The 72,089-nt window shown below is 44.4% G+C and overlaps 1 protein-coding gene across 1 annotated transcript; it reads right to left on the minus strand.

The window, feature by feature from the left end:
* Positions 1–607: 607 nt before the first annotated feature.
* Positions 608–36,340, minus strand: LOC102446969 (opsin-VA-like). Its single transcript, XM_006136623.4, has 5 exons — positions 35,918–36,340; positions 23,745–23,955; positions 22,997–23,114; positions 2,528–2,767; positions 608–1,189 (listed from the first exon to the last, which is right to left on the minus strand). The coding sequence occupies exons 1-5, from the start codon at positions 36,279–36,281 to the stop codon at positions 959–961; spliced, it is 1,164 nt and encodes a 387-aa protein (XP_006136685.1). The 5' UTR covers positions 36,282–36,340; the 3' UTR covers positions 608–958.
* Positions 36,341–72,089: the final 35,749 nt, after the last annotated feature.

The raw sequence follows: 72,089 nt of genomic DNA on the forward strand, positions 1-72,089 counted from the left end.
AAGAAACCCAAAGAGCATTAAATAGAAACAGTCTCTTGAGCTATGTGATCTCTGCATGGTAATGGATCCTAGTTCTACATCAGGCAGATTTCTATAGGGGAAGGTCAGGCAGTTACAGATCTTCTCCTACCCAGAAATGTCACTTGCACAGCATTGGAGTGTGACTCTTTCCATGCTGCACAACATCCTAGCTTTATTCTCTATTCCCACTACCATCATTGTCAGCTGCTATAAATCCACTTCAAGGAGCTCTAGGATTTTCTTGTGTGGCAAGGATAGGGAGGAAAGAAGGGACATGAAGGGCTCTTGGAAGTTTTCTTGACTGGGTTTGTATTAATGAAACTAGGTCTGGGACCCTAGAAACATCTCTTGATTGCCATAGTGTGGTGATTTGGGAAAGGAACCCTACCACAGATCATAAATCAACATGGGGCAAGAGAATACTCTGCATTCTTTTTGGTTTTTAAAGTCATCAGACCTCATAGACCTCATAATCCCTCCCTACTTCTACCTGGTTGAGTTCAAGTTAACTGAGTGCTAAGTATTATTTATTTATCGTTATTAATTTTGAGCTATGAGAGCCTCTGGGTTTTTTCCAGTTCACGATATTTAATCAGTTGAATGAGAACTTGCATCCCCATTAGCATGTCAAATCCCAGAATATGTTCACTGGAGTCTTCTGAAGTCATTCCCAGGAGCAAGGAGGGTGGATGTACTGAGAAAGGGATAGAATCAGAAAGGGATATTCTGCTGTGACTTAGAATGCTGATTCCTCACCCTCTGAATACATGGAACACTCTACAGATGCCAAGTTTTGTGGCCTTTGGTTTTTCTGTGACTCAGCAACCCCAGAGGTACATTTCTGCTAGGCTGTGGGTCCCAACAGTCTTTGCATGAACAGCTGATAACAAGGGAACATTCTATAGTGTTGCATTTCATATCTTGAAACCAGTTCTGCTTATATCGGACAGACTTTGTTTTCTGAAACTGACAACTGAGCAAAAGAACGGCAGCTCCTCTGTTCTTCCTCGTTTCTCCTGTTTGAAAGCATGATATGTGCTGCGATTGTGGACACTTCACCACCACCTTTGTCTTGGGTAAGCACCACTCTATCCAAAGTTGGGTTCATATTGGACTCTACAGTCTCTTGATCACTGCATCTGAACAGCTGAATGAGACACCTTCTGAACTAGAATGATAAAATAAAGAAGATTAGCTTTTTTTTAAAGTTATCAGGAAATTTAAAACATTTCTGTGAGGCAGCTTGTATTTTGTCAGAAAACATTTGAAAACCTTCGCATGAATCAACATTTCAGGATAGGAAATGTATGGAAATAGCTGTCATAACCCTGAAATGTTTAAATTTGTAGTGGAAACAAATAATTGTTGTCATGCCAAGAAACAATGATGTTTGAAGGGATAAAGTCAACTAGAAAATTATATTTTAAAAAAATCATTTAACCCTCTGTGATGCTGCTAATATCCCCTTACAAAGATCAACATGGAATTGATTATCCAATCAGATTTGTAATTTCACCAGTTTCACAACTTGTTTCTATGAGCTAATTCCTAGGAAGATTGAGAAGGATTGTTTATATATCCTGACATTTCTGTTCACATATAAAAGCATGGTGACATCATCATATTCCTGTCCACTCTAGAAGCCTAGTGTATGCAGTCAATAGCATATGAAGAGAGTGGTTGCTCCTCTCTCTCCAACAGTTGTAAGTACCAGTAAATGCATCGGCTTCTCTTTCATTCTCTCAGCTTAATACAACTTCCTATTTCAAGTACTGTCTTTTTTACTTTATTGTAATAATACACACTGCATTCTGATTTTAGTACCATAACCGCCTGCTATTCGTCCCATATACTATTCCATTCCACTGAGTTTCTTATTACTGTATCCATTATCAGCATTAAGCACCTGCCAGTCAGATTTCTTCCTCTTGTCAGCCTTTCTTCAACTTCTGATACTTCCCATGGAACCAATCACACCCCCAATTCCCGCAAAATGCTATCTCATATACCCCCTCACATACCGCCACACTCATTTTCCCCCCTCACAAATTCTGAAAAACACCCCAACATTGCCTCTCCGTGTATACACTTCACAACATCTACCAATATTGCAATGCCCACAAAACGACAAAAGTTGAACAGGAGAATCTTGCAAACTGAATTCACATTAAGGAACTACAATAATTCAGTAAGGTATTTTTCAGTGCTAACTTCTAGAACTACTGCTAAAAGTATTAATATTAATTAATATTTAACATCTATCATGCAGCCATGCTTAGCCCAGCCAGCTCATGAACCCTGATGTACAATTTGAGTCTACAATACATAATATAAGTATTATGGGTATAAGTATTTGGGTTATTTTAATTCTGGATTATGTGTCATATAAATGGAGCAGTATTTTTTAATTAATATATAAATAGATGTTAATTATTGTAACAATTCTATTCATTCAGGAGTGAGTCAAATACACAACAAAAATATGAGTATTAAAGGTGTACGTTACCTGCTTGTTCATAAAGACATAAATAATCGGATTATAAACTGTAGCTGTTTTGGAAAAGAAAGCTGGGATTGCGGCCAGACGAGGATCCAGCTCAATGGAAGGACATGCAGTGACAAGAATGGAAAAGGCTGCATATGGAGACCAGCAAATTAGAAATGCAAGGATCATAATAATAACCATGCGAGTGACTTGTCTTTCCGGTTTCCTTGTTGTCCCCAGTCGGCCTTGAGTATCTGACACCTTTGAAGAAAAACATATAAGATTCCAGAAAATTTGGTAGAAAATAATATTGATGTATTGTAGAGCAAATGGCTTGACCCCACCTAGATTTGTTATTTTGTTATGAAATACACTAAACAGACCAAATAACCAGTGTCAGTCAGGTTTATGAATATGGTAGAGGGAAAAGGATCTCTCTGACAGCAGTCTCAGGAGAGCAATCCCACACAGTGATGTTACATTCTTCTTATGTAGCAGGTGTGCTCCCTGAAGTTACATCCCTAAAGCCATCATTTTATACCCTACCGTTTGCCAGCAAAAGCTACTAGGAATGTCAGCTGCAACTGCATTCAACTGATCAGCTTTTTACCGTTTTTGTTTTGGTATTATGGGGGTGCCCCTTTATCTTTTGTTTCTGAATTCCAGGTCATGATGTATCCTTATCTTTGTTCTGAACTCTCACATTCAAGGCATCAAGAGGCATGAAGACACCTCATAGGTTTGTGTGGGTAACTCCTTTCCTGTTGCCATCGGTCCTGACACTGTTTTCCTATCTATTCAAGCCAAGGCTTGCTTCAGCGCATGCAAGTTGTTATGGGATACTTACCATAAGTGTACAGGATTATAACAAAGACACAGGCCAATTTGGGTTAAATAACTGCTATACTAAAGCTTAATACTGTGTAAATTTAAATGCCTGGGCTATATATTGTGGGTAGTATTATCAGTATAATATATATCAGTGGTCCCCAAGGCAGTGCCCATGGGCGCCATGACGCCCGCCGGGCCATTTCTGTTCGCCCACAGAGTGAACGGTGCCGGCCCCGCCCCCGGGCGCACAGCGCATGGGCGGTGCTGGCCCCCTGGGTTATGGCGTATGGGCAGCGTCGGCCCCGGGCGTGCAGGACAAGGGCAGCCCCGCCCTCAGGTGCGCCATGTTTAGGTGGCCCTGCTCCCGAGTGCACGGTGCAAGGGCTGTGCCAGCCCCGGGCACGCATCACAGGGGCGGCCCCGGCTGCGGGCGTGCGGCACAGGAGTAGTGCCGCCCCCGGGCGCACAGCACATGGACAGTGCCGGCCCCGGGCGTGCAGCGTTTGGGTGGCCCTGCCCCCGAGTGTGCAGTGCAAGGGCTGTGCCGGCCCTTGGGCACGCGGCACAGGGGTGGCACCGGCCCTGGGCACGAAGCATAGGAGCAGCGCTGGCCCTGGGCATGCAGCACATGGGCAATGGCGGCCCCGCCCACAGGCATGCGGCGCATGGGCTGTTCCGGCCCCGGCGCACGGCATATGGGAAGCCCCACCCCCGGCGCGCAGCACATGGGTGATGCCAGCACCAGACACACGTCATATGGGTGGCCCGGCACCCGGCAGCCCCAAAAGGTTGGGGACCGCTGATATATATGAATGCTAGCCAGCATATATTAGTTAATAGTTAGAAACAAGGACACAGATCAGTAAATCGAGTAAGAAAACAATCTGTTTCTAAAAGACAAACTGTAAAGTTGCAGTTACTAGATCTTAACATGTCATATGTACTCAGTGCTAATGTGAATTACAAATATTATCATTATTAAAAGTTTTGAGGTTTTAAAACTGTCTTTGATTACAAAATACAGGTTGTACCTCTAAAATCCGGGACTTTCTGGCCTAGCAACATCTGTGGTCTGGAAGGACCACAGATATTGCTGGTCCAGTGAGCCTGGCTGGCCCAGTTCAGGGCTGGTCTGGTGGTGGGGACCACAGCCCCATAAGTAGCCGGCGTTGATGTAGCAGGGAACACAGCCCCACCATGGAGCACAGCCCCAGCAGCAGTGGGACCAGCACAGTGGGGAGCATAACCACACCTGGGCCAGAGGCATTGGGGCCAGCAACCAGGAGCACTGCCTGGACCAAAACACAGACTCAGACGGAGTCAAACTATGTCTAGACTATGAAGTTTTTTGCAGAAGAGAAGACACTGCTCTTTCAGAAGCCCTGTCTTCCTCGTTTCATGAGGAAGAAGGGTTCTTCCGAAAGAGGAGGTTTTTCCAAAATTTGGCTCAGTGTAGACGGGCCAAATTTCAGAAAAGCCTCTTCCGAAAAAAACAATCAGAAAAAGGTACACAAATTGCAGAGTCCTGGATTTTAGAGGTGCAATCTGTACTTTGTTATCAAAGACAGACTTTAAAACCTCAGTCAGTCAAGTCCACAGGTTGACTATGTACTGCATGAAGAAAAACTTCCTTTTGTTTGTTTTAAACCTGCTACCTATTTACTTCATTTGGTGACTCCTAGTTCTTATCTTATGAGAACAAGTAAATACTTTTTCCTTAATCATTTTCTCCACCAGTTGATTTTATAGACCTCTATCATATCCCCCCTTAGTCTCCTCTGTTCTAAGATGAAAGTCCCAGTCTTTTAATCTCTCTTCATATGGGACCCGTTACAAATCCCTAATCATTTTTGTTGCCCTTTCCTGAACCTTTTTCAATTCCAATATATCTTTTTTTCAGATGAGGCAACCATATCTGTATGCAGTATTCAAGATGTGGATGTCCCATGGTTTTATATAGCAACAATAATATGTTCTGTATCTTTATTCTCTATCCCTTTTTTAAAGATTCCTAACAGTCTGTTTGCTTTTTTGACTGCTAGTACACATTGAGTGGATGTTTTCAGAGAACTATCCACAAGGACTCCAAGATCTCTCTCTTGAGTAATTATAGCTAAATTAGTCCCCATCATTTTGTATGTATAGTTTTCCCAATCACTTAGTTTTGTGAGATCTTTTTGAAGCTCTTCACAGTCTGCTTTGGTCTTAACGGTCTTGAGCAGTTTAGTATCATCTACAAATGTTGCCACCTCACTGTTTACCCCTTTCTCCAGATCGTTTAGAAATAGGATGAATAGGATTGGTCCCAGTACAGACCCTTGGGGGACACTACTAGTTGCTATTCTATATTCTGAAAATTTACCATTTTTCCTACCCTTTGTTTTCTGTCTTTTAACCAGTTATCAGTCCATGAGAGGACCTTCCTTCTTATCCCATGACAACTAACTTAACTAAAGAGCTTTTGGTGAGGGATACTGATAATACAAATGTGAGGGATCTTGCCAAAGCTTTTTGGTTGTTAAGCCATGGTGGCACTTTTTTTCGTTCTCTTACTGTGTTTTTTAATTTGGGGCATACATTTAAGGTGGGCCTCTACTAAGGTTCAGCAATGTAGAGTCTGAGCAAGTAGGAATAAAAAGAGCATTAATGGGTTACATTATACATGTATTTTCTGAACTCTTTATTGCTTTTACTTGAGTATCATAGTAAACTTGTGTGTTGTTAAATAATTAAATGGGAAGTGTGCTAACTCTGAGTGGCATTAGAAACCCTGGAGCCTAGTTAATAATAAATGAAAGAACTTCTACTTTATTAGGTTCCAATATCTTTGCTTACCAAGTCTCATGTTGGGCAGCCTGAGGAAAGGGAAGTGATGACACATGACAAAGTAGATTCAGCTGAACTGCTACTGCCCCACAGTTTCCACTGTTATTTTGGCATTTAGGGGTAGAGTTTTATAGGTATTCATGCTCCAGAAGGTACAGATAGCACCTAATAGCATTTTTAAAAGCACCAAGGCATCTAACTCCAAGCAGGAATTGCTTTAAGTTTTGCAGCATATGTTTTTCCACCTGCATTAATTGCAGTTCCTCTTGACTTAGCATGGATGATTTTGTTCTTTGAATTAAAAAATTGAATATGAAAAGAGTCTGGTTTACTGCTGTTATCCCTTTTTTTGCATTACATCCTGAAACTGACTGCTTGATTATAATAATGGATTTTCCTGTAAAAAATGGCTTTGGCATTCTGATTTTGTATAAGACTCCAAATTATTTAGTCCTAAAGTAAGTTTGGAAACCATTGTCAGGAGGAAAAGAGACATTCTGTGCTAAGACGTGTTTGAAATTATGGCAGTTTGCAATCAAGTATAGAGCCAATGAGTGAGATGAATTTAAACTATAACAATTAAGAGTACTTAATGGTAATGATGATACATCTTAAATAATAGTATTATATCCAACATTATTAATAATAGTGTGTAGGAGCCCTAACCATGGACTAGTGCTAAGCACTGTACAACACAGAACAAAAAGACAGACCTTGTCCTGAAGAGCCTATGGGTCTGTCTACACTACAAAGTTAAATCGAACTAACAGCCGTTAGTTCGAATTAACTTTGATAGGCGCTACACAGGCAAACTGCTAGTTCGAACTTAATTCGAACTAGCGGAGCGCTTAATTTCAACTAGGTAAGCCTCATTCTACGAGGACTAACGCCTAGTTCGAATTAAGTAGTTCGAATTAAGGGCTGTGTAGCCACTTAATTCGAACTAGTGGGAGGCTAGCCCTCCCCAGCTTGCCCTGGTGGCCACTATGGGCACCACCAGGGAAACTCTTCTGCCCCCCTCCCGGCCCCGGAGCCCTTAAAGGGGCACGGGCTGGCTACGGTGCCCGTGCAAGGTGCAAGCCTGCCAGCACCCAGCCAGCAGACCCTGCACCTGGCACGGCACAAGCCAGCCATCCGCTGCCACCCAACCCTCCGTCTCTTCCCGGGACCAGGCTGGCAGCTCCCAGGAGCCTGCCCAGGGCTGCAAGAGGCGGGTGCCAGCCTGGTCTAGTGCGGACATCGTGGACCTCATCCAGGTTTGGAGGGAAGCCTCCAACGTCCACGACCTCTACACTAGGCACAGGAAAGTGGCTATCTAGGGCAGAATAGCTGCCAGCCTGGCCACCCAGGAGCAGGTTTGCATGAAAATCAAGGTGGTCAAGTGAGACCCCGACCCTGAGCTTAGAACATAAAAACATAAGAATGGCTGTACTGGGTCAGACCAAAGGTCCATCTAGCCCAGTAGCCTGTCTGCCGACAGCGGCCAACACTATGTACCCTGGAGGGGATGGACTGAAGACAACGACCAAGCCATTTGTCTCGTGCCATCCATCTCCAGCCTTCCACAAACAGAGGCCAGGGACACCATTTCTACCCGCTGTCTAATACCACTCCATGGACCCAACCTCCATGACTTTATCTAACTTCTCTTTAAACTCTGTTAGGGTATGTCTACACTACAGAGTTAGTTCGAACTAATGGACGTTAGTTCGAACTAACTTTCATAGGTGCTACACTAGCGCTCCGCTAGTTCAAACTTAATTCGAACTAGCGGAGCGCTTAGTTCGAACTAGGAAAACCTAATTTTACGAGGATTAAGCCTAGTTCGAACTAGCTAGTTCGAATTAAGGGGTGTGTAGTTCCTTAATTCGAACTAGTGGGAGGCTAGCCTTCCCCAGGTTTCCCTCGTGGCCACTCTGGCCAACACCAGGGAAACTCTATTGCCCCCCTCCCGGCCCCGGATCCCTTAAAGGGCCACGGGCCGGCTACGGTGCCTGTGCCAGGTGCAAGCCTGCCAGCACCCAGCCAGCAGACCCTGCACCTGGCACGGCTCGAGCCAGCCACCCGATGCCCCCCAGCCCTCCCCCTCTTCCCGGGACCAGGCTGGCAGCTCCCGGGAGCTTGCCCGGGACCGCAAGAGGCGGGCACCCGCCTGGGCTAGTGCGGACATCGTGGACCTTGTCCACGATCTACGCACTAGGCACAGGAAAGTGGCCGTCTAAGGCAGGAGAGCTGCCAGCCTGGCCACCCAGGAGCAGGTGTGCATGAAAATCAAGGGGGTCCACTGAGACCCCTAACCCTGAGCCCTGAGCTTAGAATGGCCGTCCTGGGTCAGACCAAAGGTCCATCTAGCCCAGTAGCCTGTCTGCTGACAGCGGCCAACCCTAGGGACCCTGGAGGGGATGGACCAAAGACAGTGACCAAGCCATTTGTCTCGTGCCATCCCTCTCCAGCCTTCCACAAACCTTGGCCAGGGACACCACTCCTACCCCCTAGCTAATAGCACTCCATGGACCCAACCTCCATGACTTGATCTCACGTCCCTTTATACTCTGTTCTAGTTGTAGCCTTCACAGCCTCCTGCAGCAAGGAGTTCCACAGGTTGACTCTTTGCTTTGTGAAGAATAACTTTCTGTTACTAGTTTGAAGCCTGCTACCCATTCCTTTCCTTTGGTGTCCTCTAGTCCTTCTTTATGGGAACTAATGAAGAACTTTTCTGTATGCACCCTCTCCACCCAACTCCTGCTTTTAGAGACCTCTATCCTGTCCCCCCTCCGTCTCCTCTTTTCTAAGCTGAAAAGTCCCAGTCTCTTCAGCCTCTCTTCATATGGGACCTGTTCCCAACCCCTGATCATTTTAGTTGCCCTCCCCTCTCCCAGCCTCTCTCTCCCCCTCTCCCACATCCTTTTCCCAGTCTCCCCCAGTTTTGTTCAATAAAGACAGATTCCATTTTGGAAGACACGTTATCTTTATTTTGTACATCAGGAAGAGTGTTAGGGAGGGGTAAGTGGAAGGAGGTGAGGGAATGGGGCATGAGCCCCCGATGGGGAGGACTGGGCTGGCTCTGCGGGCTTCTGGGGCTGGAAGCTCTCCTGCAGCCCCCCAATTGCCCCCTCTCCCCAGATGGCAGCCTGCGGCAAGTGCAGCCGGTCTGATGGCCGAGTGCTGTGATGTGCCCAGTGTGGGCACTCCGGGCACTCCAAGCCAGGACTGGTTTGCAAGCGGGGCATCCCTGAGATCTGTCTGTCCGGGGTGGGGGTCGGATCCCTTTAAGCGCAGCCCTCGGCTAGCCTGAGAAAGCATCTCCATGCTCTAAGTCCTCCTGTGATGCCCTGCCGGCACTGCATCCGGCCATCCTTAAGCCTGGTTCAGGGTCCACTTAATGTGGATATGCTAGTTCGAATTAGCAAAACGCTAATCGAACTAGTTTTTAGTTCTAGACGCGTTAGTTCGAATTAGCTTAGTTCGAATTAGCGCTGTAGTGTAGACGTACCCTTATAGTTCTAGCCTTCACAGCCTCCTGTGGCAAGGAGTTCCACAGGTTGACTATTTGCTTTGTGAAGAAGAACTTTCACTTATTAGTTTGAAGCTTGCTACCCATTCATTTCATTTGGTGTCCTCTAGTCCTTCTATTATGGGAAGTAATGAAGAACTTTTCTTTATGCACCCTCTCCACACCAGTCATGATTTTATAGACCTCTATCATATCCCCCCTCAGTCTCCTCTTTTCCAAACTAAAAAGTCCCAGTCACTTTAGCCTCTCCTCATATGGGACCCGTTCCAAACCCCTAATCATTTTAGTTGCCCTTTTCTGAACCCTTTCCAAGGCCAAAATATCTTTTCGGAGGTGAGAAGATCACATCTGTACATGGTACTGAAGATGTGGGCGTACCATAGTTTTATATTTCCCCTCCTCCTTCTTCCCCTGGCTTCCTCCTTCCAGCTCCCTCCTCCCAGGTTTCCCCCTCCCCTCTCCCACCCTCTCTCTTCCCCTCTCCCACCTCCTTTTCCTAGTCTCCCCAGAGGTTAATCCTCCCCCCACCCGCAGTTTTGTTAAATAAAGAGAGTTTCTATTTTTGAACACATATCCTTTATTTTTTACATCAGAAAGGGGGGCTAGGGAAGGGTAAGTGGAAGGAGGTGAGGGAGAAATGGGGTACAAGCCCCCGATGGGGAGGACTGAGGTGGCTCTGCGGGCTCCTCGGGGTGGAAGCTCTCCTGCAGCCCCCCGATTGACTCCCTCCTCCCCGGATGGCAGCCTGTGGCAAGTGCAGCTGGGCTGATGGCCGAGTGCTGTGATGTGCCGAGTGTGGGCACTCAGGGCACTCCAAGACAGGACTGCTTTGCTGTCCCTTATCAAGGTAGACAAGCGAGCGGGGAACCCCTGAGAACTGTCTGTCCGGGGTGGGGGTCGGATCCCTTTAAGTACAGCCCTCGGCTAGCCTGAGGCAGCAGCTCCACGCTCTAAGTCCTAATCTGATGCCCTGCCAGCACTGCTTCCAGCCATCCTTAACCCCGGTTCAGGGTCCACTCAATGTGGACATGCTAGTTTGAATTAGCAAAATGCTAATTCGAACTAGTTTTTAGGTCTAGATGCACTAGTTCGAATTAGCTTAGTTCAAATTAACTAATTCGAATTAATTTAGTTTGAATTAGTGCTGTAGTGAAGACATACCCTATGATATTTATATGATGCTTTTTATAAGCACACAGGTAACACTGACAGACACCGGTCCTTGTCAGCTGGGATGAAATTTGGGACCTCTAGAGCTTAAAGCAAGAGCCTCCACTGCATGACCTGAAAAATACATGTCTCTTAGCCAAAGCAATAGAAGGCTCATCACTTTCTAGCTGGTCTTGGTGCCACTAAATGGGGACAGAGTACAACATCCAGCAGGTAGTGGTTATACATAGCTAGGAATCATTTCACCCATATTTGAAATGCAGAGGAACACTATACAGGAGGGGAACACTATACGGGTTGAATCTCTGTGATCCAGCACGACTACTGATATTGCTGAACTAGAGAGCCCCAGCACAGAGGTTGCCAGAGGCTGGGAGCAAAGCTGGCTGGTAGGGCCAGTGAGGTAGCAGAGCCCCCGGAGCACCAGAGCGTGCAGCCGGCCAGGCTGGGAAACCAGCAGGGGCACCAGAATCCACAGGGCAAAGGGGGAGGGGCAGAAGAGCTCACAGCAGGCCAGAAAACCCATGGAGTCACTGGAATTCGCGGGGCAGAGGGACCGCAGGCAGTGCAGCTGGGAACGGGACAGGGGGCTCCCTGCTGCTGCCATTGCCACCACTATTGGATGGCTCTCAGGCCTAGCAGCAGGATGGAGGTAGTCAGCTTGGCACACTCTGAGAGCTGCTGAGGGCTGGTTGCCCCCCCACTCCTGCCCCTTCCCCCTGAAACCCCACCCCTTTTAGGAGCCACCTTCCCAGAGGACCCAGGATTGTTGGCCCCCCCTGCAGTCAGAGAATGGAGTTCAGCCTGAAACCAAAAGAAAATGAGGCTGTATAATAAGCTCCAAAAAGGTCTGCCAGCTGTCCTCACACACTTAAAGGCTACGTCTACACTGGCCCCTTTTCCGGAAGGGGCATGTTAATTTCACCTATCGTAGTAGGGAAATCCGCGGGGGATTTAAATATCCCCCGCGGCATTTAAATAAAAATGTCCGCCGCTTTTTTCCGGCTTTTAAAAAAGCCGGAAAAGAGCGTCTACACTGGCCCCGATCCTCCGGAAAAAGCACCCTTTTCCGGAGGCTCTTATTCCTTTGAAGTAGGAATAAGAGCCTCCGGAAAAGGGTGCTTTTTCCGGAGGATCAGGGCCAGTGTAGACGCTCTTTTCCGGCTTTTTTAAAAGCCGGAAAAAAGCGGCGGACATTTTTATTTAAATGCCGCGGGGGATATTTAAATCCCCCGCGGATTTCCCTACTACGATAGGTGAAATTAACATGCCCCTTCCGGAAAAGGGGCCAGTGTAGACGAGCCCAAAATGTCTAGTTGCAGACAAGCCAGCCTGCGGGAACTCAAAGACACTTGGAATTTTTCTTATGCTGTACTGGGCAGATTTCAAAGTCTTCTTTCAATTATTTTGTAATACACAAAATAAAGAGGGATTCAACCAAAAACCCAGCTTCCAAGCACCATTACATTTTGGGATGGATTCAGTCATCCCCCAAACTTTGTAAGAAAGGCCCATCTCCAATACACAAAACCATTTGTCTTCTTCCATGGCAGAACTAATACACTCCAACTATGGTGCCCACTAGGATAAAACAAACACTTCGGAGATACTTGCAAATGCTTTCCCAAGTCTATGCATCATGATGGGTTTGAGTTCAGCTGATGGGTCTCTCATAGTGTCAGTGTGTCATGTGACAGCACCATCAGGTGATCATAGAACCATAGAGCTGGAAGATGACCAGAAGGTCATCAAGTCCAGCCCCCAGCTCTAGGCAGGACAATCCCAACTAAATCAACCCAGCCTGGGCTTTGTCAAGACAAGACTTAAACACCTCTAGGGATGGAGATTCCACTACTTCCCTAGGTAACCCATTCCAGTGCTTCACCACACTCCTAGTGAAATAGTTTTTCCTAATATCCAACCTGGACCTCTCCCACCACAACTTGAGACCATTGCTCCTTGTTCTGCCATCCGTCACTACTGAGAACAGCCTCTCTCCATCCCCTTTGGAACCTCCCTTCAGGAAGTTGAAGGCTGCTATTAAATCCCCCCTCACTCTTGGCTTCTGCAGACTAAACAGACCCAACTCCCTCAGCCTCTCCTCATAGGTCATATGTTCCAGCCCCCTAATCATTTTGGTTTCCCTCCGCTGGACCCTCTCCAATGTTTCCACATCCTTTCTGTAGTGGGGGGCCCAGAACTGGACACAATACTCCAGATGTGGCCTCACCAGAGCCGAATAAAGTGGAATAATGACATCTCTGGATCTGCTGGCAATGCTCCTCTTAATGCAGCCTAATATGCCATTAGCCTTCTTGGCTACAAGGGCACACAGTTGACTCATATCCAGCTTCTCATCCACTGTAACCCCCAGGTCCTTTGTAATCCCCAGGTGATGCCAACCAAGAAAAGTCTGTACTTTCTGGAGTATAGGTGGTTATGCTTTTACTGCAGAACAAGCTGCCTGGGGTAAAAGCCAATGAAGAGCCGTGATCTCAGGGTACCTACCCATAAAGGTGCAGGTTGGAGAAGCCAGTCCTGTTTTTTCATGTGACAATTCTCACAAGGGAAAATGCGGGGGAAGATATTCCAGATTGTGTAATGGTCTGGTGATGCTTGAGACACAATGTGCAAGGAACAAGCACTCTCCCCATCCAGTGGCAGTCCTTTCACAAACCAACCCCATCAATAACTCTGACAGTGATCCCAAATCACATCTCCTTTCCAGTCCAATCTTCTCTTCCCATCCCCATCCCTATGTCCATCACACTCTCCAACATTTCTGTGAACTGAAAAAAAACGGGGCAAAAAGGGACAAAGAAAGCAGATACAGGAAAAGGTGGAGCAGCAGATGCTCAGAGAAATGGGGTGAAAGTGAGGCAGAGAAAACAGATGATAGAAGAGAGAACTATAGGAAGTATCATAAGATAAGGTGCTCCCAGATAAGAGGAGCACATTATCTAGCATATATTTGAGAGAGTTTGTCTGTCTGTGTACATGTGCCTATCTGTTTCCTCAAGAACTTTTCCTAAGTGGTAAGAGCCAGATTCCTGAATCTGGTATACAGCTTCCTCTTATAACGTAAAGCAATGGTCTAGACCTCAAAGTATGGTCTACGGATCACGATTGTCTTGCAGGTGGGCTGTGGGTTCAGGGTTCAGTGAACCTGCTCTGGCCCTCCAGCCCTGTGCCCCCTCCATGTGAGGTTGGAACGCCAGGGCTGCCAAAGGGAGCCCTGAACCTCACGGGCCGGATCCAGCTTGCAGGGAGAGAAACCAGCTTTGCACACTGTCACTACCCATTCCCCTGGCTGGGGGATCAGCAGTGCAGGAAGCCTCTCACCTCGAGGCTTTCCTGCTGCTTCCATTCTCCAGAATCCTGGCCAGCAGGAGCAGTGGAGGGTGAAGGAGCTGGAAGGTAAGTGCACTCCCATGTCCTACCGCATCCCATTACTTCACCTATTCGTACCTGCTCTTTCACCATACCTCCCACTCCCACCCCTCCTGCACCCATTTTGTCATCATAGGTGGTTGGCTAGTGGTCTATAGAAAAGTCTGCACTGAATGGGATGGGCCATGGGTCAAAAAGCTTGAGAATCACTGACTTAAAGGAAGGTAGGGGTTTGGTTGTGCCTGGAATGGGATGGCTTCTCATAAAACCACACAGAAAAAGGACAGACTCACCAGGCAGGTGAAAGGGGCTAGGTGGGGGCATATGCCCATCCAGAACTACCCCAGCCTCAAGCCTCTCACTTGCTCCCCAGGTGCCCTTAAGTAAGGATACAGGGGCTGAACTCACCCCCCCCCCCCATTCATATGGGAACATTGCCGGCTGGTCCCCTTTGCCAGGGAATGAGGGGAAAGTACATAGTTTGCTACATTCCTTTCTCTGGCTGGGGAGCACAGTGAGCTGATGAACCTGGACCTGTCCCAGTAGGAAGACATTCACCCCTGCCCAACTGTGCCCGTTGCAGCTGCAGGGGCCATGGAGAGGCACTTCTCAGCTGGCCCCAAGCTGCTGTGGTGAGAGAGGGCTAGGCTAGTCCTTCCTTCCCGGGACAAATCAGAGCAATGATTCAAATGAAGCATGTACAAAAATCAATTGAGTGAAGAATTCAAGCAACACTGGGTCAATGTTTTAGTTAGCTTTAAAGGCAAGAGAAGAGCCATAGTCTGCTCTATCTGTATTCACTGCTGTTTCTCTAATACTTACATAGCCCAGGTTACGTGTGGTGTTTTTTCCATACATGCCGTGGCCTACACAGATGAAAATAGCATGTTCTCCATTTATTAATTATTCCTATATCATAAGTAGCTGAGCTTGGGGCTATGATGTTGACATCTATAGGTGGGATGGATTTAGAAGTGAATTTGGATGTTATGCTAGAACTTGTTTTAAGGTTGCATGTCTGGTGTTTTTATTTTGGTTAATGAGAGCTGTCCCTTTAAGAATGGTGTGTCGCAGATTCAGAATGTATTTGAGATTAACAAAGGCTTAGCTACACCTGGAGTTACTTCTAATTAACTCCATGTCTGAACACTCTTTAGAACAAGAATACCTTGTTTCTGTTCAGTCTGGAAGCTTTCTGTGGAAGATTTTTGCCTGTGTTTCCAGAAAGTAGAAGACTCTGTCTGGGTAAACTCCAAAAAAGGTCAGAACTTCATAAAGTTTTCCTTCCAGAAAATTAGTCCCATTCTTGAATGTGTAACTTTACTGCTCACGGGGGTAGGTGCTTTCTGGTGTTGCTTAATGAGCTGTAGAACCTTTCATTTGTAGTTCACCCATTTGTATCCTGCTTAGTTCAACAGGGATTAGACCTTGTTCCAATGTAATAGAAGCTGGATGACTCCCTATGTGAGATGAAATTGTGAACCCCCATGCCAGCTCCCACACCACCAGCTCACCCCTACACTTTGCACTAGGCTGTAAATTCTTCAGGCCTTTCCCTTACCCTGTGTTTGTACAGGATGCCACCCAATGTGACCCCAAACTCTTTGGGGGCAGCTGTGAGAACTTCTGCTGGGAAAAGGGGTCAAAAAATCAACTCTCTGATTCTACATTTGTGAGAGTTGGCAGCACTGCATTATCCTATACATATGGCAGGGCGGGCAGGGGGGTGTTCAGAAAACAGAAGGTTTGAGAGCATGATTCAGATTTGTTTAAAAACATCTTTTGATTTTTGAGGCTCATCTCATGGATTTTTTGAACTTTTGGGATGGGCAGAATTGCAGTATTTAAATAGAGGCTGGATTCAGGGCCATTCTTCAGCTGCTTTGTATTGTTCTACTGGGACAAAGTGACAATAAATGCAACAGATCCAGTTCTCAGCGGTTATCACCTACGTTTCTCAGTTGGCATAGAGCTGCCATAGATGCAGTGACTGAGGTATCCCTCAGCAATCTCTAGTTGCCAGAACATTCTCTTTGCGTTGATGAGTGCTGATGCAGATGAGAGCAGGCCAAAAGGGCACTCTAACCTGGCTCAGTAGACGAGCACAGTACAGTGTTGCCAGGACTGGGAAATACAAAAGGAATGCCTTTTTGCCTCATTTTCCCTTCAGCTTTGCAGATGGCCACAGAGGAAGCAAAGCTTCTAAAAGTTGATACTCACTTGACAGTAGCTATAACCTTTTTACCACAGACACACACACACACACACACACACACGTTCCTTCCCATTAATCCTAATGGAGATCATATGGGTTACTTCATACTGTGTGCATGTGGGATGTATTTTTCTGGGACTGTGATGGGATAGTATTTTGACAATGCTCCATCTCTGCTTATCTCACATTAGCCTTTCTAACTCTGGCTTGTCATAGATGACAATTGATGCATTCTTCCTAAATCCTGGACCAATTAGTTGATAAGGAGCCTTGAAGTAGGGCTTTATCTGACAAATGAAGGAATGCAGCATAAGGTCTCTATCTCTGTCGTAAACCACTAATTAAAAACTTTTCTTAAAGTGTTAAGTCATTTCGCTACTTTCAAAATGTTTTTTAAACCTTCTGTTGGCTTCCTGAGACATGACAATTGGGAGATGAGTGCTGCAGTGAGTAGCTTTGTTTGGAAAGAAATTGACAAGACCCTAGATCCCTATTTTTCCAAGTAGGGATGACTCCAGACAAAATCAGTAGATCAGGAGAGTCTTGGGTCCCTCTCTACTTTAATTGCTTATTCAGTACAATCTAATGGCAATTACAGAACTTACACAATTAACCAGTGTCAACATCCTGTTATGCAGAGGCCTGTACTTTAGGTTGTCAAAGGCAATGAAACTCCAGCTCAGTTCAATACATAAAATTGTTGGTAAACGTTAGCAAAATTTGAGGGGAAAGACTGGTACAAACTGAATGGCTTAACTAAAAGAACTATGCAAAGGGGTTTTGAAGGCTTGTAGTAAAGGTACAGATTTGGACATTGTATATTTGAAGATAAACTCCATGACACATCCAGGGTCTTTGTTGTCCTGGTAGTGAAATAATTTCTGACTAGATCAAGCCAGAGAGGGAAGATCACTGTCTCCAAAAGGTTAGGCTAAATCCTGAACAGAACATGGAATGCAAGTCTTGTGTTCCAGCTATCATCTTTTCTTAAGGAGTCATTTTCTTTTCCCACCCTAAATCTCCACTTGCCCATTTCTTTTTTTCACTTCTGGAGTTTACAAGAAAACCCTTTTTTTTCTGGAGAAATTCCAGTCTGAGTGGCCATCCTTTGTCATTCTCCTATTGCTACAGCAGTGCAGCCAATCAATGCTGCTGCATGTCTTTCTCTTCACATTTTAGTTTTCCTTTCTGTATGTCCAAAAAATATTCTCTTGGTCCTGCAATCATCTTTGACCACCCCAAGAAAGGCAACCCCCTTGGTACATCACATAAAAAGCTGTCTGGGGGATTTTGGAAGCAGAGGTTCATCACCTTTATCCAAGAGTTTGGGTTGTTTTGAAGTCAACACAGGCATAAATGCCTTGGGTGTTCTAGCACATTGCAGTTTAGTTCTCCCTTTTGCTGAAAGAGTCCACTTTCACATCAGAATGTCCGTGCACATTAAAACACAGGTTCTTCTGCAGTTAACATCCAGGTTTGAGAACACATCGGCTGTGTCTAGACTGGCCAGTTTTCCAGAAAATCAGTCGCTTTTCCGGAAAAACTTGCCAGCTGTCTACACTGGCTGCTTGAATTTCCACAAAAGCACAGACTTCCTACTGTAAGAAATCAGTGCTTCTTGCAGAAATACTATTCTGCTCCCGTTCAGGCAAAAGTCCCTTTTGCGCAAAGCTTTTGCACAAAAGGGCCAGTGTAGACAGCTCGGATTTGTTTTCCGCAAAAAAGCCCTGATCACAAAAATGGCGATCGGGGCTTTTTTGCAGAAAAGCGTGTCTAGATTGGTCACTGACGCTTTTCCGCAAAAAGTGCTTTTGCAGAAAAGCGTCCGTGCCAATCTAGATGCTCTGTTCCGAAAATGCTTTTAATGGAAAACTTTTCCATTAAAAGCATTTCCAGAAAATCATGCCAGTCTAGACGTAGCCATCTTGTTTAAGACCTACCTGAATCATTGCACAGCCATCTCAGCTAGCCTCCCTTGGATATATGCAGGGTGACATCCTGGTCCATTTAAGTCAATGGGATAACTCCTATACAGGCAGTCCCCGGGTTACGTACAAGATAGGGACTGTAGGTTTGTTCTTAAGTTGAATTTGTATGTAAGTCGGAACTGGTACATATTATAGGGGAAACTCTAGCCAAACATTTCTCCAGAGCTCAGTTTTATTCTCTCACACCTCACTTCCCTCAGTCCTTTATTCTCAAGCTGAGGTGTCTGCTGAGAAAAGCCGTTCCGCGTCTCCCTGGTCTGCTGGGGGGGAGGGGGCGCTAGCTTCGCATCTCCCTGGTCTGCTGGGGGGAAGCAGCTAGTGCGGGGTTGCTTCACCCCGTCTGTAAGTAGGGATCCGATGTAAGTCGGATCCATGTAACCCGGGGACTGCCTGAAGATTGCAATAGGGCTAGGATTTTGTAGGAGTGGGATTTTATATTTATACTTGCCAATTAGCCCATCATACAACGGGATTTTCAGGTCTCTCCTCCACGTCCTATTCCCTTTCTATCTCGGTCTTCTCTCCTGAGCCTCTGGTCTCTTGCTCCGTCTCTCTCTCCCCTCCTCCTACTGCCTCTCCCACTCTCTCTCTCTCTCTCTCTCAGCTCACCTCCATCTCCTGCCTCTCTCTCCATCTCTCTTTCTCTTCTCCTCCCCCTCCTGCCTCTCACTCTCCCTTTTTCTTCTCCTCTTCTCAGCTGGGCCACCGCAGGGGAGAAAGCGGCACAAGCGGCCATTTGGGCATGACGGTCCCCGTGCAGCACTCCTGTGCTGCATGGGGAGTGTGGAGCCCAAATGGCTATTTGCACCACTTGCTTCCGCATGGCAGCACAGCTGAGCAACTTACTATGAGTTCCAGCTGCCCCCCTGCACCATTTCCCTTCACCCCAGCACTGATCCTGCAGCCTCCCAGTTGTCCTCCACCTTCCCCTTCCCCTCATTCCCCCGCCCTGCCCCCGGCCAGGGTCTGTTCATGGCCAGGAGCAGGGTCTGGAGCTGCTCTCACGCCACTTGTCACTGCCCTGTCCCCCTTCGCCTTCCACCGTGGCACTCGGCTGACTTCTGCACCACTCAGCCGGGCCACAGCGGGGAAGCAAATGGAGCAAGCGGACATTTGGGATCCCCTGCAGAGGCCTGGCTGAGTGGTGCAGAAGTCAGCCGAGCGCCATGGCGGGAGGCGAAGGGGAGCGGGGCAGTGACGTACACTACCAGGCCCCGCTCCCTGGCCATGTAAGTCACAGCCCCTCTCCTCCTTCCCTCCCACCGTGGTGCTCGGCTGACTTCTGCGCCACTTAGCCAGGCCGCCGCAGGGGAGCAAGTGGCGCAAGCGGCTGTTTGGGCCCCGCACTCCCCATGCAGCATGGGGGTGCTACATGGGGTCCACGAACCCCAAATGGCTGCTTGCGCTGCTTGCTCCCCCACAGCGGCCCAGCTGAGCGGTGCAGAAATCAGCCGAGCGTTACAGCGGGAGGCAACAGCGCCGCCCAGAGGGAACAGCCAGAGTTTCAGCATTAGAGTCACAGACATTCGGTTACTATATGTATGACTAGCCAATTAGCCCATCATAAGACGGGATTTTCAGGTCTCTCCTCCACGTCGGTCTTCTCTCCTGAGCCTCCGGTCTCTCTCTCTCTCTCTCTCTCTCTCTCTCTCCTTACTGCCTCCCTCCCCCCTCTCCACTCTCCTCCACCTCCTGCCTCTCTCTGTCTCTCTCTTTCTCTTCTCCTCCCTCTCCTGCCTCTCACTCGGGGAACCACGGAGACCAAACAACTGTTTGGGCTCCACGCTCCCCGTGCTACATGGGGAGCGTGGAGCCCAAATGGTCACTTGCGCCACTTGCTCCCCCATGGCTTCCCGGCTGAGTGGCACAGAAGTCAACCAAGTGCCACAGTGGGAGGCGAAGGGGGGCAAGGTAGTGACGTACATGGCCAGGCGGTGGGGCCTGGAGCCACTGTCACACCCCACATTACCGCCCCACCCCCCCTTCGCCTCCCGCCGTGGCACCCGGCTGACTTCTGCGCCACTCAGCTGGGCTGCCACGGGGGAGCAAGTGGCCATTTGGGTTCCCCCACTGTGGCCCGGCTGAGCATCGCAGAAGTCAGCCGAGCGCCACGGCAGGATGCGAAGGGGGGTGGGGCGGTGACGTACACAGCCAGGCCCTGCACCCTGGCCATGTACGTCACCACCCGCCCCCCTTTCCTTCCCGCCGTGGCACTCAGCTGACTTCTGCGCCACTCAGCCAGGCTGCAGTAGGGGAGCAAGGGGTGCTGCATGGGGACTGTCGCACCCAAATGGCCACTTGTGCTGCTTTCTCCCCCACGGCGGCCTGGCTGAGTGGTGCAGAATTCAGCCGAGCGCCATGGTGGGAGGCAACAGCGCCGCGCGGAGGGAACAGCCAGCAGTTCAGCGTTACAGAGTCACAGACATTGGGCTACTATATATACGATTTCAGATTTAATAATGTAGCAATGTGTGACTTAATTTCATCCTGCCAGCCACCCTTTTTTGTGACCCTCTTGGGCAGTAGTCCCCAATGCAGTGCCTGTGCAGCGCATGTGTGGTCTCTGGCTGCACAGCACATGAGTGGCCCCACCCCCAGGTGCGTGGCCCATGCATGGCACTGCCCCGGGCGCATGGTGTGTTCACAGCCCCGGCCGCGTGGTACATGAGCGGCCCCGGCCGCGCAGCACAGGAGCAGCCCCGCCCCTGGGCACCCGGAAGCCCCAAAAGGTTGGGGACCACTGTTCTGGGGCATTGGTAGAAACGCATCTGACAGACTGCCGGTGTCTGTATTGATGTGAAGGCAGGGACAGACCATTAGACCCTTTAGTTAAACATACATTTCTTTGTTTTAAGGTTTAGTAAATAAGAGACAAGATCTTGTATTGCGTCTATGCTAATAAGATTAGAGAAATGTTGAAGGCCATAATGTGAACTGTTTTGATTACAAGATTTAGTAAGGTTTAATTTACAATGCTTTTTTATTGCTCAATATAAAACACTGTTGATTGTATACCTTTGAAGGTCTCTGTAAAAGACTTTGTGTGAATGAGGAATGTATGCATCCAAAAAAGATAAGGTATGAAGTTCATTGTTAAAACCAGATCGTCAAGAGAGGAGGGGTGAAGAAATTTAACTAGACTTATTAACACCAGAGAATCATCAACGTGCATCCATGATTAAGGAAGGGTAGATTGACAACCTTAAGGTGGAGGCTGGCACCCCTAAAGACAATTGATTAACTCAATCCAGGACAGGATGACCCTCTCAGAGGTGTTTTGGAATGTTAACATCAAAAGACAATACCAATTAAGGAGTAACTGGTCACAAACTGACATAGCAAAATCCATAGACTTCAACAGAGAAAAGGGACTGTAAGAACAGGGTGCTTTGCCATGGGACTTTAGGTTCGTCTTGTCACCAATTCCAGGAGCATCAGATCACGACCAACAAAGCCCGGCTCCCCTCTGCGATCAATCTGGCTGGCCACTAGATTGATCCAGACTCTGGACTGGTAACTATAACATCAACTGGCGGGACTGTGTGCATGGTGTGTGTATGTGTGGGTGACTGAAAAGCATATGCTAACTGTTGTATTCTCAATAAATGCAGTGTGCTGCCTTCTCCCCTATAAAAGATCTCATGTGCTTTGTATGGGCATAACATTTTCACTCACAACATGTAGATTCCTGTCCAACTTATCCCAGTAGACAATTAAAACTTGTTTTGGGGATGAAAGCTTGGGTACTCATTTCTTTAACTTTTCTGTCTTGTTTTACTTGCAGACCCTGCTTTGAAATGCAGAATAAATAAAAGCAGACATTTGATTATCCAAACACTAAATTAAAAATCCCAATACAACAAAGCCTACTTTCTTAAATATTAGTTGAAGTATTATGATGGTGTTGCTTTGTTGATGAAATAAAGATAATAACATTCTCTCTCTAGGCAGCAAACACACTTTGAGTAGCATTTGTGTGTACTATTTTGAGAGAGCTGGAATAATTTTTAAATCAAAAACACTTTTCAAGCCTGTTATCTTTTTCAGATCCCTGTGTCTCTGGCAAATCTTCTGGATTCAGTTTATTGCCTTCCACTTTACATGTTGAACAATATTCTTTAATTTACAATTTTTACAAACTAATGTAAATATATCGAGTGTTGTAGTGCTGTTTTTCAGCATTAGTGTCATTGACTTTAGTTTAAATCTGAAGAAACATCACTGATTTGAAGTAAAACTATAAATATAGCTATATTGGCTCAGTCCATTCCTTTGTTAGTTTGCACAATGCAGTATGTTCTTTCACTCCTCTGATACTTAAATTACTGCATGGACTGATAATTAGCAATCACTTTTGAAAAGTCTGACATTTGTATTACCAGTGTAGGAATTTCTCAGTGTGTAGTCAGCAGATTTATCATAGTTTGCTAAGTAGCCATTCTTCCACAATGTCTGGAAATCTGATCTGCTTACATTTTGGTGGTCTTAAAACAGTGCTTATTTGCTGAAAATTCCAGACTGCATAATTATGCCCTTTTTGTAGTGGTTGTACCCACCTTTCTTAGTTTCCTCATCAGTTTTCCGTAGGATATCAAAATCACAAGTAATGGTAGTATGAAACAGGTGGTGAAGAATGTAATAATGTAGGTATGATCATTATAGGCTCCTGAATACCTGTATAAAACACAAAATATAATATATTTTTAATATTACATTACTTCCTCAGTTTGTTTCAAGAATCCTTTCATATCCCTCTTTTCTCTGTGTGACCTTGCTTAAAAAACAAATCTTGCATGTTATGCTTTTGTTAACAAGGCCAATGTTTTTGGAGATAATAGAATCATAGAATCCTAGGGATGGAAGAGACCTTAGGAGGCCATTGAGTCCAGCTCCCTGCCCTAAGCGGGACCAACCCCAACTAAATCATCCTAACTAGATCAGTATAGTCTACCAAGACACCAAATGGCAATATCAATTTCTCTCACATACAGATATATTTTATAAATAGAATGTAATTATAAAACATTTAGTGATCCTTTGAAATGCAGGCACTTACCTGTTAAATTTTCTGGTCTAGATTTTTCAAAGGGTACACAGTGCATATCATGCTCTTTTGCCAGTGCATAAAAATTACCATGTATTCTGTGGGCAAATACCTCTGTGCATGCACAAATCAGGGCTTGAGCACATAGTGGAGTTTGTGTGAGCACAAACATGACACATAAATGGGCATGCAATCTAGTGTGTGTACTTTCAGGCTCTAAGTTTTGTTCTTTCACTGATCTACTATGGGAATTATCTTACCAGTTGGGTTCACAGGTAGTTCCAATTTTGCTGGTGGTGTAGCTGCTCCAGCCCATGGTAGGAGGAATGGTCCAGATGAAGGAGAAGAGCCACACAAAGGTAATGCCCAGGGCTGCATGCTTTCCCCTCAGGCGCATATTTCCCAATGGACGACAGATCACAATGTACCGCTCAAAAGCCAGCAGAGCAAGAGACCAGAGACCAACAATTCCTGTAATGAAAATGCACAACTTGGTCAAAAAGAGAACATTACAAGGCCATCTTACCAGCAGATCAACAAGCAAATGCCATCCCACATCACAAGCCTTTACTATTAGTTCAAGCTGAGGTTGGATGTGTAAAAATGTTACCCCATATTTGAGTTTCATGTTGTGTGTGTGTAAAAGATCTTAGACTGCACTACAGCTTTAGCCTGCTGTATGCTCATTTAGCAACTCAACCCATAGTATGTCTTGCTTAATTGCATCTGATTTCGCCTCTTGTTCATTGTGTGCCACAGAAAGATTTTCTTATCAGAGTGCAAAGGCAGTCATGCGTGGCTTGTATGAATTAATTGGGTAAGCTCTGGCTAAAATAGCTGACTTTTGGAAAGTCTGAAATAGATGTAGCCCATTTGTAACTCAAACTTCTTATAAGCAGCTGACCCTACCCCAAGGAACCATTCTGCAACCCATGAATTGTAGATATACTACACGTATACCTCATGCACTAAGGACGTATACCTCATGCACTAAGGACGCAGAGTAGTAAGGGTAGGAGCTGTCATGGGAAACCTAGACCACCCACAAGTCCCCTGCACACCAGACCTACAAGTAAAACCAGTCATGGTGGGGTTCAAGGCCTTGTGATGAACTTGGGATTCATTAAGTAACAAACCAGATGAAGAGAAAGGAATAAAATTTTAGTTAACTAAACTAGAGAGTGTCTGTAGTGATTTGCAAGACAGATATAATTCCTATATTCATAATTCAGTCCCTTATGAAGGAGTGTCTCTAAATTGTAATGTTGCACAAACATATTTCTACATCTTCCCTCTAAAAGAAAAATAACTTTTACACGTATATTATACTAGAAGAGTCACCCAGCATTACTTGGAACAAGTTTTGTTTTTCTTCATTTAAATCATTGTTCTGGGGTGGGGCTAGAAATAAGGGTTTCAGTATGCAGCCTTCCCTGGGGTGAGAGGACATGCATCCCTCTCTCACCGCAGCTGCTTGGAGCCAGGTAAGAAGGGCCTGTCCATGGCCATTACAGCTGCAGCGGGTACAGTGAGGGGAGAGGTGCATGTCCCCCATCTGAGGGACCAGATAGGCACACATACAGACAGACAAAGAGTATGTCTACACTTGCACTCTAGTTCAAACTAGGGATGCAAATGCAGGCATTCACAGGCATTCAAAATAGTCAATGAAGTGGGGATTTAAATATCCTGCACTTCATTAGCATGATCTCGCCGGCACGTTACTCCGAATGCCAGCTGATTTGCAAGTAAAAGTGTGCACCGGGATGCGTTAGTTTGAACCAAACCCCTCATTTTTTGAGGAGTAACATTAGTTCAAACCAAGGAGTTTGGTTCGAATTAATGCGTCCCAGCGCACACTTTCATTTTTGAATCAGCTGGCATTCAGAGTAATGTGCTGGCGCGATCATGCTAATGAAGCATGGGATATTTAAATCCCCGCTTCACTGACTATTTCGAATGCCTTCATTTGCATTCCTAGTTTGACCTAGGGTGCAAGTGTAGACATACCCACAAACACTCTGTAAGAGTAGCTGTCCCTTTCTCCACCCGTACCCTGTGCTGTCTCAGTGGGATTATAGTGGTCCTGGTCCTCATCTCTGCCCCCTGTGGTTATTCTACAGTATAACTGTCCCTCCTGCCAGACCCTTCCCTTTTCATTTTATGAGAATCAAATTCCAGTCCCTTTCCATTGTCTGAAGTTATAAGAAATATTATTCAGACAAAACATCCCATGATCTCCCATCTCTTATGTAGAGTGTGCCAGAGGATTTACACCTCTATGATTCAGAGCCAAAAAAATAACACTAATGAATTTCTGCATCCAAGGTCTTACATGCGTAAATAAAGAATCTGGTGGCATGCTAGAGGCTACCCCTGATGAACCGTGTCTAGTCCACCCATAGTATAGACCTTTCCACAAATCCATTTCATTGGGAGTAATTTGAACTTCATATTTTATGATTAAAATCCCAATCAGTGGCAAATTAACTAAAATCCGCAGTGAAAAATTGCAGCACCTTATTCAGAGAAACTTCATCTGTAATTCCATGTATTGAAAACATTCCCTTCAAGTTGGCTATCACTGACTTACTTTGAGTACTGTGCCATGTGCAAACTTCTGGATATAGGGAATAATAATCTGTGACTATTAAATAATTTTTGAGTTGTTAGGTAAATAAGTCAGTGCCTACTTTCTTATAAGGCCTTTGTGGTACTGTGTGATGTTTCAGTAGCTCTGCCTGCTAACATGGCTTCTAGTTCAAGCATGAAAAGCAGTTTCCTACTGCACTGGTAATCTCATGTTTGATCTGCAGTCAATACATCACCTTTCATGCCTGCTGCTTGCTCTTTTCAATTCCTAAATGACCCTGGGGGATCTTCTATAGCATTTCTTTCTGGGGATTTATTGGTATTACAACCTCACTGCCCTTGAAAATCACTCTGTCACAGTAAGTTCGTATCTGCAGTTCCAACAGTCTCTTATACTTGGACAGCAGCTGCATAGTTCTTCAAGCCACTCTTTAATGATCACATTAAGGATTCCCAATGGTTCATCTTTCTCCATTTCCCCTCTTATTTGTTGCAGTTTTTTTGTTAGCTATAGGAATTGACTTTACAATCAGATCTACCCAGACTTGCATCTCTATTTTTAAGATCTTCTCTGGTTTCTTAAAGAGAGTTATCAAACTGGAAAGTGCATTGCAGTAAATATGAATGTTCTGCTTGTGTTCGTCATAACCCAGTCATACTCTTGCTGCTTCATTGTCACTGTTTTAATACTTAAGATACTTTCATTTAGAGGTTTGCCAAATAATGCTATGGGGGGCTTGCAGTCTATTTCAACATCCACTATCTGGCCATAAATATATTGCTTGACTCTCTTACAGGCAAACAATATTCCTAAAATCTCCTTCTCAGTCTGGGCATATCTGCTTTCCACATCGATCAGTGATTTGGATTTGTACATTGCTGGTTGCCAGCACTCATTGGGTTTCTGTAAAATCACTGCACCTAATCCAGACTAAGAAGCATCTGCTGAAATTTTAATATGCCTGCTTGGTGCATTGAATTTCAATGCTGGCTCTTGTGTGAGTTGCTGTTTCAAACCTTCCCATGATTCCTCCTATTCTACATACCAATACCATTCATTTTTATTTTCTTCAAAGCTGCTGCTTTTGTAGATAGACTAGATATGAGTAGTCTAAAATAATTAACATTCCCAGCAACTGTTAGACATCTTTTTTTGACTGGGAACACAGCATCATTTCACTAGCTGAAACCTTCTGCTTGCCAGATTTTACACCCTTGCTGGAAATAATATCTCCAACAAAAGTCAATTCTGGAATCCCTAAAACACAGTTGTATCCCAGTGTAACTGCAGAGAGGCAGAATCAAACCTGGAATCTCTGGAGCATAGTGCATGAGCCTCTACAGCTTGAGCAACAGAGCCAGCTAGTTCCTAGCTAAGGATGTAGCGTGCACTCATTTTTATCTCTCACTGTAAGTGATATAAGTGCCACTATGTGTGACTGTGAACCACACCCAGTAGGAGTCTGTAATAATGCTGTTCTTTAGTTGAACCCCAGATTATGATATCATTAATTGCTGTATCGAGACCATTTATATTTATATATCACAGGTACAGTTCTGTGGTACACTTCTGGGGCTGAAGGGTAGACATAATGTCTCATTTGGAAGATTCTTCAATATGCATAATTTTGAGCTTTTTTTCCATTAATTGTTGCTGCCAGAATTCTGAGGAGACATCCAACTTACTGAAATGTGCATTCGCAAGTTGAGTAATAACCTCTTGTCTAGATGGCAGTTTGATATGTTCTCCTTTTATAGCTTTATTGAGGCCTCTCAGATTTCAGTCTAGGTCAGCGTTTCTCAAAGTGGTCTGCAACATCACTTTGAGAAACCTGTTAACTGGCCACACCAATTTGTTTACTTACTGGCGTCCACCGCTATGGAGCCTCGTGGCTCCTATTAGTTCCGTTTAACCATTTTCAGCCCAGGAGTGCTACGGGAAGTAGCAGCCAGCCCATGCCACTTCCCATGGCTCCCCTTGGCTGAAAACAGCAAAATGGAGCCAATAGGAGCTGCAAAGCTCTGTGGCCACAGCACCGGTAAGTAAAAAAATCAGAACTGCCAGTTAACAGGTTTCTCAAAGTGGTTTCATGAACCATTTTGAGAAATACTGATCTAGGTGTAGCTGATTGTTGCTTTTCTCCACAGTGACTAGGGAACTGACCCATTCTGTTGACTCCTTCAGGTTTTTTTTTTTCTATTAGATGCATTGCTTCCATTCTTGTGAGTTCAGCCTTAAGTTTATTATAGGTTCAATTGGCACATTTCTACATGGATGGATAACTGGAGGGATTTGCTTGTTTATCTGAATTGTATGTTCACCCTGCAAGCAACCAATCCTTGAAACGAATTATGATATTCCTAAATGATTGCCTCATAGACAGGTTAAGTATGATCTTGAAGTGAGAGCACCCACCAGACTGAATTTTTCACAGGCAGCCAGGCCTAAAATTGGTGTCACTTGCTTCAATAATACAGGCCTGCTGATGGGGGTGGAGTTTAGGAAGGGGGAAGGGACAACAAAATGGGCAACTGCCACAGGGCCTAGTGATACAAAATGACCCGGGGCTTCACCCGCTACCACATTTGCTACAGCGGTGACGGGGGCTAGAGCCATAGGTGCTTCAAATTGCCACAAGAACATCAGGTGGCGCATTTTAGGTGGTGCTCAGGGTGGCTGGGTGGGGACCCAGTTCTGAGGACTGGCTGCCCCAACACGTTCCCTTGTGCCTGAGGCCCCACCCCTTTCAGGAGTACAGAGCTGACCTCCTCCTCTCCCACCCACACAGCCCCTGTTTCTTTATATTTGATGCTAGCAATGTGCCTCCATTTCACTGGTATATTTGTTTCAGAATAACCAATGACATGTCTATTTTTTGGTCCTCATTTGGTCTATTTTCAGTCCCTCATAATCTTATTCAGACAGATTATTAGCCTGAGCTCCCATGTCCAGTATGAGTGGAATAATTGCTTCATTCATTTTCATTGACAGCAGCCAGTCCATCTCATCAGCTTTGCTTGATCCTGGCATGTCCACATGAAATTCCTCAGCCAGGTTTTCAATTACATGCACTTGACTTTTCTGGAATTTGCAGCATTTTGCAAAATAATTATTTTTTCACACTTATGTCAGAATTTCCCAAAAGCAAAACGTTTGGGGCCTTACTGAGATCCAAATCTTCGGTCTATGCCCACTCTCCAGGCTAGCAGTGGTTTTATAGCTTTTCATAGCTTCACTTTTTTTAATTTGACCTTTTTCACTAAATTCTTCTGTAATCATGTCTACACTGCAGGGGTGGGAGGTGTTCAAAAGAAGGTATGCAAATTGCACTCACATTTGCATATCTTCTTCCAATTCTTTTCTTGGAAGAGGTTTTTCTGATATTTGGTCTGCCTACATGGGGCCAAATGTCAGAAAAAAAACCTCTTTCAAAAGCCCCCTTTTTCCTCATAAAACTAGGTTTACAAGGGCTTTCAAAAGAGGGGGGGTTTCCGACATTTGGCCCCATGTAAACAGGCCAAATATTGGAAAAACCTCTCCTGGAAAAGAATAGGAAGAAGATATTCAAATGAGCGTGTGATTTGCATACCTTCTTTCGAAGAAAAAAAACCTTGCAGTGTAGCCGTAGTATGTGGATACACCCTTCTGATGAATTCAGATCTTTGGTTTGTGCTTCTGTATTTTCCGCTGCCCTATTTCTAACTTTAAAAAAAGTTAAATCCTTTTCAGGGAACAGTCTCTCTCTTTCTTTCTCTCTTAACACATTGTCTTTAATGCCACAAATTATTCTGTCTGTAAGTGGCAACTCTGTGAACTCACCAAAGACACAGGTTGTACTTAGTTTTCTTAATTCGGTCACATATTGCTCTATAGTGTCATCTGGTATATAAAAAATTGTCTCTTTACAGGTTTCATTTCTTTCTGGCATGCTGTGTTCCTCAAATTTAGACAATATTGTACTTAACTTCATGCTTTCACCTTCTTCAAACCTAAAGTTACTGTAAATAACCAGTGTGTCTTCACTAACAACACGCAAACAGGTTGATTTCACTTTATCAATTTTTATCTTCCCTAGTGGAAGACAAATGCAATTTATATCTCTGACAGAGTTTTTTCCAGTTCTCAACAATATTGCCTGACAATTGGAGACTGAGTGGAGGTTGCAACACAACCATATTTGGCTTTCTTACCTTTTTAAGCTAGACAAGCTACCATTGTGCTCATAAAATACAGCCAAATGTTCTTCTGTTGTTTAATTCTCCATGTGCTTCCTCTGCTTTCATTTCAAACATTTCAAATTTTAATCTTACAATTACTATAGTCATTTTTTTATTCAGCAGTTCTGACACCATGTAATGATCTTGGGGTTCATTAAACAAAAAAGCCGTGAATGAGAAAGGAAGCTACTGTATATCATTTTTATTTTTATAAAAACTGTAAGTGTCTGTGGTGAACTGATGTACACAGCTACAGAGTCCTCAAATCTCATCCCAGGGCACACATCAAAATTTCTATATTCATAATACTGTCCCCTTAACAGGGAGCTTCTCTAAATAGCAATTTTGCACAACCATATCTCAACATAGTGTTACCAGACATCCTATTCTGAAAGGGACAGCCCTATATTTAAGCCCTGCTGGAGGTGTCCAAACTTTTTTCTTAAAAACAGGCAAGTAGTCCCATATTTTCTATCTTCCCCACCCCATCAGATTCAGTACCAACAGATTCTGGCAGGATCCCTGCTCACAGGATCCCTCTTCGCTGGCGCCTGCCCGCTGAGGATGTTAGTGGTTAACTAGTTACTGGGTGATGATTACTAGTTAACCAGCAGCTTGGCTGGACTGCAGCAGCTCCCCACCCACCCACAGTGTATAGGAGACCTGGCCTGGCCCAAGCAGTCCCCACTCCCGGCAAGTACAGCCTGGCCAGAGTAGCCCACAGCTTGGTGGGCCCAGCTGGGGTGGAGCAGCCAGACCATGGGCTAGGGGTGCTCCAGTGCAGCTGGCCCCATCATGCCACAAGTGTGTGTGGGGGAAGGTTCCAGCTTACCCAGAGCAACCCCCGCCCATGGCAGAGTCCACTCCAGCTCAGCGAGGCCTGACACACTCCATCCACCTGTTAAGTGGTTAATGATTAAACAGAACATTTAAGAAGTTAACAGATTATGGGATTTCACATCACTACTACCCACCAGTGGTGCGAGGCAGGGTCCAGCAGCCTGCGGTGGGTGTGGGTGTGTGAGGTTGGTGACAGGGCAAAGATGCAAAACTCAGGGCTGGCTGCTCCCCCAGCTGGTCTGTCCATGCAGCCCTTGCTATGTGCCAGCTCTTGGCCAGCAGGGCCCCGCCCTCCCGTCCTGTTTCCAGCTGGCACTCACTATCACTATGAGCTGCAGTGGCTGGTAACTGTAGGCAGGGGCGGCCCGTCCATATAGGAGAACTAGGCGGTTGCCTAGGGCACCAAGTTAAATGGGGTGCCCAATGGTGGCGCAATATCATTGAGGGGTTTGGAGGTAGGGACGCCGATTGCATGGTTCGCCTACGGTGCCCATTGCTGACAGCTAGACTAGGGCCGCCCCTGATTGTAGGCAGGCACCAGATGGTACCCAGTTATATGTTGTCTCTGCTGCCTGTCCATCGGCCCTTTACAGGTGCCCCCTCTCTCTGTCTTCTTCCTGCTTTGTCCTTTCACCACCAGCAGCCCATTGCTGCTCTTTATGCTCCCCAGTGGGACTAGGGTTGCCAGAGGGTATCAAAAAAATACTGGACAAAAAAACACTGGGGAAAATTTGTCGAGCAAAGTGGCAGGGAGACCAGAGCGGGGGGGGGGGGGGGGGGAGAGGTGGGATACGGGAGGATGGGCCGAAATGCAGTCGCAGTCCCTTTAATTGCTGTGTGTCCCGAGTGGGCTACTGTCGGGCCCTAAGCCGGGCCCGGGAAAAGCAGAAAAACTTCCTTATATGTCTGGTATTTCTCAATTTGTTTACCAGACACACAGTCCAAAAACAGGACTATCCAGTTCAATACCAGACACCTGGCAACCCTAAGTGGGGCATGTCTCATTCCCTACATTGTGCAGAGCACCAGCCCTCAGTGGATATGCTCAGCTCACCAGCAGCTAAGGAAGCCAACAGCCTCCATGGGCCCCTGGTGAGGGGGTGGCTCTGTGCCCCCATAAAAGTCAGAGCCTTGGGTGAAAGGGGTAGGTCAAGGGGCAACTAGCCCTCAGCACCTTCTGGACCACAGCACATTCTTCCCCAGCCCTCAGTGCCACCCAGAGTACACAATGTTGCATCCCTGCCTCCCTAGGCCTGGCCCTGGGGCAATTGCTACCTCCCCTTCCCCCCATCAGCAGACATGTCAGCAGCCTGGACAGTGATCTCCTTCCTTTCCCCACTGCCTCTGGCTGGACTGGTCCCTTAGGAAAGCCCAAGACCTTCTGGCCTGGGGCACTAGCCAGAGAGAACCAAGCCCTATGTGTGCCAAAGCTTCACATAGCACTGGCATGGGGCAAACTCTCTGTCCCTCAGTTAACTCTAGAGTGGGAGGGAGTAGTGGTTTCCAGCCTGTTCCTGATCAAAAGCTGCAAACTACACAGCAGCTCCCTAGGGAAGGAATTTAGCATCTTCTTTGCCTCCCCCAAGTTATCCTGGGTCCTGCCCCCAGAAGGCATGAAGCTGCTCTAACTCCTAGGAACCCTCCCTTGCTGAGCCACCTCTCTAGCCAAATTCTTTGGTGACTGAAATCTCTGCAGTCGGATTCCTGATATACAATGCATCCTTAGGGCTTAACCCTTTCCTGTCCATACTTTAGCCAGGGCACAGCAGGCATCTGGCTTATGTTTATGTCCAACAGCAGCTTGGAGATGTTAGCTGCTATTCTAAACTGTGCATACAGGAAGGAATGTGCTCTGCAAAGACTCGGGTCAGGTTATCCCTTTTCCTCCCCCCTCTCCTCCCACCATCCCTTGCAGCTGGAAGCAGCTCCCATCTCATCCCTTCCCTCCCACAGGGCTGAAAGGCTGCTGCTGGCCATATTCTGGTGAACTCTGGCATAAATCTGGGAGGGGAAGAACAGGAATATGACCCTGTGTGTCTCCCTATGTGTTGCCTTGGCAGGTGCAGTTAGTCCCAACTTCCCTCATGCTATCTGGCAACTTTTAGAATGGGCAAGCTGTTGGTGGAGGGCAAGGGACCTTACTTATGGGTCACTAACTGCAGGCTACTCTCATCAGTCAGTATGGATGGTTTCAACTACACACTAATATTTCTGACTTCACTCTCTAGCACTGTCCTTGAGTACAAGAGCTGACCTGATTAGGAGATTACCACTGCTATGCGACTTCAGAACAATGATACCTAGCTATAAAACAGCAAAGAGAAAAAAGAATGCAGAAATTGCTTTACTTTGTGTTACCTATCGGCTCTGTGTTCTGGGAAACCAGGGTATAGTTACCTGTCAGCACTGTGTTCTTGGGGAACTAAGGCATGATACTCCATGGAGAATACCTACTCACTGTCCCCCTGCTCCCCTCTCCCCCTACGCTTGAACCAAAGAGAAACAATGAAAAGGCAGGGGAAGACTCACCTAAACCCCACCGGACAAGGGTGACAGAATTAAGGAAACACCCCTACCTTTATCTGTTTCGATGTTAGGAAATATATATACAGAATGGAGAACAACACTTCCAAAGCACAGACTGCACTGAACTATGGGATACTGAAAGCAGAAAAGCTCTGTCTGGTGGGCAATCCCTACTCTGCATGCTAATAAACCCACGTCTGCTCACACCCAAATCAGTATTTATCAGACCAATTGTAGCAATAGATCCTCTATTGATATCCAAAATACTGAAACTGCCTAGTTGCATTATGAGCTTTCTCAAGGAACAACACCCATAGCCAGGAATGATCAGTTTCTATTGTCTAGCCTTAACAAAACTTTAGAATACTCCCTTGAATCATCTGTTTACCCAGTGCTTTTATTGTTAAAAAAATAATAATAATAAAGTGCCGGTACTCCAGGGGAAAGTTGTACACAGTACTGTCACAAAAAAAAGCACTGTGTTTACCCATAAACAAATCCAATGTTCCCCTTGAACCATTGTTATGTAGCTACAAAAACTCATACCCTTGCTCAAGAAAAGTGTTCTGATGCCTGGATCTAAACTAAAGTCTGCATCAGTTTCATTGGGACTTCATCTGATCCTGCTGAGGGCTCTAGTCTGCTCTGCCTGTCTCCAACACTCTGGACCCCAGCTATCATCACCATCTGGGACTCCCCAATCAGTTCAAGCTTCATGGAGTGCTGAGATCTCTCTCTCCCACACACACACCTACCCCCTACCACCTCTCTCTAGGTTTAGCCTCCTGACCCTGCCTTATGTGATAAGTTATGGTTTGCTAGCCCTAACACCTGTAATTAGAGTTTTAAAAAACAGTTACAATATTAAATCTAACTTGTTTGTTTTCCCCTTCTATGGTTACTACCTAGAATTAAATAACTTTCATTGTTAAGCTGGTTGCTTTTTTCTTTTTCTCTCTTGCTCACACTCTCAGGGGTGTTGTTTTGGCTTCCCCATTCACTCTGCAACAATGCTTCTTGTATCTAAGCTAAAGATCCCTATAGTGCCCCAAAATCCTGTGGGGTGTGCTCATCAAATAAGTTATTAGCAGAACAGTTGTGGTGTGAAAGTGGTGATAGGAAGGTGCTAAACTGGGGGATGTATGAGGTTGGCAGCTTAATGTGCTGTTAAACTCAGCTCACTGAGTCCAAGGACACATGATGGTCACAGCTTGGCATTGCTGAGCAACCCAACCTACTGAGTCCAGGGACATATAAGGGGTCAGCTTTTGAGTGCTAATTAATTGGTCCTCTCAGACATGCTCTGTTAATGGATGTGAGTGTCTGTGTATTCCTCTGATTCTAGGGTGGGAAGAACCCAGTCCTGGGGAACATAGTTCCTGTAGAACAGCTCCATTGGGAGGGAATTGGCAGCAGAGAGAATACAGCTCCATATGAGAGCACAAGCAGCACACTGATAGAAAATTAAAATGAGGCTTCCCATACACAAATGTTACCGGACTTGCCTGTTACTCTATGATATGTTCATTCCTCGGGTTACTCTTATGGGAGAGAGGGGAGGTTAATAATTCTATCTGGGCTGGAGAACTGGGAGATGACAGGAAGTATTTAAGGAGTAAGGCTATAGCTTGCTAGGCTTCCTATTACTTTTTAGTTTTTAATAGACTTCTTATGTCTAGTAAAATAACACCATAAGAAAGGGACATGAAAAACGGCTGATTTGAGATAGGTACTGTAGAAATCAGTTTCTGATCTATGTCTGCAAAGCTATATAGTATGTCAGAGATTAGTATTGCAACAGTATCACAATCCTGCCCAAACTATAGGAAGATACTCATACAATAAGATGTTTCACTATGAAAACATTTTTAATTATTTGTGAACAGATAATGTTCTTTCCCACACACACACCTACACCATGCAAATTGTTAACTATTGTTGATAAAATATTTTACTACAATTTTGTACAAAAAAATTAACCAAGCATATGTTAAAGATACTGATCTGCTATGTGAACATTCAATGAGCAACATGCGCTCAGCAAGGCACAACACCTTCAGAACATTATTTATTGGAAAGAGGTAGTGAAATCAGTTGCATGTAAAGTCAGTGACTTCATAAAGTTGCATGGTACAGAATGACTTTGATGTTCCTCTTTCATTCTAAACCTACACAACACAGACCTGAGTCCGCAGGAAACTTCTTTTCTTAGGGCGTCTAAGACATGAACATACAAGATAAACAAAATTAAGCTTACCAAAGAATGTGATGGCAAATCCTTCCAGTACACAAGCCCAATGTCCCATATAAAAATAGCCTTTTATATTGGTAAAAAAGCTGATCGTGCCACCAATCAATGAGACCAGAAAATCAGCAATAGCCAGGTTTACTATAACATAATTGACAGGTTGTCTCAACTGCTTGAACTTAAAAGTCACCAGTATGACAGCAAAATTCTCAGCGAGTGACAGAGATGTCACCAAAAACATTAATGCAGCCAGAAGCTGGAAGTTCCAGGGTTGGATGAATTCTAGTGGATGGTGGAAGGAATCCCAGGGTGTGGAGCTTTCAGTGGGACCAGACTGCAGAGACTCATTTTCAGGTGCTCTGAACACATCCATTTCTTCCTCTCTCTCTCTCCCTCTCACCAGAGAAAAGAAGGGTTTCAGATAGTATATGATTTTATAAGGGGTAGATATTCAGGTTAAAAAGAGGAATTTGCTATTCCCACCAGACATTTAAACAAAAGCTCCATGGATCTTGCTTTTCAAATGAAGCCTAGCAAGTAAAAGTTTTAGCTAGAGGAAAGTTTAGTGCTGAGCATGGGAAGTGGGAACAAGTCCAAGCAGGTGGATCTCAGACAAGCAAAGCACTCTTTCTCTCACTGCAGCGTTCCTGTGTCTGCAACAAAGCCCAGCTACAGGAGCAGCAAGATTTTTCCTTCCCACACAGCCAACAGCAATACAGCAACACACCTCTGATCATCCCTGTTCTGTGGAGGAAGATGAGGCTGTGGCTGGAAAACCTGCCTGCCTGCCAGCCTTGTAAAAATGAAACAACCCCTTTGTTAATGAGGGAGGGGTGATCATCCTCATATCTGTCACTGCTGGAAGCACAAGGGAGTCCTGGAGCCTCCTTTCTACTTCCCTCTGCTTGAGAGAGGGCAGACCTGACAATGTTGCTAGTGGAATGCCTGAGCAGGTGTAAAATGTGGCAACAGTACTGCAATATACAATTTCCAAAACTAAGCTACTGTCTCTGATTGATAATTTGCATCCCTAAAACTGAAGCAACATAAGTCCAGTTGCCCATAGTATTCTTCTTAGTTTCCTTAGTGATTTTCCACTGTACTGTACACAGTTTTTACTGTGGTTTTTTGTAACAAAAACATACAAAGATTTATACCAAACCAGTATATGCTAATGAAGGGACAAGTTCTGCTCTCTTACACTGAATTACATCTTACTTCTGAGACTATATGGATGGGTACTTCTGAGGCTGCTCTATATTATATCACAGGTTGGGAGGCCCCTGAACAGTTTGAGAATATGAAGATTGTTTATTTCTTCGGGTTTCTGCTGAGCTAGTGCCTAAGGATCTTAACCAGGAATCAGAGCACCATGTACCAGTCTGTACAAACCCAAAAGCAAAGACAGTGCTTACAGAGCTCACTGTCAAGGATTTTGACACTGTGCAACAGGTGAATAAACTGGCAAGGTTTAGGGAGCAATAAGGATAAAGTATATAACAATGAATCTGCATAGGTTAGTGGGTCCAATAGTCATAGGAATGTGATGATCTAAGTCACCTGTGGTATGTGATAAAAGGGTCAGCCATGCTGGCAAGTCTTCCCTGTAGTATAGATTATGCAGGAGGATAGTTTCTTTATGACTTCTCCAAAGAAAAAAACACAGAAGGCAAAATTCGGAAATTTCAGTTTTCCATTCATTTTTTTTAGCATTTTTGTATGTGGCATTAACTAGTCACGGTGGGATTTTTGTATATTGCTAACTAAAACAAACAGACTTGATTTTCTTAAGAGAGTGAATTATAATAATTTCTGGATACGATGATGGAAAAATGGAGGGGAAAATACTAAAGTATTTTTAACGGAAAGTACAGCCAGTCTCTGACTTACGACCACCTCCACCTCCAAGCAGTAGTAAATGCGGTCCCTGAGTTATGAACACAATCCGCGCTTACGAACAGCGCGGTCACCATGTAACTCAGTGGGATTCCAGTTACGAACACTTCGAATTACTAACTCGTTCATAACTCAGGGACCAGCTGTACCGAAGTCACTTTCCATTGTTTAAAATAATATTTTTATATACAAAGCATCAATATACATTCAGTTGAAGCATTTAGGCAAAACACATTTGGACAAAACACAAATAGATCAAATTTAATAGCACAATCATAAATAATTTAAAGCTAACTAAAATATTAAAAAGCAAAAAGTGGCATAATTAAACATCAAAATGCACTGCTGTTAAAATGGACGATCCAGATGCTCAGGGGATGTAAATCACCATTGTCCCATTGACTATGCCAATTCATGACAGCTAAAGATCTAGCCTGAGCTTATATAATTTTTTTAATAGTAGCACGTGTTATTTAACATGATGTAACTAACATCACTTTAAATGCTATTAGTTGTGAGAGAGAATCCGAACCTCTCTAGTCTAGCACCATGGGGACCTGACCATTGACGAACCAGAGAATTTGCCAGACCATGGGAGGGCAATATTGTTTAGCAGTATTACCAACACTTCCACAGCTTACTGGGCTCTTAGAAGACATTTAGGGAACGTCTAAAAGCAGCATTATATTGGACTAATTGACGTTATTCCGAAATAACATAGTACACATCTACACTACACTTTACTTTGAAATAATGTCAAGCTGGAGGACATCTTACTCCAATTCATGGTAACCCTCATGTCACAAGGAGTAAAGAAAGTCGAATGAAGAGTGTTCTTCCTTCAACTTCCTGCTATGTAGACAGCGCCAAAAGCTGAATTAAACTATTTTGACTTAAGTTATGCAATTGACGTAGCTGAATTTGTGTAGCTTAATTCATCTTTAGCCATGCTGTATAGATGTGCAATTAGGGATAAATTAGAGCTCAATAACAGCATAGAACTCTGAGATCCAGCCTTGGTGGCTGTAAACAAATTTTATGGGACTGTGGGAAATTTGCTGGACCAGGGATGTTGCCAAACCAGAGAGTGAATCTCTCTAATCCAGCAATCTGTACTATCCTCTTAGCTCTTTTTCACACACTGCATGCTGTTCCTCATACTGAATGAGTTTTTATCCTTAAAAGTATCTTTTTGTAAATGGGATTTATCTTACATGGAAGGAGATTAGTTCATAGATAGATTTGTATGACTGTAACAAATCCCTTGACTACATGTTGCTGGTTTTTATTTGGGTATTTGTATGCTGTTGCTGTATTGTTCAGCTAATTTGTGTCAGTGGTGATTTTAGCTACAGTTTAAATGTATTCCCATTTGTCTTTGTACTGTACTACCCTTTTCCTTTTCTGTTTAACATTCTCAGAAATTTGGTTTCAAATGTCTCATTGTCTTGGCTACCAATGTTTTGTTGGTCGTCTTCTTTGATAGTTCTACTTTATGATGGAATAAGATTTGCCATTATGTGTATTTTTATTATTGTTCACAATATACACTTGCTGTCTCCTAGGCTATGTCTACACTGTGGAGCTATTTTGGGATACCAGAGATATCCCAAAATAGCTATTCCACATCTTTTGAGAGAGCCCATTATTTCAAAATAATGGGCTCGCTATTCTGATGTCCCTGTAGATTTTGCTCCATGAGGATTAAGGGGTGTTTCAGAATAGGGCTTATTTCAAAATTAACTCTAAATAAGCTATGCAATTTATTCCCTTAGGGTATGTCTACACTACAAAGTTAGTTCGAACTAACAGATGTTAGTTCAAACTAACTTTCATAGGCGCTACACTAGCGGTCCGTTAGTTCGAATTTAATTCGAACTAATGGAGCGCTTAGTTCGAACTAGGAAAACTTCATTCCACGAGGATTAATCCTAGTTCGAACTAGCTAGTTCGAATTAAGGGGTGTGTAGCCCCTTAATTCGAACTAGTGGGAGGCTAGCCCTCCCCAGCTTGCCCTGGTGGCCACTCTGGCCAACACCAGGGAAACTCGTATGCCTCCCTCCCGGTCCCGGACCCCTTAAAGGGCCATGGGCTGGCTACAGTGCCCGTGCCAGGTGCAAGCCTGCCAGCACCCAGCCAGCAGACCCTGCACCTGGCACAGCTCGAGCCACCCACCCGATGCCCCCCAGCCCTCTCCCTCTTCCCGGGACCAGGCTGGTGGCTCCCAGGAGCTTGCCCAGGACCGCAAGAGGTGGGCACCCGCCTGGGCTAGTGCGGACATCGTGGACCTTGTCCACGATCTCCGCACTAGGCACAGGAAAGTGGCCGGCTAGGGCAGGAGAGCTGCCAGCCTGGCCACCCAGGAGCAGGTGTGCAAGAGAATCAAGGGGGTCCACTGAGACCCCCGACCCTGAGCTCTGAGCTTACAATGGCCGTCCTGGGTCAGACCAAAGGTCCGTCAAGCCCAGTAGTCTGTCTGCCGACAGCAGCCAACCCTAGGGACCCTGGAGGGGATGGACCGAAGACAGTGACCAAGCCATTTGTCTCGTGCCATCCCTCTCCAGCCTTCCACAAACCTTGGGCAGGGACACCACTCCTACCCCCTGGCTAATACTACTCCATGGACCCAGCCTCCATGACTTGATCTCACTTCGCTTTAAACTTTGTTCTAGTTGTAGCCTTCACAGCCTCCTGCAGCAAGGAGTTCCACAGGTTGACTCTTTGCTTTGTGAAGAATAACTTTCTGTTACTAGTTTGAAGCCTGCTACCCATTCCTTTCCTTTGGTGTCCTCTAGTCCTTCTTTATGGGAACTAATGAAGAACTTTTCTGTATGCATCCTCTCCACCCCACTCCTGCTTTTAGAGACCTCTATCCTGTCCCCCCCCCCCCCGTCTCCTCTTTTCTAAGCTGAAAAGTCCCAGTCTCTTTAGCCTCTCTTCATATGGGACCTCTTCCCAACCCCTGATCATTTTAGTTGCCCTTCCCTCTCCCAGCCTCTCTCTTCCCCTCTCCCACCTCCTTTTCCCAGTCTCCCCCAGTTTTGTTCAATAAAGACAGATTCCGTTTTGGAAGACACGTTATCTTTATTTTGTACATCAAGAAGAGGGGCTAGGGAAGGGTAAGTGGAAGGAGGGAGGAATGGGGCACGAGCCCCTGATGGGGAGGACTGGGCTGGCTTTGTGGGCTTCTGGGGGTGGAAGCTCTACTGCATCCTCCCAATTGCTCCCTCTCCCCAGATGGCAGCCTGCGGCAAGTGCAGCCGTGCTAATGCCTGAGTGGTGTGATGTCCCTAGTGTGGGCACTCAGGGCACTCCAAGCCAGGACTGCTTTGCAAGCGGGGCACCCCTGAGAACTGTATGTCCGGGGTGGGGGTCGGGACCCTTTAAGCACAGCCCTCGGCTAGCCTGAGGCAGCAGCTCCACGCTCTAAGTCCTCCTCTGTTGCCCTGTCGGCACTGCTTCCGGCCATCCTTAAGCCCGGTTCAGGGTCCACTTAATGTGGACATGTTAGTTTGAATTAGCAAAATGCTAATTCGAACTAGTTTTTTAGTCTGGATCCGTTAGTTCGAATTAGCTTAGTTTGAATTAACTAATTTGAACTAAGTTAGTTCGAATTAACATTGTAGTGTAGACATACCCTTAGAGTCGTTCTTCTATCTTGACATTTCGTAGGTAGAAATGAACAAATACTGGATTTGTAATAATTTTTTTGATCAATGGAAATTCTAGGATGGAAAAAATAATTTCATATAGAATTGAAAATGAATTTGTTTGAATTTTTCAGCAAAATATTTTGTTTGCTCTCAAGTGAAATATTTAATTTCAATTTTGACTACTTTTGAGCATTTATAATGTTTTAAAACAAAATTTAAGAAAATTTCTAAACAAGAAGCAGTTCCATAATGAAATATTTTTGATTTTAGATTTGTGTTTTAGAATGTTTTGTTTTGTTTATTCAATGGTTAGTTTTTACCAGAATAAGTCAGCAAAATCAACACAAATCCATGGAACTATTTTTTGTTGCCAACTCTACATTTTCCTCTGAAAAAAGTATTCATACAATTTTTTTTACTCTAGCTATGGCTCTTATTTTGCAGATCACATTTTCATCCAATTCATACAGCCATATGTGTTTTCTCTGTTGTTGTTGTTGTTTTGTGAGACTATTCTTTTTGCAAAGTAATAATGAATATATGTAAAAAGCCGAATCGTACTTTAAGAACACTGGTTAATGGAGAACAATGTTCTTCATTGTTGTTCTCTTAAGAGACAGTTTGCTCTGCAGCTATTTTCTTACATTTACACTACCAGGAAGTGTGTAAGATTTTTAATTCTTTTTTAAAAATAAATTCATTTAATCCTTTCTCCTGATATTAAGGTTATTCCACTTCCATTAATGATCAGTCTTTTCTTGCTGGACCTTCACATTTCTTTTCTTCTGCTGTTTCATGAACTGTGAACAGTTCCACATTAATGAGAACTACCCTGCCATGTAAGAATTTATCATGTCCCTGATTTTTGGCCCATTCCTGCAGTCTTTGGTTTATATGGAATAAATTCTAGGGACTGATTTGTCTATAAAAACCCAATTGACTAATACTATTTATAAAAAGCAAACGAAGCTGGGAGATTGCAGGCAGGACAAGACCTTCAGTCTGTGGCTAAATTGCTGTTAGTTTGAGGAGGTGACATAAGGAGCAGATATAAACAGGTGAGCCAAGGGACTCGTGGGGTCCCTGGGCAAGGTGGGGGCAGGGCTGACTGCACACTCCAGTAAGGAATGAGGCTTCATGCAGAAGAGGGAAGGGTGAGTCAGCATTGCCCAAACTACACCTCCCATCGTCTCAGTGCCCTCTGGAGCATGCTGTCCAGGGCTCTGCAGCACTACAAGGGCTTCGGTGGTGATTTAAAGCACCCAGGGATCCAGCTGACACCACTGCCATTTGCATATCTGTGCCCCCCTGAGTGGTTGTCCCCTTCTTCCCAACCCCCATCAGCGGACCTGGATATAAATAACATTTATATACAATGGTACTCAGTAATTTCAATTGGAAGACAAATGCAGAGTGATAAGAACTGTGCCGAGATCAAGTCCGTTGTCTAGAATTGCACATGGCAGTTTGTAAACTTGGGCTGAATTTACCAGTCCCATGAGACCTAGAGAAGAAAATGGGATATTCAATCAGTGTGATACCGATAATGGTATCCTTGAATAACTTCAGAATGCTAAATTTGAACCTGTGAAAGTCAGTCCCATAGGATAATACTCTGTAAACAGCCATGGCCTACACTCAGGTAAGTGGCTGTGAAGTATTTGTTTTGTCCCCTGTGAAGTGTTTTGTTCAATCCAATGTTTATAAATGTGCGTGGGGCTTCTACTGAGTTTGGTGCAAATCTGGAAAAAGAGGATGAATTTACTTTCGATCATACCAAGTACTTACAATGTTGTAAATGTGTGACCAAGTCAGTAAATGCCCGTACGACCCCATTAGGTAATTTATATTTTAAAAAACTCACCATGGAGCTAATTCACTCTTCACTTCCATGGATGTGGAGGCCCCCTTGCACAGCCAGTGTAATTCCACCACTGTTGGTGTATAATCTCCCCTCACTCTCCTCCGCACACATGGGAAGCACACAGGCAGCAGCATCCCTCTGTGCCATCTGGCCTCCTCCCCTGTACACCTACACAGTCGTGTGGGCCTGTGCAGAACTAAGAGGCAGAGCCTTGCTCTTCTCTTCCCTTCCCTCATTGGGTGATTTGTGACCATGGGGAAGTCTGGAGGATGAAGTCTCTGCACTTCCACAGGAAGAACAGGAATTCTAATGTCCATGGCCCTGGTGTAAGAAACTGAAGTTGAGAATAGTTACTTGCACCCTCCCTGAGTCGTCCTGCCTTGCTCCCCCACCCCCACCCCTATAGCAGGGGAATTGGGCCGGAAGGACAAAACCCAGCTGGTCCTGATTTACTTGTGAAAGCTAATGGGATCCCATCTCAGTGCTATTCATCCGTAGAACTGTCTGTCCTGATTCACTGTGTACAACTGATTTTCATAACACTTTTGGGAGGGGTAGGCATCAGAGATATTTTGTATCTTATGTCATTTCCACAGCCTGCCGGAAAAGACTACTAAGAGCCTGTGTGCACTACTAATTATGAAATAGGTAAAAAGAATGGAATAGTCCATAGATATTAATAGTGCAAGGCTTATGGTTCCATTGCTCATAAACATTCAAAGATTATTCAACAAGGCAAACAGAGGCACAAACGTTGCCCCAGTTTCAATAAGGGAGTTGCTGAAAAAGTGTCCAGGACTATCAGATCATCATTAAAGTCCCTAGTCTCCTGTCACTTCTCTGATGTATTTTATCAGGAGCACCAGAGAATTCAGATGCCTAAGGTGAGCAATATATCAGTACATAAAGAATGGGAATGTTGAACAGGGGAAACTCAACAGTATTCTCTTGCAAAACTGAACAAATGTCCAAACAAGCATACAAGTTATTAATACTTCTGGGATGTGTTGAATCTTTCTAAGATACGGCACAAGGGCATTCCCTAGACCAGACCTTAAAAGGTTAAGTCAGCAGCTAATTAACCCTGATTTACTGAAGGAAGCAGGGGACACACAAAAGGCTCCCTGGGAGGCAGGAGGTGGGGACAGCTGTCCACAGGTGTGTATATCTGTAGAGTGAGTTGATTGTAGGTACTGCTTTTGTTTTGCTACTGCCATTTTTGTTCTGACCAGTCTCCTGGTGATTTTGCAAAAATGGAACACAGCTTACTGATGAATGCTTAATTTCAGACGCAGCTTCTGTATCCTTGTGATTAGCTACAAAACTTCATTTGCTTATATTCACCTGTGTTCAGAAGTGTGTGCCTGCTTGTATGCATTGCATCCTGACAGATGACAAAAGATGAGATGAACTCTGTGACACTTAAGGTATGTCTAGACTAAATGGCTCCATCGACGGAGCCATGTAAAGTAGTTTACTCGGCATATTCAAAGAGGCAGGGATTTAAATAATGCCCGCTTCATTAAAATAAAAATGGCCGCCGCACTGTGCCAACGATCAACTGATCTGGCACAGCACGACAGTCTAGACGCGGCGCGGTCATCAAGGGAAGCTTTTGTCAACTGCTCCGGTATGCCTTGTGAAACGAGGTTTACTGAAGCGGTCGACAAAGGCTTCCCTTGTCGACCGTACCGCATCTAGACTGCTGCGCTGTACCGGATCAGCTGATCGTTGGCACAGCATGGCGGCCATTTTTATTTTAATGAAGCGGGGATTATTTAAATCCCCGCTTCTTTGACTATGCCGAGTAACATGTTACAAAGAGAAGGGAGAAAAATTGTTCTCCTTGGCCTCTAATAATAGGACAAGAAGCAATGGGCTTAAATTGCAGCTTTTGAGGTTTAGGCTGGACATTAGGAAAAAATTCCTAACTGTCAGGGTGGTTAAACACTGGAATAAGTTGGCTAAGGAGACTGTGGTCTCTCCATCATTGGAGATATTTAAGAGCAGGTTGGACAGACATCTATCAGGGATGATCTAGACAGTGCTTGGACTTGCCCTTCCGTGAAGGCACGGGACTGGACTCGATGACCGCTCGAAGTCCCTTTGATTTTTAGTATTCTATGATTCTATATGGAATTAATACCCTTGTGGTCTTAAGGTTAAAGGGTGTAGCCGATGCGTGATGCTACTTGTTGATGGCCTGTTTGAGCAGGAGGGAAACCTCATCACAGAATGGATAATGGAAAATCACCAAAGCCAAGTGCAAACACTCAAAACTACTTAGAGATTAAAAAAAAGGACCATTCTAACAAGTGGAGTTCGCTCTGTCTATGGATAAGACAAGATTGTCACAGTATTAGAGAACTCTGGGTGCATTCACTGCAGAGAGATCCTGTTGAGCCAGGTGTTTCTCATGAAAGATTGGATGTATCACCTCCTGTGAGCACTGCAATGGAATGAACTTTTGGAGAGAAAACCTACTTCATATGCTAGGAAAGATGACTAGTAATAAGTTTAGGCCCTAGTTTGCATTTTTTTAAAATTTTGTTTTGTATTGTAAGCATTTGTTTCAATCACTGTCTCTCTTGTTTCTAATGGAATCTTGGTTCCTCCTTTTCTTTTAAGTGAAGTGTATTATAATGAAGTAGTGGTTTATTGTAAAACTGGAAAACTGAAGTATGCTGCTCCTTTTGATGGCAGAGAGCTGAAATTTCTGTGAGTAGGCAGTTCAGCCAAGGGCTCGATTGGCTCAACAGCTACTCATGTTAGGGAGCTAACATCCCATTACTACAAACAAAACACCCTCACTCTGAAAGTAGGTGGATAATATGGAGACTCGCAGGCTTGAGTACCCTGAAAACTGTCAGACGCATGACCTTGCTTTTCATTATCTACAAATAGAATATGAAAAATAGTGACATCAAAGCTTAGAATTTTTGAGTAGTAAGATGATTAGTTTTGAAATAAAACGATAAATTATTACCCCAGGGAAAGTCATTGTAAATGTAGTTCCTGTTTTGCAAAGAGATGTTGCAGAAATAAATTTTCTATCTGCTGTGATACGGCGGCAGAAGGAGTTCTGTGTCTTACTCAGAGTCCCGCTGAGGGACAACGACTAAGGAAAATAATAGCATCCATTCTCCTCCTAGATTATCTGTAACCAGAAGAATGTTCATTCTCTTTGAAATTGAAGGGGACAGGACGGAGAGTTCATCCATTAATCAGTATAGGAGACCATAAGTACAAGAAACATTGACATAGGGTGAAACAAAGAGGGCCTTTAATTGGTCTTGTCACTGTTCCTTTCTACTTGAGTATTGGAGAACAATTTGCTCAAGGGAGTTGAGGATATTCAACTGTGGCTTTTACTTTTGTTAAATCAAAACATATGACAATAGGGGAAAAGAGTTGAGCAAATATACCTGGATTTACCTTTACTAAGAAACGTGTTGAGAATTAAGTGAGAGACGTGACATCAAACATGCAATCCAGTAGAAAAGAAGTTTGAGTCCAAATTGTGGACTTAAGAGACATGGTGGAAATCTCATTGGGGAAAGCACTTAAAATACTCTGTGGGAAATATTGTCAGGTAGCAGATTAGACACTGTAATTTCTATGATTCTGTGTTGTTGAGAAAAATAAAAAAGGACTGGAAGTGGGAGGAAGAAAAGAAATAATGAATTCTACAGGGAAACCCCAAATTGTCACTGGGATTGGTTTAATGATCCACAGAAAAGAACAACAAAGTAGGATTCTAAACAGAATAATGGATTGCTGTCTCAGAATTCCTTCCAATGATTATCAAGTGAAAAGGGCTCTGCATTCCAGGACTTTTTTTAAGCTACTCAAATTGCATGTTTCCACCTTGGAAGCACAAAAAAAAAAAAAAAAAAGGACAAGATCAAAGAGGGAAGAGGAAGCTCCTAGAAAACACACATGCACAAAGGGGAACTTTCCCGTGGGAGCTAAAATGTAGTTCCACTAAATATCTCAGGTGGAAATCAACCTTACTAATTGAGTTATTGTTAAATAAAATACCATCATTTATCTCAATAAGAAGAGGCACCAAGGAAGAAATATGAACAAGTTTGATATAATTTTACTTATGATGATTTTCTAGAATGTTATATTGATTATGGCATTCCCTACCAACCACCCCTGGTGTAAAAACAGCAACATACTTCACAGAGAGAATATTCATGCAGTGTTTTAAAGAAAGGCAGAGATGGGGGCTACATCTTACTAGGTCTGCAACTGTAATGTCAATTTCTGCACTCAAATGTGCATGCAAAGGGAAGCTGTCTATGTGCATCTAGAGGCAGAAATGGTGGTGTTTTCTCGATTGAGATTGTTATAGATTATTCTGCAGGTCTAGAAACTTTGCCTCAATCCCCAGCTGATGTACATAAGCACATCTCTATTGACTTCATTGGAGCTTTGCTGATTTACAATAGCTGAGGGTTAGACCCTATTTTACATTATGCAAAGGGGACAGTTATAAAGCCACATTTACCCCTCAGTCCAAAGTTTGCCTATTTGCTCAAGGAGAGGTAGTTTCAGCACAAGAAGGATTCACCCATGAGGAAGGGCAACAACAAAATCTGCTGGCAGAGGCTACCTGGGAATCTTGCTAAATCAGGTCCTTTTCTGATAAGTGTGACCCTACCCATTCCTAAACAAAACTTACTGACATTTAGGGCATGTGCCTGGTACAATAGTACTTATGTATAGCTTGGCTATTGCTTAGATTGTTAACTCCTTGGGATAAGGACCATTTTTGTTCTGTATTTGTACAACACCTAGTACAATGGGTCTGATCCAAGACAAAAAGCTCCTACACAGTACAGTAATACAATACATAATGAATAACCGCCATCTTACTTCACTTGTATTTAGTACACAGAGGACTGCCTTTTACTGATATATCTTATCCACAAAATTTAAGGAGGAAAGAGCATTGTTTCTGGAAATGTATGCCCAGTTAGATATCCAATACAGGCAGTCCCCGAGTTACGCGGATCCGACATAAGTCGGATCCGCAGTTACGAACGGGGTTTGCTCCGCGTCTCCCTGGTCTGCTTGGGGAACACGCAGACCAGGGAGACGGGGAGCAAAGCCTCTGAGGACGCCGGCTGCAGGACAGCCGCGGCGCGTCTGGGCTGTCTGCTGTCCGCGTGCTCCCCAGCTTTGCTCCCCGTCTCCCTGGTCTGCTGGAAGACCCGGAGTAAAGCCGGGGAGCACGCGGGCAGTGGCTGTCCCGCTGCCGGCGTCCTCAGAGGCTTTGCTCCCCGTCTCCCTGGTCTTCTGCTCTCCAGCAGACCAGGGAGACACGGAGCAAAGCCGCAGAGGACCCAGGCGGTGGGACCGCAGTGCGTCTCGGTCCGCCGCCCGCATCTCCCTGGTCTGCTGGGGGAGAGGGTGCAGCTGGTATGCCCCTCCCCAGCAGACCAGGCTTTTCTCCGGACGCCTGTGGTAGAGCAGCTGGGGCGCTGCCGGTTGGTCCCGCAGAGCCACTCTGGGCGCTACTGGACCAACCCGGCAGCACCCCAGCTGCTCTGCCCCAGGCATCCTGATTCAGCCGCTGCTGGTCAGTTTCAGCAGTGGCTGAATCAGGACGCCTGGGGCAGAGCACCCCAGCTGCTCTGCCCCAGGCGTCCCCAAGTCAGCCACTGCTGAAACTGACCAGCGCTGACTACAGGAAGCCCAAGGCAGAGTTGCTCTGCCCCGGGCTTCCTGGAATCAGCCGCTGATCAGTTTCAGCAACAGCTGACTTGGGGACACCTGGGGTTCTTAAGTTGAATCTGTATGGAACTGGCGTCCAGATTCAGCCTGTTGAAACTGATGAGAGGCTGATTCCAGGAATCCCGGGGCAACTCTGCCTTGGGCTTCCTGTAGTCAGCCGCTGGTCAGTTTCAGCAGTGGCTGAATCTGGACGCCAGTTCTGACTTACATACAGATTCAACTTAAGAACAAACCTACAGTCCCTATCTTGTACGTAACCCGGGGACTGCCTGTAATGCATATTTAAATGTATCTTTATTTAGGATGTTACGGTGTTTTAACTTGATCTGTTTTCAACTGGTGTTTACAGCAGTTTTAAAATTGCCTGTGATGTAGATTTTTTTACAATAGTTAATTATCCTCACTGTTAAAAATCTGCATCTCTGTTTCCAGTCTGAATTTGTGCAGCTTCAGCTTCTAGCCATTGCATCTTGTTATATTCATTCTAGCAGACAAAGGGTATGTCTACACTACCCCGCTAGTTTGAACTAGCGGGGTAATGTATGCATACCGCACTTGCTAATGAAGCCCGGGATTTGAATTTCCCGGGCTTCATTAGCATAAGCGGGGAGCCACCATTTTTAAATCCCCGCTGCTTCGAACCCCGTGAAACGAGGTGTACCGGTAGTTCGGAATAGGCACCCTAGTCCAAACTACCTAGTTTGAGCCCCGTGTAGCCGCGCTACACGGGGTTCGAAGCAGCGGGGATTTAAAAATGGCGGCTCCCCGCTTATGCTAATGAAGCCCGGGAAATTCAAATCCCGGACTTCTTTAGCAAGTGCGGTATGCATACATTACCCTCCTAGTTCGAACTAGGAGGGTAGTGTAGACATACCCAAAGATATCACATTATCAAATTTCTGTTGTGTGACTAGGTACTCTCAGACTGAGCGCCAAGTCACTCCTTAACCTTCTATTTGTTAAGATAAATGAAGTAAGCTATTTGTGTCTTTCACTATGTGGCATGTTTTCTAACCCTTTAATCATTATTGTCGCTCTTTTCAGAACCATCTCTAATTTGTCAGAATTCTTCTTGAATTGTAGACACCAGAAGTGGACACAGTGTTCCAGTAGCAATCCTATCAGTTCCAAATAGAGGGGTAACACAGCCTCTTTATTCCTACTCCTAATCTCCTATTTATACCTGCAAGGAAGGTGAGGTAGCATCTTTTATTTGACCAATTTCTGTTGATGAGAGAAACAAGCTTTTGAGATTACACAGAGCTCTTCAGTTCTGGGAAAGATGCTCAGAGTCCCAAGTAAACACAAAGTAGAACAAATAAAAGTCTCATGGGGTAGCTGTGTTAATCTGTAACCTTAAAAAAAAAGAGTAGTCCTGTGGCACCTTACAGACTAATACATATATATTAGTATCATGAGCTTTCATGTACAATACCCACTTCCTCAGAAGAGCAGAATGGAGAAAAAAGAGTGAACCTCACAAAAATATATCAGAAAAAGAAGAAATAGTTTACATAAGTAGTTAACATATATTTCACAGGACCATTCAAGGAAAGAGCCAGTTAAGTCCCCTAGCTCCAAAAGGAAACCACACAAAAGACCAGTCTGGGAGCTTATATTCATAACTAAATATCATAGACTGCATAAGCACACTGAATTTATGGCTATAAAAGAGTCATTAACAACCCCCCCCCCCCCACACACACACACACACGTCTCTTCTACCTCCTTTCTTTCCCCTTATGATTGAAAGGTTGTTAACAAGGCATTTTGCCTAGAATGGTGCTTTGAAATGTGTATTTAATTACTTATGCTAAATAATCTTTTCCAACTTTTTTATTTAGCTGTGATATTAACTATACATTTCCCAGACCGGAAAGAGAGCTCTGTGAGTTTGTAACTTGTCTTTCTTGCCAACTGAAGTTGGTCCAATAAAATATATTAGCTCATCTTCCTTGTCTCTGTCTAATATTCTGAGATCAACATGGCTACCACAACATATATACATCCAAGGGTCATTCATGCTAGCCCTTCAGGCCACAAAGTCACAGTGGAAACACATGCTCAGCAGATTATTCACCATGACCCCTAAGTCATTTTCAGAGTCACTGCTTCCCAGGATCAAAGTCCCTCACCATGTAAGTATAGCCTACCGTGTGTGTTTGTTCCTAGACATTATAACTTTACATCTGGCCTCATTCAAATACGTATTGTATGCATATGCCAGTTTACTAAGCAATGCAGACCGCTTTGTAGCAGTGAGCTATACTCTTTAGGCTCTGTCTAGACTGCCCCCTCCTGCGCAAAAAAATATGAGGCGAAGCGTGGACTATCGCTGCTCCTCATTTGCTTAATTAATGAGGCTCCGTTTTTCCGCAAGAGGTTTCTATGCAAAAAGGAGCCGTTTATATGGCAATATAAACGGCTCCTTTTTGCACAAAACCCCCCTCTTGAGCAAGAGCCATTCATCCTGAAAAAAAGAGGAAGAACGGCTCTTGCGCAAGAGGGGGGTTTTGTGCAAAAACCGAGCCTAGTTAATTATGCAAATGAGGCACGGCAATATTCCACGCTTTGCCTCATTTGCATATTTTTTTGCACAAGAGGGGGCAGTGTAGACATAGCCTTTATTATTTACTCCCTCCATCTTTGTGTTATCTGAAAACTTCATCCATGATGATTTAATGTTTTCTTCCTGGAAAATGTTAAACAGCATAGGGACAAGAACCGATCTCTGTGGGATTTCACTAGAAATGCATGTGCTCTATGACTGGGGTTTACAGTTATATTTTTTAGACCTGTCAATTAGCGCTTCTAAAATCCATTTTAATATGCTCATTTTATATTATTCTAGTTTGCTAATCAAAATATCATGTGGCACCAAGTCACATGCCTTACTGCAGTCTAAGGGTACGCCCAGACTGCAGTGCTATTTCAGGATACCAGAAGTATCTTTAAATGCGCCTGCTATTTTCTGAAATAGCAGGTGTGCTATTCCAGGGTCCCTGTAATCCTTATTCCACGAGGGCTAAGGGATTTGTCGGAATAGTGCCTTATTTTGAAATTTGGCACTGTCTTATTTTGACAATGTGTAGACAGTGCCAAATTTCAAAATAAGCTCTTTTGACCTAGACTCAGAATAAGCTTCGCAATTTGTAACACAAATTGCGTAGCTTATTCCAACAGAAGGATGCTGTCTAGACACACCCTAAGTCTATTGCATTCACATTATTACCTTTATTAGTCACACTTTCAATCTCAACAAAAAAAAGAGATAGTTTGGCAAGATCTATTTTCTATAAGTCAGCATTAATTATATTACTCTCCTTTAATTCTGTATTGATCAATAGCCGTTTTGCTTTATCTAGGAGTTCCATCTGTTCCTATAGTGCAGCTTTCTGGTTACTTGTGCATGAGTGAAGGGGGGCATGGCTCGAACACAACACTTTTTGGATTTAAACCCAGGAAAATCTCTTCAGTATGGGAACACGGCATAACTACCAGCTGATAGTAGTACCTAAGTGCTAATATCTCAAGTGTTAAAATAACAGCAATAGCTGGGTGAAATATGAAAAAAGTACTTCATTTCACTTAAAGGGAGTAGGAAAAAGTAAATCCAAAAGGAATAATTGTGAGGAAGGTGACAAAAAGGTTAAGGGGAAAATCTGTTACCCTTTGTAATTTGGATATATACCTTGCTTTGGAATAACTAAAAATATTCTCTATTGTGATAAGAATATAATATGCCTTCTCAAAATACCACACTAAGAATGAAAACAAACTAAATTTACTTACAGATGGTCACAAAATACTGTCGATGTATTGGAGTGAGCTGATTTTCAGCAGTTCTAAAAAAACTAGATGTCTATGACTTTATAACTTGGAACTTAAGAACATAAGAACTTAGTCAGCTGTTCCTGTATCTTCAGTAAAAACATATTCTTTCATCCTTGAATGTCAGTTAAAAGTCACATTAGCTCTTGACTGGATAAATTATTTGTTATCTAATCCACATTGAAAGAATCTCTGTGTGGAAAATCTGAAGGACGTAATTAATTACAAACCATTAAATCTACAGTGAGATTAATAAGCATGAACATTGTGTTAAAGTAAAACATTGGTGGTAGCAGGATATCATCAGTCTGTGCTGTCGTTCATTAAAATCTCTTATTTCAAAGAAAATCATTTTAACTTTAAACATTAGCTCTTCTGAAGTCAAAGGATTTAATGAATGAAGAACTGGTTTGGGGTTTTTTCAGTCCATTTTGCAATAAATATAAATACAGTATGGCTGCATCTAGACAGGCAAGTTTTTCTGCAAAAGCAGTTGCTTTTGCACAAAAACTTGCCAGATGTCTACACTGGCCGCTTGATTTTGCGCAAAAGCACTGACATTCTACTGTTCGAAATCAGTGCTTCTTGCGCAAATGCTTTGACGTTCCCGTTCAGGCAAAAGCCCTTTTCCGGAAATGCTTTTGTGCAAAAGGTCCAGTGTAGACAGCTGAAAACTGTTTGGCGAAAATGGCGATTGGGGATTTCTTGCGCAAAACTGCGTCTAGATTGGCACGGACACTTTTCCGCAAAAAATGCTTTTGCGGAAAAGCGTCCGTACCAATCTAGACACTCTTTTCCGCAAATGCTTTTAACGGAAAAACTTTTCCGTTAAAAGAATTTGCGGAAAATCATGCCAGTCTAGACATAGCCTATAAGTGTGTTGGGGTTGGAAACTATTTTAATTCAAGTGTGTTGCAATTAAAATGTAGATACTCTGTCATGCACTGATCATATGTGTGTGCTTCACACGGCTTTTTTGTGGTATGCTCTTTTATGAGTATAAAAAGATTATAAAGTTTTGTGTAAAATGGATGCCTACATGTATGCTAGAAAACAACTGCCATAAACTTCTGTCATTTGTCATACTTTTGAATGTCTAATGAGATGATTCCTATGAACAGCTTCTGAATTCTAGTTTATATTGGGGACTTTCTAAGTGGACCTGTGTTCAACTGCAAATTCCATTTTAAATGTGGGGCTTGTCTGCTGCCTCTCTTTTGTCTTGGTAACTCAATGGTGACCTGAAATTACAAAAAGGTTACCAACGAAGGGTGGGCAATCCTTGCTAATCTTCCATCTCAATGGAAGCTCCCTGTGACAAAGGTGGCTACTGCACACTTTAAAGACTGAACTCCCATGGGGAGATAACTAAGCAATGGATCACCTGGTAGAGGACTCTGATCACCTGACTACGGGGAAGTAGAGGTTATTAAAAAAGGACCTCTCACTGGCCATATTAGGGAGAAGAGACCAGAATACATGCAGGAAAGTTCCATGCACCAAAAGAAAGGAGAGGATAGATTCTGGAGGGGCTTAAAGACTCTAACCTAAGCATAAAGAAAGTTTAAGAGCAGTGAGGAAACTGAAGAAGATAAAAGCAGGTAGGTGCTTATTATTTTGTCCAGTTTTGTGTATTTCTTGTGCTATCTAAAGTGTATATCACAGAGACTTAACAAAATTTTCTATGCTTCAACTATCACACGTCCCTGGAGAAATAAAGGGTATAGCAGAGTGGACAGAGGTCTGCTTGGCAACAGGGGTGTCTTGAGCAGTCAACATTAATCCTGGAGGTCTAGGGCAACTAGACCATGCAGTCCTACTTCTGTCAAGGAACAATAGAGTCTGTGCCCAGAAAGTGTGCCAGAGAAGCCAAAGAAAGTCATAGTGATACAGCCTACTCAGACCAAGGGAAGCTGAAAAGCATTGAGGGACAGAGTGGTGAAACCCAAGCACTGCAGTCTGGTGAGTGTCCAACAGGAGGAGCACGACTGGTGCTGCTACCCCCTATCAGAGAAGTAAAGCAAAGGAGATCACACCCAGACAACATCTGCATTTACACTCAGTGCATACTGAAATAAGTTATGACTGAATTTCTACTCATGTGGCATACTATGCGGATATGCGTACGTATATGGTACATGCCAGTAATAAAATAATATCCATCTGAATAGTCATAGTAGTATTTTTTCCTCAAAAGAAAGATGTGTCATGAACCAATGCTTATGCTCTATGGCTATCCAGGTGGGTTTCGTTTTTTAATTTGTGAGATCAAAAGGCATATCAATTTCTTTCTAACTGGTCATTTTGTTTACTTCATGCTGATTTGCCTGAGGAGGAGAATCTGTAGAAAAGCCGTAGATAGTGGCAAGTGGACTTTTTTTGGTGACCCCCTCATTCATCTTCTTTTGTTAGGTCGAAACACAGAGAAATGTATTTATTTCTCAGTTGCTATGATGCAGAAAATCTTAAATCAGCATGCAGGAAATGTAGAAGTACATAATGGAAACAACTGGCCCCTTCCAGAACTCACTAAGATCTGATTCCCATTGATTTCGACAAGAACAAGATTGGCTCCTCTTCAAAAGTTTGGGAATTTGCTTTTCTTCATTTGAATCATTCTTTGGGGATGGGTCTGGAGATGTGGGGTTTAGTGTGCAGGCTATGCTGGGGACAGAGGACAACCCCAGCCCTCTCTCACCACAGGAGGTTAGGGTGAAGCAAGAAGGTAACAGTCTATGGCCACTACAGCTTCAGCGGGCACAGCCAGGGGAGGGGTGAATGTCCCCCCAGCTGGGGGACAGACAGACACACAAACAGATAATCCCTCTGAAATACATAGTAGATAGCTGTCCCTTTTTCTACTTCTGCCCCTCCTGGCCCAATGGGGTTATAGCTGTCCTTCTCCCGGTGGTCATTTGTGAGTACAACAGTCCCTCCTTCCAGCAAACAATTGAATTCCCCACACATACCATTGTCCTGGCACTATCAAACCTTGCTTTAAGTTAAGAGAATGCTGCATAGCAAATCTGGAAGCAATGCAGCTATGTGGTCCTAACTCTTAACGTTTAACAGGAGTTCTTGAACAAACCGGACACACAGATGGACAGACACACATTTCTAAAATACATAGTCAAATATAGTAAGAAATTAATTATATATATATTATAGAAGATATCAAATGAATGACTAATATGCAGAGTATCCACAACTAATGCATGATATATATTGTTTAGCCCATCTTATCATGGTCCTTAGTTCTTTTACTAAGATTTTACAGTTGTAATTCATACTGTTTCTGTCTCATGGAGAAGTTTCTAATGACTCAGTGCTGGGAGACAACCCTTCATTCTCCTCTCCCTCTGAAGCCAGGAGCATCTCAGCACCTCACAGGATCCTCTCCTAAGTGCCATAAAGGCTAAATTTTACCTTTGCCCAAACTCTTCAGGCCCATAGGCAGAAATTTCTATATGAGCTATAGGAGGGGCTGATGGCTGCCCCCAACTCCCCACCCCCAGTCCAGCCACACCCTGGCCTTGCTTCTGGGTGAGGAAGGAGAGAATCAGCTTCAGCCTTCCCCAGCTGGCCAGAGCACGGGGAAGGGAGGGTAGGGCAGCATGCCTCCCTGCTTTCCTCTGGCTGGTCAGAGCACAGGGGAGGGAAACTGGGGCAATGCACCACCCCTGCCTTCTCTAGGTTGAGTGCAATTGGCCCCATGGTAGACAATGAAGGATGGAAGGGGTGTTGGCCCCCTTTGCACCTCTACCCCTCCAGCATATGGGCCCACTCTTAGAAATGCAGGCATGCTGGCAGATACATCTACATCTGTGCCTCAAATTGTGCTGACCAGGATAAGATTTCATGGAGGGGGGATTAGTTGAGGTGGAGGGGAAGTTAGATGAACTCTGTTGCTCCTGTTGGGGGAGGAAATACTTGCCTGGGGAGAATATTGGACCCACTGCAGATATGTACACCAGCCAGCTTAGAGCTTCACTGTATCCATCCAAGATGTCTTAGCACAATCTAATGGAAAATGATGCTTCAGTCATCACCAGTGTCACTCCTAACATTCTCTTGAGTCTTGCCCTTTTGCTCATTTAGAGATAGAGTGGAGGCTCCTTGAACATAAACACAAGTGTTTTGTGGATCAGTTGAGGGGTAGGAGAAGTTAGGTAAACTCCTGTTGGGGGTGAAGGAATACTTGGTTATGTTAACAGGGGAGGCAACATACATAGGAGGAGGGTTCTGCATTGAAATAAATATAGACATGATTACAGAATCTTGACTATCAAACGTAGTGAAACTGCAAACAAAAGAAAAAGGTCTCTTAAATTTAAAAAGGAAAACTATAGCAAACGTCACAAAAGGGAATTTTTGATATCACCTCCAGTCTGAGTATTTGAGTTGTATTAACCAGGTCTTGTACTTCTGGGTGAACTCTGCATACCTAATAAAGCTTTGTAGTTTTCAAACATGGCCAACGCCTTTGTATCTCCAGCAGTAAAAGAAAGTTAAATAAAAAGTGCTGCTTTCAACATTCTGTGGATTCTGCAGTAATTTAACTGTGCCTCTAAAAATCTATGTCTCAGCTGTTTAGCAGTTTTTCACCCCATACATCTATGAAATCTGCAGTTAGGACAATGCAGATATTTTAACAATTGCATGGTTTAAAATGAATAGCAGTATGACAGACTCCCACCCCCCATGCTTTATGAAATAGACTTATGGACACAAATATACATAGCTCAGGACAAATTGCCTCCTGTAACCTATCAATCGTAATGTCTTAATCCGCTGGGTCTGTATATCTTATTTTGGCTATGTATCATTCTGGTGTGTAAAATTAGATATATGGAGCATGGAATGGATTATGATTTTTAAATAAACATGCAAATGAAAGCCATCGCAGGTGTTTCAAATACTGGGATGCCTGAATGTATGGGCAATCCTAAGTAAACAGCCCCTTTTGTCCTTTTATGTTTTAGCTGCGGTTGGTCCTATGAAGTCATGTGACCTCTCTAACTGGTAGAGACTGGCCAGTAACTTCCCATGTAAAAGTAGAATTTATAAAACAATGGGAAGCTTAGCAGTTCCTTTGTCTTTGGCTGGTGTGACAAACCCAAGAGGATGATCTAAAGACCCCAGGGTGAAGGGACTTCCCTGGTTTGAAGGCTTAGCTGGAACAAGAACAGTTTGAGGGTGAAATTATAAGTTTGTACTGAGGTTTTAGTGTTAGGATTAGTTAAATGTTTTCTGTTGTTTTAAGTTTATAATCTACTTTGCTCTGCCTGTTCTCACCTACAGCCACTTAAATCCTACTGCTTGTGCTTAATAAAATCACTTCTATTTACTATCAAGCCCAGTGTAAATAACTGTTACCTGGGGGAGCAATCAGTGCATACAACCTTCTTTCATTGTTAAAGGGGGCTTACCTAAATAATTAATTTGGGGTTCTGATCCCATCTGGGGAGTGGTATTCTGGGAAGCTGGGCCCAAAACTGCATTTTCTTGGACCTGAAGAATTTCAATGTCTGTACTGCTCCTCGGGGTTGGGGGCAGTAATCTGAGCTCTGTGCCTTGGCTGGGGGAGACCAGAGAGCTGGCCCAGTAGGACAGGGTAGCTGGAAGCCCCAGAGAGCAGGAAGGTGAGTGGCAATGGCCTTGTCAGCATCCCAGTAAGCACCCCCCACGGGGTCTCGTGGGACCTCTCCCCATCACAAGCAGCTCTTCCCATTATTTATGAATTTGTAATCTTTGTTGCATTCCCCTCTCAGAATCTTCAGAGAGAATGGTTGTAATACCCTGGGAAATATTTATACATTACAAATATATAGAGTCCATGTGCCGGTTAACAGGGAGGATGGACTTGGCATATAATGATTCAAATGCTTTTATGCTTCTTAAAAGCCCTCTGTACCTATGAAAAATGCCTATGGACTAAATTAACCTTTGATCAATGCACACTGAATTCACATGGGCCCAGTTCATCTCCTTTGATTCTATTCAGTTAGAGGGAAATTAACATAGGTGGCATTCCTCGCTGGAACATGGAGGGAAAGAGTGCCATCTCCAGGTAGCAAGCTCGGCTACAGAGTCTAAGGGGGACTGTTAGCGATTCCACGAGAATGTACAGTTATCCAGGAGTTCACATGTATCACTGGCTTGGTGAAATCTAGTGATAAAAATTGCCAGTTTGGGGTGTCTGCCCTGTTTTTGACAGTCTGGCCTCAGGTAGGCACTCGCCGTCATGAGCCACTCCACAAAGTGTGTCACCACAAATTCAGTTACAAGTAAACAATCTTGCTTGGATAATAAATTTTACCTTACTCTCACATACTTATCTACCCAACCTGAGAGACCCCAAGCAATAGCCAATGCTGAGAGCTGTCAATTCATTCCTGCAGTGGCTGATGTCAGTGGTGCACATCCTCATAATAAACACTGGAAAAGTTCAGAAAAGAGAAACAAAAAATATTAGGGACGTGGAACGGCAGCCATATTGGGAGAGATTAATAAGACTAGAAGTTTTCAGCTTGAAAGGACGACTAAGCGGAGATATGGTAGAGGGCTATAAAATAATGACTGGTGAGGAGAAAGTGAATAAAAAAGAGTTATTTATTCCTTCCCATAACACAAGAACTAGAGGTCACCAAATGAAATTAATAGATAGCAGGTTTAAAACAAACAAAAGGAAGTATTTCTTCACATGACAATAGTCAACCCGTGGAACTCCTTGCCAAAAGATGTTGTGAAGTCCAAGACAATAACAGGGTTCAAAAATGAGCCAGATAAATTCTTGGGGGATAGGTCCATCAATGGCTATTTGTCACGATGGGCAGGAACAGTGTCCCTAGCCTCTGCTTGTCAGAAGTTGGGAATGGGTGACAGAGGATGGATCACTTGATGATTATCTCTTCTGTTCATTCCCTCTGGGGCATCTGGCATTGGCTACTGTCGGAAGACAGGATACTGGGCTAGATGGACTTTTGGTATTATACATTATGGTGGTTCTTATGCAAGCCCTTTCATCTGGAGAGGAGCAGTGTGGGGGACTGAGAGCCACAGCTGTCACCTCTGTGCAGAATCCCACTGGCAGCAGGGGGGGCAGCCAGAGGGGAATTCTCTCCTCTTGCAGGGAGAGTCCAATCAGCTTCCGTAATCCCAGTGAGGACCTAAGACCTCAGGGGCAGCAGGGCTCCTTGTGAGAAGTGGGGAGATGTGAGGAGCCCAAACCTGGACCCTGGGTGGAAGCCCTACTTGGAGAGGAACTCACGAGCTCTTGGCTTCTAGCCTGGCTGCTGGTATTTAGGAACATGGCATCTCTCAACCAATCTAGACGCGGTTTTCCGCAAAAAAGCCCCGATCGCCATTTTCACGATCGGGGCTTTTTTGCGGAAAACAGTACTATTCTGTATACACTGGCCCTTTTGAGCAAAAGTTTTTTGGAAAAAGACTTTTGCCCGAACGGGAGCAGCATAGTATTTCCGGAAAAGCACTGATGATTTTACAGGAGATCATGAGTGCTTTTCTGGAAATTCAAGCGGCCAGTGTAGACAGCTGGCAAGTTTTTCCACAAAATCAGATGATTTTTCAGGAAAACTTGCCAGTCTAGACACAGCCATCTTGTTAATATCCAGTCTCCTTGTCCTGGCTTCATATTCCATGAGGATTCAGATGTCAATTTTATATACTTAAAGTCCATTTGTCTGCTACTGCAGATAAACAAAAAATAGATGGGTAAGGAAGCTTTCTGTAATCCAGGTCTTTGCCTCACATGGCAGATTTTCAAGAGCTCTGAACTTAGCCGAAGATCAGATGGAGAATTAATTCCATAGGTAGATAGTTTGCAGTAGCCAGCATTATGTTTGATTTATCATTAAGATCCCACCCATGATAGAATTGATAGGACATATCAAATTCCAAGCAAGAATTAGGGCCCAGAGCATACATATGGGCTATGTCTACACTGGCCCCTTTTCCGGAAGGGGCATGTAAATTTCACTAGTCGTCGTAGGGAAATCCGCGGGGGATTTAAATATCCCCCGCGGCATTTAAATAAAAATGTCCGCCGCTTTTTTCCGGCTTTTAAAAAAGCCGGAAAAGAGCGTCTAGACTGGCCCTGATCCTCCGGAAAAAGTGCCCTTTTCCGGAGGGTCTTATTCTTACTTTGAATACCCTGGGAATACTTTGAAGTAAGAATAAGAGCCTCCGGAAAAGGGCACTTTTTCTGGAGGATCGGGGCCAGTCTAGATGCTCTTTTCCGGCTTTTTTAAAAGCCTGAAAAAAGCGGCGGACATTTTTATTTAAATGCCGCGGGGGATATTTAAATCCCCCGCGGATTTCCCTACGACGACTAGTGAAATTTACATGCCCCTTCCGGAAAAGGGGCCAGTGTAGACGTAGCCATGGAGAATAACAAAAGATCAGAATGAGTTAGTTCATGTCAGTGGTTTATTAATGATAGAACTGTAAATAAATATGCCTTTACTCATGCCTTTACTTAAGATACAATTCCAAAACTTACACCATGTTCTTTGTTAAGGCCTATTCTGGAATCCTTGCTCTCACAAGTTAGTTCTTATTCATTCAAGAAGTTCCACTCACTTCAGTGAGATCCCATGTATGAGTTCAGTACAAATCCAGAAGAGTAAAGGCTGTAAAATCTAATCCTCAACCAGGTTCCTCATTGTGTTTAAAAAGGAAAAGACTGTGTTTAATTTGACATTAGATAGCTGCAATCCTTTTGCAAATACTTCAAATATTGCTTTATATTTCTCCAAGGATTGCATGTGGTATTTGCACTAAACATTGGCATTATATTGAGACCAAAGCTATGAAGAAGTAAGTCAGAGCACAAATCACAGCTTTGCATTTTTCATCATATTTACCTACAGCGAAAATATGATGAAAAAATTACCTCTCAACCATGGCCATCTTGAGCAGAGTTTAAAAGTCAATGGTTAAACAGGAATGTCTTTATCATCTTCAAATACAAATATTGCAGGTAGACAGGAATTATTGACTATCTTTAATGCAGTAGCTAGCAACTGGCTACTCAGCAATTCATGTGAGTAAAACTTTTCAGAGGAAGAGGCGGTGATTAATCTGCTATCAACCCCCTGGACAAAATTTGAAGAAAAAAACAATAATGTCTGTTTGGCAATTATCACAAGCACTTTCTCCAACATGCAGCTGTAAATCTACTTGACTTTTTGTAACAAAGTCAGACTTTTTCATGATAAGACTCTGCTTGAGCCATCAGACTCTCCCAAAGCAGAATCTGCTTTCTTGGCACAGTTGAGACACCACTGGTATTTTATTTTACAGTTGTAGGTTTCTGAAAATAGACAAATTCATCTCAGTTTATTATAACTTGTTCTAAGGGGAACAATCAAAGATAGGTGTTTTTAAAATTGGATTCATGGAGATTTATATGTGAGATCTGCAGTCAGCTCTATCACAACAGGCCAAGACTTAGCAAACAAGTCCCTCTGGGTTCACTAGTTTTTAGTTCACAATTTCATTGGTCTGAAAGATTGAATTAAAAAAGCCTCTGAAGAATCTGTCATTCACTGAACTCATTTTTAATCCAGACTTAACATGTGTCCATGAAATTCAATGTGCTCCATACATCAGAACCAATACAACCACTTGGCCCAATACAGAAAGGTCCTAGTAATCTCATCAAAATGTATTAGTGGCAATAGCAGTTGAAAAAAATGTGAAGGCTCAGAGCAGCAGAAATTTTCAGGGCTACAATGTCATTTGGAACAAGTTCACATGGGAGTCAAACGTTGTCTAGCTCATTTGGAAATGAGCCTGATTCATGAAGTTCAGCTGTAGATCCAAATATCCCTCACTGTTCAGGGGCTGTTTGGATCAAAGGGTTGGGTTCATAGCTTCTCTCTCATATCTATACTTAAAATGTAGGTCCCAAGAAAGCTGAGCTCTAACCAAAAAGCCTCACATGGTGAGAGTGGTGTGATATATTTGGCATTCATTACTGTATTCATCATTTGTATTGCTTACATTCTGGAGCCAAACTTAAGATCAGGGCCCCATGATTGCTGGCACTGGAGAAACACAAATATAGAAATAGTTGATGGCTAAGATCTTATCAAGGTGTGACAAACAGTAGATGAGCAGGAAGGGAGGACAGAGCTAAGAATAACTAGTTTACAATGTGAGTATGCACAATGTTAGTGCATAACTCATCCGTAAAAAGCATAGGAGTTTTTTAATGCTAACCGGTAAGGGTTTTGATTTTAGACACAAGCCATGTAAAAGAGTAGCTCATAACTGCAACTGGAGCCCAGCTCACAAGAAAAGAGTGAGAACAATTTGTTCCCTATCTGCTCCATGGAGGTAAATGACTATTGGCCTTCACCAGTACCAGACTACTGATCTTTCACCAGTTCGCTTGTGCTGGCCAGCCTCGTGGAGATAGTAAATCAGTACAATAGTGAATCATTCCTATCCTGCTTTACTAATCCCTGTCCATCTCCATAGGATGTGCAGCCCCATATTAGCCCTCCACGCATGCAGAGAGGCCATGGAAGGGAATGTGGGGGTCTTACTCCCCTTTGCATCCCTTTATGACTATGGAGTGTTGGGCCATTTTCCAGCCCTTAAACGAGTATAAACTAAGATATTGATTGCTTGTAGGCATCACAATGAAAAGGGGTGGTGAGGACAAAATTGAAGGAACAGCAGCAAATGACCTTGACATGAAAGTGTTGGTCTGCTGAGCTCCAAGATGCCTATTCCTGTAGCCAGAACAGCAAGCTGCAAGATGCTCCTCTCTGTTCCTACAAGTCCTTCCTCAAGACTTACTACTGCTGTGATGTCTGTGAGGGGAGGAGGGGTAACATGCTTGTTTGTTTGTGTTGAAGGCAAACTAAGATTTACTGGAGTTGTGGAAACATAGAACATGATATGAGTTGTGGAAGATTTCTATGATAGTCGCCACTGAGGTGCTGGCAGATACTTCATTATTCAATTGCCTTCTGAAAGTCAGATATGAATAAAGAGGACCCCAAGCTGGTATTAAACTTCAGTGAGTAGCAATTTCACTATAGTGTCTCTTCCTCTTTATTTCTACATGAAGAACCAGGTGTAACAGAGAAACTTTTAATAGAAACTGCGTTCAACCTAGCTATGAAATGAAGGAAATAGCTAATACTAGAGAGGTGTTTTTTTTTTTTTTTTTGCACTATGAGGATGGCTATTCTGCCTGCTATGTAATGAAATGTTCACTGAGCATTTGAGAATCACTGGAGTCTTTGGACCTTTTGATCCACCTTATTGTCTGGCAATCTTTCTACTTTATTAACTTATGATAGGATTTGATCTCATTTTAAGTATTAGGGTTCAGATATGAATGTTTTGAGATGTCTACAATGTCTTCGGTCTTATATTTAAATACATCAGGACATACCATTTGATATTTGTTCTGGTTGGAACTTTGAATTGTATGTTTGCAAGAGAACTTATTGTATTTTATATTTTATTTTATTTACCCATGTTACTGCTGTAGTGCCCCCTCTCCACCTGGTTACCTTCTTTAATGCACTCAATCTGCTTACAGGTTTTGATGGACAGGTCTGGGTTCTTCTGGATCCCATCACCCACTCTGTATCTTCTTTATTTTTTCCTATGAATTTGTTTGGTGGTGCCTCTATCCCCTCACTCCTTCCTGGCAGGGTCACTAGGGCAGCTTGTGAGGAAAATTCTAACCACAGGGTAACCCCACTTACTTGCCAGATAGTTGGAGACTTCCAGAAGATAACACAAACACATACAATATATTCAACACAATCATTATATTAAACAGGAGACAAATATAACATAACAGGGTAAAACACTATTTTTAGGTTCACCGGTGCCCACGCTGCTAATACCTGTGACTTTCCCCAGTCACATGACTTGATGTAGCAAATGTAAGATTAGTGTCCCATTGGTATGCGTACTTTGTTGGGGCCCTTGATGACCTATGACCACAAAATTCCTCTCTGCAGTGGTTTATCAGTGTGGCTGACTGGGTTCAGTACAGCCCAAAGGACTCACAAGTGGGAGAAGGTGGTAAATCCCTCCACGGGTTTAATATGCAGCAGGTTATAAAATCCTCAAACCCCTACTCCCTAGCTTGAGGGCACAGTTCAGGGAATAGGGGGTCCCCAAAACAAATTCCCTGACTGACTAACTAAAAGATGGTGTGCACACACATTTCATGAATGATCCTCAGGTTCAGAGATGACTTTGGACTCCTCAGTCACTGCAGAGGGGCTGATCTCCACTGGCAGGGATCCTCTTCAGGCAGGAATCAGGCAGCTTCGGTCCCAGGATTTCCCCTCACCACAAGGGGGTGCAGGGCTCATGGTGCAGATTATACAACTGTACTAAAATCCAAACTGTAGTCTCCTAGCCCAGCGCCCAGACACACACACACACAGCAAGCAGCAGCCCTGAGGGTATGTCTACACTATAGCGTTAATTCGAGTTAACTTAATTCAAAATTGTTAATTCGATTTAAGCTCATTTGAAATAACGCATCTATACACAAAAACTATTTTGAAGTAGTGTTTTGCTATTTTGAAATAGTGCATCCACACTGAATGGACCCTGAACCGAAGTTAAGGCTAGCTGGAACCAGTGCCAGCAGGGCATCAGGTTAGGACTTAGTGTGTGGGGGCTGCTGCCAGAGGCTAACTGAGCTCCATGCTCAAAGGGACTCTACCCCCACCCCGGACAGACAGTTCTCAGGGTTCCCCACTTGCTTGTCTACCTCGAAGAGAGACAGCAAAGCAGTCCTGTCTTGGAGTGCCCTGAGTGCCTGCACTCGGGATACCACCGCACTTGGCCACATGGAGCCAGAGCTGCCCCTGGGCACGCCGGTGAATCTCGTGGGGTCGTTGCCATCAGCTCGGCTGCACTTGCTGCAGGCTGCCATTCGGGGGGTCCATCAGGGGACTGTCAGGATCCAGGAGGCCCTGAGGGAGAGCGTCCACCCCGAGGAACCCTCAGAGCCTCCCTGGTCCTCCCCACCAGGGGCTCATGCCCCATTCCTCCGCCACGTCCTTCCACTTACCCCTCCCTAGGCCCCCTTCCTGATGTCAAATAAAATACACTTTTTTTCAAAACTAAAAACTAGGTTTATTGAACAAAACTGGGGGGGTGAACCTCTGGGGAGCCTGGGGAAAGGAGGCAGGAGAAGGGAGGAAGGGAGGGTGGGAGAGAGGAGGGGGAAAACTGGGAGGAGGGAGCTGGAAGGAGGAAGCAAGGGGAGGAAGGGGGAGAGGAAGCTCAGTGCTCAGGGGTGGGGGTCTCGTCAGGCCACATGCCCCCCAGCACGGTGGGTACAGGGGCCTCGGCATCCCCGGGGGGATGGGGAGGAGGGTGTGGAGATTGAGGAGGAGGGTGAGGAGGTTGAGGAGGGAGGGGGAGAAGAAGTGGGAGGAGGAACAGTAGCTGGGGGGGGCAGCAGGTGCTGTAGCAGCACGAGGCATATGCTCTGCACCAGGGTCTGCAGATGAGTACAGATGGCATGACCCTGGGCAAGCAGCTCCCTCTGGAACTCCCATTCTTCCTGTGCCCGCTGCTCCATGATGCAGGTCAGGGCTCGCAGGGCCCCCAGCTGCTGCTCTCGGTACCCCTGCCATGTTGTGGTGCGGCTGTGGAGAAAGAAGAGAAGTGATCAGTTCTCCCTGGTGACACAGTGGGTGAAGCCCAGCCCCTCTTTGCAAGGTGAGGATGATCATACCCTGCACCATCAGAGCCTTTGTCTTTGCCTTGGTTCCCCCTCCCTACCAGGGACAGTGTGCCTCTCCCTGAGCTGCCAGCAGACAGAGCCCCAGGAATCTAGGTAATCTCCTTGGGGTTACACTGCTATACATAAGATCAGGAGCAGCCTGAGGCTGGCTGCAGCAGCTGGCACCCTAGGCGGAAGGCACAATTGGCGCTCCCGCCTGCTCGGCTGTCAATGGCCGTGACATAATCACGGGGCGCCCTGGCACCCCGTGACATCATCATCGGGCGCCCGGGCCAGCAATGCCCTAGGCAACTGCCTAGTCTGCCTAAGCTCACGGGCCGCCCCTGCATAAGATGAGAATAATTTACCTGTTATGTAATGTATTAACTATCACAAATTTCAAAAAGCTGCCTATGCAAACACTCTGGATGGGTATAAATTGCATTGCTTTCTTATAGCTTTGCAATGTTCTGAGAAATACCTGAGAGTCAACATATTAACGAGTTTTACTCTGTTCTCCCCCATTCTGAACATTTGTAAATGTTTGAGTAAACATCTAGGAGACATTTTATCTGAATGAGTCTCAGGATACAAAACCAACTTCTTGGCAAAATTGTATTATAACTACATAACAATTTATGCTTTAAAATACCATTCAAGAATCTTGGTGTGTTTTAGAACCATTAGTTATTAAGTTTCACAACACCATTGTCAGATAAATATTTTTAGCAAAGGTGATCAAAAATACTCTGTTCTTTCCATGGCAATCTTTCTTAAATAATTGCATTCTCAATTTCCCATGGTTTTGTTTTCAACCACCGGGTAAAAAACTGGAGGGAAAAGGGTTTTGAAAAATATTTTCAGTAAGCTATTGTCTTTGAGAGAAGTTTTTTATTTTTGTTCAAAAGAAAACATCAAACTTTTAAATCTAAAACCAAATAAAATTATTATTACTGTTGTTATTACCAAATTAAAAATGTTTAACAGAAAAAATGTTACTAGGTTTTTTTGAAAAAACTGGAAAAAAATTACCAATTTTCAAATTTTCATTTTGGACAAAAAGCCATTTTTGTCAAAATAATGTTTTGACAATTTATTGACTTCCTATAATTCTTACATAAATTTTATAGCTGTTAACCTAATCCATGGAGATATTAAAGGGGCACTATGAACAAAAATTTAAAAAAAATTGTGTGCATGTTTCACAGCAATAGAAGAAAGAGAAACATTTTAAAAACAGGAACTTGTGTTAGGAAGAATAATGAAGAAACTTGTACTTTCTTTTTAAAATGACAAGACTAACCGTGTCTTGGGATTGAATTAGCCATTTTCATGGCCACATCGCATTGACCACTCATAATCATGCTGTGAGCAACTAACACACCCAAGTCTTTCTCCTCTTTTGTCAGGTCTAACTGACAGAAGTCCCCTGTTTATAGCAAAACTTTGTTGTTATTCTTGCACTTTGCACTATTAAATTTCACCCTATTTCTAGTACTCCAGTTTCCAAAGTCATCCTGATCTTCCTATACTATATGTTGGTCCTTCTCTATCTTGACAATTCCTCTTAAATTTGTCTCGTCTGCACATTTTATTAGCAATATCTCTTTGTGTTAAATAATAAGATTGGTCCTAAGACCAAACTTTGAGGAGCTATACTCATAACCTCCATCCAGACTGATAGTTCAGCTTTCAGTATGACGTCTCTCCTTTACCCAGTTCATTGTCCACCTTTCAGTTCTTAAATTAATCCCATCTTGTCCAATTTAACTAATAATTTCCCATCTGGAATTTAACAAATGCCTTACTGAAACCCAAGTAGATTAGATCTATAGCATTTCCTTTGTCTAAAAAATCAGGTATCTTCTCAAAGAAGGATATCATAGATCAGGAAGGAATCTTAAGAGGCCATCAATTCCAATCCCCTGCCCTCGTGGCAGGACCAAGCACCATTTGGAACACTCCTAACAGGTTCCACAACCTCCCTAGGCAATTTATTCCAGTGCTTATGTACCCGGACAGTGAGGAAGTTTTTCCTAATATCCAACCTACACTTCTCTTGATGCAATTTAAGCCCATTGCTACTTGATGCAATTTAAGCCCATTGGAGATGAAAAAGAATAATTTTTCTTCCTTGTAACACCCTTGCCTATGATGAGTGGCCATTTCAGACTGCAGTTTGCCCATGAGGGTGCCCAGCTCAGAGCCAGGTGACTGGGGAGAGGATAGGGTGGGAGGAGACTGGCCATGGGAGGGTGCCTTGCTCAAAGCTGACCAGCCGGGGGTGTCATCCTGCTCAGAGCCAGCCAGATATGAGGGGCAGCCTATTCAGAACTGTCCAGCTGGGGGGAGAAGGGACATACTCCTCAGAGCTGGCCGGCTGGGGGAGGTGACCTGGTGCATTCAGCCAGGTTGTAGGGTCCAGCTGGGAGGTGCATTGTAGGGGAGCCATGCATGCTCCCAGCCGGGCTACTGCTGCCCCTCTCACTGGATGCTGGCAGCGCACATGCCACCCTCGCATGCTCCATTGCCAGCGGCCCCATGAAGAAGCCCAGGGAAGGGAATAGCAGGCCATGGAGTTTTTCATACCACTACTGATTTCCCTGCAGCAGTTCTGCCACACAGCTGGCCCACAGTTCCCTTGTGACAGCAGCAGGAAGGTAAGATAAGTGCCCAGCCCTATATTTCTCCCACACTTCCCCCCACAATCCCCTGCCCTTTGTTATGCTTATGAGATGCAAACAGACCCTTTTTCAGGGAAAAAGTCAATATGCCACATTTATTGCAAATACAGCATAGAAATCAGCATATGCATCCATGCACACACACAGAGGGGTCCTGTAGATGGTGTCATAGTTACCAGTTATTGGTGCTCGTATTAGCCTACTGGCCAATTAGGCTGGGCACAAAGGAGCTGGGGTCTGTCTCTCATTATTTGATGCTAGAGGTATGGCAAGATTGATTGCAGAATTGAACCCAAAGCTTCATGGCTACACACCCAACTTTTATAGATGCATGTCGCAACTTTAGTCTATGGGTTTTGCAGTGTCATTAATTGGTGTTTGCCTCAAGCCTGCTTCCATTTTCATGCTTCTTCAGCTCCTGGGAGTGACTGCTGCTGGTTTCTCTCATGCATGATCTCATTCACAGGTGTATGCCTTTGCTTTGGAGTCATCGATTCTGCCCCTTTTCTGCCGTCCTAATTTGACCGATGTCTGAGTTCATGCTTCCGCTCTTGTCTCTTGTCTTCACATATTCACGCATTCCTCACTTACACAAAGGGCAGCTCATTTCAGAGAAAGACATGTCTCTTACACGGGTCAGGATTTCTTACAGACTTAAAAAAATTATTCTATAAACAATTTATTACTAATTTATAATACCTAGAACAATATATATTTTAATACCTAGAAACTGCTATAAAACAAAGCTTATGAAACAAAATCTACATCTACCTCACTGCATACAAAGCAAAGCTATAAAATAAACCCTATATAACTAGTATTTTGCATCAGACCTACATCTCAGCCCCCTGTCCTGATTCCTGCACCTCCACACACCCTGACCCTCTACCTCAAGCTTCCCCACACTCCACCCCACACATACATTTCTTACAGGAACTGTTATAATGCAGCCCCCAGAGCTCTGCCCTGAACCCTCTCCAGGGGTATAGGTTGTGATAGAATAGTATCCAGCCCACCAAGCTACCAGATCTGGCCTGCGGACATATCCAGGAGCTCAGGCAGACTCCCTGCCTGCCCCCGCCACCCACCCATCATCACCACTCAGAAAAGTGGCTGCCACAACTAGGGTTTCCAGGTGTCTGGTATTCACCTGGACAGTCCAGTATTTTCGCCTCCTGTCTGGTAAAAAAAAGTCAGAGACACCTGAGAATACTGGACACCTGAGATGTCCGGTATTCTCTGAATTTTTCCCCGGCCAGGAGGTGAAAATGCCGGGCACCTGGCACCCTACAAACACTCAGCGCCTGGCCTCCCCCCAAGCCTCCCATTGAACCCCAAAACTCCCAGCCCCCTGACCCCAGCCCCCATGCTTACCTAGTTCCCCAAGGCTGCCGGCACAAAATGGCTGCCAGGCCAAAAGACATAGGCGAATGTTTCCCCTGGGTCTTAGGGTACGTCTAGATTACATGCCTCTGGCGACAGAGGCATGTAGATTAGTTTACCCGGCATAGGAAAATGAAGCTGCGATTTAAATAATCGCCGCTTCATTTAAATTTACATGGCTGCCACGCTGAGCCGATCAGCTGTTTGTCGGCTCAGCGCGGTAGTCTGGATGCTCCGCGGTCGACATCAAAGGCATTTGTCGGCTTCTCAGGTATGCCTGCCCAGGTATACCTTTGATGTCGACCGCGGAGTGTCCAGACTACCGTGCTGAGCCGACAAACAGCTGATCGGCACAGCGTGGCAGCCATGTAAATTTAAATGAAGCGGCGATTATTTAAATTTTCCTATGCCAGGTAGTCTAATCTACCTCTGTCGCCAAAGGCATGTAGTCTAGATGTACCCTCCGTGCTCAACTGCTCCCCTGTTCCTATCCCTGCACTCACTCTTAAAGGAGACATGCTGTTTTATTTTTTTTTATTTTTTTTTTTGGCTTAATAAGTCCTTGGAGTCCTTTTTTTTCTCAACAACTTTGGTCTCTCCCCCCCAGACTTATCTAAGAAAGTCTCCCAGCCAGAGCCTGCCTGTGTCACCCCAGCCTTCCCTCTGCTCAGCCCCCCCACTCCTGTCCTTCTATCCCACATAAGCCAAACCCTCTGTTCCCATCTTGAACCCATACACCCTCCCAGACCCTGCACCTCAATCCTCTGCCCAAGGTCACAACCCAAACCTCTACACCCCCTCTAGATCATAACTCAGATCCCTGCTCCCCTGTCCAGTGCCCCAGGTCACAACTGACTCTTTTGCCCAAACACCCTTCCAGACTCCACACCTCCTCCTACAGCCAAATCCCTTTCCCCAAGCTCTCTTCTGCACCCAACCTCCACCCCAGATCCTACACATCCATTAATATCATGGAAGAGTGTGGCTCTTGATCACTTTTCAAAATCTTGGAGTGACCTCTGCTCCACCCCCATCAAAAATTGTTATCCACCCCTGATCTAATAAATAGTAGCTGCCTGACTATACTGAGTATGTGCAATACAGAAGTTTAGACTCATAGGTGCCATCTGTGGAAAATGTTAAAGCATGAGCAAGAGCAATCCTGTACCCCAACAATCAAGCATTTGCCAACAGTGTGTATCTGAAAAATGCATAATTTATTTTAATTGATGTACCAAAGAAGGAGGGTAGTGTTATAAAATTTTAAATAAATATGCCAATCTTTTTTTATGTATCACATAACTAACTGGAAGACATGTAGATCCCCCCACTAAGATGATCTTAAATGATCCATGGATTGCCCCTTTGTTGAAAATTTGCA

This window comes from Pelodiscus sinensis, chromosome 8 (assembly GCF_049634645.1).
Source record: "Pelodiscus sinensis isolate JC-2024 chromosome 8, ASM4963464v1, whole genome shotgun sequence".
Lineage (NCBI taxonomy): Eukaryota > Metazoa > Chordata > Testudines > Trionychidae > Pelodiscus > Pelodiscus sinensis.

Excerpts from the sequence above, each read along its gene's own strand:
- LOC102446969 (XM_006136623.4), bottom strand. The coding sequence starts at position 36,281 with ATGGATGTGTTCAGAGCACCTGAAAATGAGTCTCTGCAGTCTGGTCCC. Across the intron at positions 23,956-35,917 it reads ATTTGCCATCACATTCTTTG|GAATTGTTGGTCTCTGGTCT; the intron begins GTAAGCTTAATT and ends TTTTCATTACAG. Across the intron at positions 23,115-23,744 it reads ACTACCTGTGAACCCAACTG|GTATTCAGGAGCCTATAATG; the intron begins GTAAGATAATTC and ends TGTTTTATACAG.